This window comes from Phalacrocorax aristotelis, chromosome 7 (assembly GCF_949628215.1).
Source record: "Phalacrocorax aristotelis chromosome 7, bGulAri2.1, whole genome shotgun sequence".
NCBI classification, from domain to species: Eukaryota; Metazoa; Chordata; class Aves; order Suliformes; family Phalacrocoracidae; genus Phalacrocorax; species Phalacrocorax aristotelis.
Genome location: NC_134282.1, coordinates 31182485 through 31252392, shown reverse-complemented (window position 1 = coordinate 31252392; position 69908 = coordinate 31182485). Strand labels below are relative to the sequence as shown.

Below are 69908 nucleotides of genomic sequence, written 5' to 3'. Positions count from 1 at the left end.
ATCGAGTGTCCCTGTTTAGTCTCCCAGATGAGGCATTACTCAGCGCTGCACGACCAAAACCTCTCAGCAGTCAATGCTGTTCGAAGTGCATGAACTCTGGGGCCTGTGCGCATTTTCCCCTGCCTGAATGCTGTTGCTTCTGCTTTCTCTTTTGGTCTAATCTGCTCCCAGCAGCAAGGGCAAAGTGCCCTTCCTCTGCAGGAGACCTGGACATCTGCATGCCAAGGGCCCTTACAGGGACTCCATGGGCGCCATTGTGTGGCTGATTCCCATTTCCGCACAGCTAGGGGATCTGTCGGCCCTGCCAAAGGGACACCGATGTGACTAAGGACTTGGCTCCTCTGTCTTACAAGGACAGGCTGGGAGACCTAGGTTTGGAGAAGGGAAGGCTGAGGATGCTGGAGAGTGGACAGGTGGATTAAAGAAGAGAGGGCCATCTTCTTGTCAGTGGTGCCCAGTGAGAGGGCAAGAGGCAATTGATGGAGGTGGAAACACAAGAAGTGCCACACGTAGTAGGCCTGTTTTACTGTGAGGGTGGTCAAAGACCAGTGTCCCACTTGCTCAGACGTCAGTGTCAACACAGACCTTTAGACAGGTCCTCTCAACGGTTGTTTGTAAACTTCATATGAAAAACAGCCACTGCAATTCTCTGTTCCATTGGTGTTGTGGGAGTAAACTCCAGCGAATGGGTATGGAGTGGAAAGGAGGGAAGTGCTGGTTTTCAGCTCTGGAGGTAGGCAGTGTGACTTCAGGATGGGGTTAGGGTGGGCATTTCAGCAGGGAACAGAGCATGCGCACTCATGATCTCCCTCCTCCTAACTCCACCTACCTGCAGCGCTGCTGATGACAGAGTGGGAGTCTGTAAATACTGTGCTAACACAAACGTTCCCTACAACCCCAAGGCACAGAACAGGTTTTGGCTGTCAGCACAAAGAAGGATGTTGTCTTGTTACTCTAAGGAAACTTGAGAAGCTTTCTCCCCTTCAGCTAGAGAGTCTAGTTGGGAGAAGCTCCTTGTGTTTCCCTGGCCCACAGGATGTAACTTGCAAGAGAAAGGAGGGTGTCTCAGTTCCTAGTTACCAGGAACACGGTTACACCCAACTCCAGTAAACGTCAGGACGTCTCCGCAATGCCAGAGCCTGGACAGTATAGTTCAGGGAGGTCCTCTGCCTGGTTGCTGCCTTTCTGGACCATGGATGGGACAGGGAACCAGGAAACACATGCCCAGAAAAGAAGGACTCAGCCCTGCCACCTTGTTGCTTCTTCCCTCACCAAGAGGCTCTACCAGCTCAGGCTGCCCAGAGCCTCCCTGGGACCCCTTTCAGTGCTGAAGACAGGGCACCACGCAGTCCAGCTGGTCCAGCCCTGCCCTGGGGTGACTGGGAGCCACCTCCACCTCCAGCAATATTGCAAGACAGGCACCACTCAAGGCACTGAGAGGAGGGGATGAGGTTTCTCTGGCTCTCTAGCAGGCTGCGTGGGGGCAGGGGCAGCCCTTGGCCGCAAGGGAGCAGCAAGGTCAGGGCTGCGCCAGGAGGGAGGACAAGACGGGAGTTGTGGGGAACGCAGCACAGCAGGGCCAGGGCAAGGCCCGCGCAGCAGGTGTGAAAGGCATGGTGCTGGCCACCATACAGCTTGCTTAGAGCAACAAACACCGCCTACGACTAAAAGCTTTACCTCAGTGTCAACATGACCTGAAGACCCAACCTAAACCGGCTCTCTCGGGCTGAGGATACAGGTGATAGAGATGCTACAGATAAGAACACAGACGGTAAAGCAATAGGAGATTGGTCTTTCGAAAAAAAAACAGGTATATAACCATGGCCTGAACAGCAATGTGCCTGAATCTAGTATGAAACCCCTCCACCTGCATGGGACATTGGTTTAGAACAATGAAGATTAACATCCCACTGACCTTATGTCCACAACAGCTGCGCGGCACAAGCACACAATGATTTGGCGAGGAACAGTAACTGCTTGGCCCATCCTGTAACATGAGTACCTCGACTGGTCAACAGAACTGTATTGTTAACATATACAAACCCTGCTTTCCTCTATAGCTGCCTCTGCAGGTGATGGGCCATCCACAGGAATATAGGTTGTGCTAGGTGCCTGTGTTCATCCCAGAGTGGATAGCACTGCATGGTGTATCTTCTTGTACGTTGCCCCTTCCCTCCATTTACCGCATGGGGGCTTCCTCACCTGATGTGCTTCTGGGTACGCTGGTAGGGTTGGCTGGTCCTGGCAGCCAACCGCAGGTCTGCCTGAGAGCAGGTGGGTGAGAGTGGGTGGCCCCTCTGTGAAAACATGTTCCAGACAGGGCAGAAAACACCAGAGAGAGGGAGGAGGAAGGAACAAAAAGAGTGGGAAAGAGCAGAGGGAAAATGCATCCCTCTTGGGCAGGTAGAGGAGTGTGGTGTGAAGGAGCAAAGCTGAGCCTGGGACGGGGGAGAGGAGAAGCACTGTTTTCTGTTTGCCTTTTTGTTTCTCACTAAGTGAATCTGTTTTTCGACGGCAAACATTTAATTTTCCCCAGGTCAAGCCTGCTTTGCCCACAACAGTTTTTGCTAAGCCACGTCCCTGTGTTTATCTTGAGCCAGGAGATTTCTTATCCTGTTTTCAGTGCTCTGCATCCCCTGAGGGTGGGGAAAGGAGTGAGCAGCCGGGTGGGTGTTTGGCTGTGCTTAAACCACCACAGGTACATAGACACAAACGCACGTACGCTTGCACAGTACATGCACAGCTGGCACACATACGAGCGCAGGTGGGGAGCGGCACCGTTACCAGCACGCAGCAGCTTGAGTTTCCCTAGCCAACATCTCACACAGAGAGAGAAGGGCACACACGTCCCAGCAGCCTGAGGATGTGTGTGTGGGCAGGGGGCTGGAAGGAGGAGGCCGGCCAGTCTGTGGAGGGGAAGAGCAGGCCACAGGCCAGTTTGTGAGCTGGGAGAGCGGGAGGCAGGTGAGATTGGGAAGTGGAGGAACAGGAGGGAGACCAGGCTCGGCTCGGCTCGGCTTAGCTCGGCTCGGCTCTGCTCTGGAGGAGCAGGAGACAGCAGTGAGGACAGGTGCGTTGGTGGTATAGTGGTGAGCATAGCTGCCTTCCAAGCAGTTGACCCGGGTTCGATTCCTGGCCAACGCAGGCAAGCTTTTCTTCAGCCTGTCTCCACAGTGCTCTTGCCTTGCCTGCTCCTAAAGCACCCAAGGGCTTCCCTTACAATTTCAGCTCCCATAGGGTGGTCGAGCCACTCCCCTTGACTTCCCCTGCAGCCCAGAGGCCTCATGTCCAAGCCGCTGGGCACCTCCTAGCCCAGCAGACACAGGCCTGGCTTTTAGCGAGGCCAGCCTTGGCAAAAGAACTTGACTTGGGAGGGCTGCTTTGACCACAGAGAGGTTTAGCTCAGTCATTGCTCAGCACTTGGTGCATCTCCCGTCCTTTTGCCCTCACTCTCCAGCCCCTTTCCCACACACTGACTCCTTGAGACCGGCACAGCATTCCCTCAGGGGTTGGTGTGGCAGAGTCCTCCTTGCCCAGCCTTCCCGCCTCCGAGCAGGGAAGAAGGGAGCACGCTTCTTGCCCCATGAACCATCCACGAGGCAGCACTGCGCGCCAAGTGCTCTTGGCTTGCCATATGGTGAGGCTCTGGAGGGAGCGGAGGAAGTCACGGGTAAGGTAGACCTGTGCCTGGAGCCCCCTTGACAGGATGTTGTTGGCATGTGCAGAGCCATAAGTTGCTGACGGTTCCTTTGGTTGCTCCGGTGAAGAGTTGCCTTGGCCTTTGCGAGACACGTCGGAAGTGTGCTGCCACTGTGCTGGGTACTCCTGTTCCGTGTGGTCTGCAGTGTGTGTAGGAGGTGCGGTCGCCTGTCCGCAGCCCTCGCTGGGAGCAGGGCAAGGGTGCTCCCAGGAGCCAGGTCTCCCTGCAGCAGTGCCAGGAGGAGGCTGGCTGAGCTGGGCTGGCTCTGGCAGCTGCAGGGGGAGGAGTTGCAGCAGCAGCAGCAGCAGCAGCAGCAGAGTCGTGGGTCAGGATGGCCGAGCGGTCTAAGGCGCTGCATTCAGGTTGCAGTCTCCCTGGGAGACGTGGGTTCGAGTCCCACTCCTGACAGGCTCTTCTCTCTTGGTGGCCTCCTTCATAGCTTGCCTCCCTTCCTCTCCTAAGTAGGGGCTTCTTGGCCCTCCCTCTGGGAGGGCTCTGCTCAGCCTGCTGACCATGTCTTGCTGCATGACCCAGCTCCTGTGGAGGGAGCAAACGGGTGTTGTTCCCTGAGCAGAGCAGAGCTGAGCCACCAGTAGCAGCTGGGTGGGCCTACCTAGAACAGAAACATGGAGGGAAGTCCCCTAGGCAAGTTCACTTTTCTGCCCTTCCCTTCCCTAACAAACGCACATTCTGCATGCATGCCTCTTGCCTAAAATGGGGACCTTTGGACATTCTTCAGCAGACATTGACATGCTAAATCCTCTCTCCCTGCTTCTGCTTTACCCTTAACAACCCTTCTGGTTGGAAGGCACTTCAGGGAGTCAGAGAGTGCGTCCTCCTGCTTCAGGCAGGCTCACGCCAGCTGATTGCTGCTTTGCCCGTCCAGGTCATAAAATACCTTGAGGATGGGCGTTTCACAGCCTCTCTGGACCCCGTGCTTAGGCACCCTCAGGGTGGCCATTTTTGTTTGTCTAGGAAGTCACAAAACGCCTGCTTAATTTCTGACCAGCGCCTCTCCTCCTCCAGACATCACAGCAAACTCCTTGCAGGCACCGGGAGGCTCCTATTAGGTCATAGAATCATAGAATTGTTAAGATTGGAAAAGACCTTTAAGGTCATCGAGACCAACTGCCAACCCATCACTGCCAAGTCCACCACTAAACCATATCCTCAAGCACCACATCTACCCTTCTTTTAAATACCTCCAGGGACGGAGGCTCCACCACCTCCCTGGGCAGCCTGTTCCAATGCCTGACTACCCTTTCCATGAAGAAGCCCTCAGCTGGAAAGACCTTGGGAGGGAAGGACCAAGGACTGGTGTGGCCTCCTGTGTGGGTCAGCGCAGCAGAGCTGCAGCTCCCAGGTGCTGGGAGGTCTCTGGCTGCCCATTGAAGCCTGCAAAGGGGCACAAAGTGTCCCGTCAGCCAGCAGTAAGCTCAGGGCAGAGGCCAATTGCTCTTCCTTACAGAGCAGGTGCTAAGTGACAGAGAACAAACGATCACGAGTCTCCCACTATCCTACTCAAAGTCTTTAATGAGAAGGAGAAAATGCAGTGACACAACAGACAAGAAGTAACACATCCGCAGGGTTCAGGGAGGCACAGAAATGGCACCTTTTCTGCTCCCAGCTAAGCAAGCCTTGGGTCCTCAGCACAAAGTGTCCCCCCTGCAGCGTCCCCCAGGGAGGAGCAGCATCAGAGGCTACAGTGGAAGGAACATTTGCCATGACCTTGGGGAAGCAAATGGGCTGGAGACCTTGGCAGCTCCAGTGAGCAGTGCTGCCAGGACAGAAGCCAAGGAGAAAACGCCCTGAGCAAGGACGCTGCCTGCACTGGCCCACGCAACACACTGGCCCAGAACCCTTGCTCCTCAAGTGCTGGGTGAGACTGGCAGAGCCCCAGAAACACCCGCCATTGCTTGGAGAAATGCTGTCTCAGCCACAGAAGGGACATCCCTCCTCCTGCAGCGAGCGGCACAGCATCTGCATGGGAAAGGACCGTCCCTTTCCCTGTGCTCAAGCCCCTGGAGGGGGCAACCTCAGCAGTGCTGCTTCTCCGGGACATGCTGTCAGAGTTGTGACTCTGCAGAGAATTGACCCTTCTCCGGTGACCGGGCGTTTCCCATGCCCGCTCTGAATGCAACCTGCCGTTTGGCATCTTAGGCTTGCACATGACAGCATGGCCTAACCTGTGGGTTCAGAAGTACCAGACGGCAGCCCAGTGCTTCAGGCAGGCCAAAGGTACCAGGAGGTTGTGTCCTTTGTCTCCCAGGGCTAAGAATGAGATCTGGCAGAGGGTCTCTGCGTGTGTTTCCTCCCGTCTGAGTGCTGGGAGCAAGGGCCCTGCTCTCAACACAGAGACTCAAACCTTGGCAGAAGGAGGACAGCACCGGTGCAGCTTTTCCCTGCTGCGTGCTTGGACCCTTCTTGGGCAGGGAGTGTGGTGGTGCCAGGGTATGAGGGAAAGCTCCCTCAGGCTCACAGGGAAACACACCTGAGTCTGGGGCAGCCTTGGGAGAGAACACCTTGTTCTCACTGAGGGAGAGGCCACTTTAGGGCAGAAGGGGACAACGTATCCTGGAAGAAAGGACCAGGGTTTCAATTCAGCCAGGACTCTTCTAGCACACATGGAAGGCAGTCCAGCTTGTGTAACACACAGCAAGCTGCTTTGGGTCCTCCTGCCAGCTCTTCCCTCTGTTGAACCTCATCCCCTGCCCTCTCTCTTGGTCGCCTCGTTCGGCAGGGTCAGGAGCTTGGCTAGGCCTGCCACCGATGGGGAAGGATATCTGGTTAATGGCTGCTTAGTATGAGCTACAAGATGAGAAAAGGAAGAGGCAATGACCCTTCTTGGGCAGATTGGCAGCTGTCCAACACGGGTGTGTAGGGAGGCAGCGGCAAAGGCCACAAGTGCAAGCATCGAACCACCGATCGCTGGGCCATGAATTCCTCTGTGAGGTGCAATGTTGAAAAGGTTCTTCTGGAAACTTCACAACCAGGTCATATCAGGAGAAAGCAAGATGCTCACAGATTAGCAACGTGGGACTTGTTAGAGATGGCATGCCAGGCTTGCAGAAAGAGCTCTGCAGCTTCCTTGAAAGGCCCTGTGGGTAAAGAGTGCCTAGTGGCCCTGGAGGACGGCTTTACTTGGTGATGACGAGGGAGATGGAGAGGCTGCCGGGCTCAGCCAGCAGCATACGCCTTCACTGGGGTGGCCACAGGGAAAGACAGCATCCGTCCAGATGTAATGGTGAGCACTCTGGACTCTGAATGCAGTGATCTGAGTTCAAATCACAGTGGGACCTCAACCTTTTGACTCCCTCGGGGCTTTTGTCAGCACGCTTACACTTTATGCCCTTGCCTTGCGGTTGGGTCACTTGTGGAACGCACTCCGGTCTTCCTTGCTTTCCTGTGCTCCCAGCCCTGGGACTGACATCAGTGCACCTTCTCATGCCCCGTGCCCCTCCGCACCTCTGCAGCTTTCCTGAGCGCTGGCCCCCCGTCCCCTCTCTGCTCCCTTGTGCTTGATGGCTGCTCCTGGCTGAGGGGCTCCAGCAGTGGCTCAGCAAATCACACAACACCTGAGGTGGAGGTGATGCGGTCCGAGCACGGCTCAAAGCAGGGTCAAGTAGCGGAGGCTATTCAGGGCCTTGCCAGGTTGGATGTTGGACTGTCATGGGAGAGAGACATTCTCGCGCTTCCTTGCACAGGTGTTGGACACCTGAATGTGGAGAGGAGTACAACCAACCACGAGTCTCCCAGCTATGCTGCACAAAGTCTTTAATGAGAAGGGGAAAATGCAGTGGCACACAACAGAGACCAAGGAACACGTCTGCAGGGTTCAGGGAGGCACAGAAAATGACCTGTTTCACAAGGATAATGCTCCACACAAAGTGCTTCCCTTTCCCCATTCAGCTCTACCTGCTGGCAACCCCAGCACACGAAGAGCAGTCCCGAAGTCCGACACCCTCACCCCATCAGCAGGAGGTTCAGCAAAGCAGAAGAGAGCGAGCCCTTTCTTGAGGAGCTCAGAGCAAAGCAGAGCCAGAGGAGGTATGGAGGAGCCTGCTGTGCAGCGAGGAGCAATGGGCACAGGTCCCTCCTGCCAGCTGGGATGAGGACACCCAGCTCTTCTGGAAACAATGGCCACGCTCCTGCTGCTGCAGGGTCCCCGTCTTCCTTCCTGCTCCAAAGGGGATGATTTGCCAGCTTCAGCAGTTCAGAGAGCAGCGGGGAGGGTGCAGACACAGTCCTGACCCCCCCAGACCAAGGGAGCCCCCAGAAGAGATGGGAACCCCTGCAGTGCTGAGGGAGCTGCCAACAGCAGCTGACAGAGAGGATCCCACGGCTGTGCTCTGAGGGAAAGAGGTGAGGATGGGGCCCGGCAGGGTCACCACCACCGGGGAGGCCTGGATGGCCACCGTTGAGTCAGCGCAGCGGACGACACAGGGCTCATTGCAGCTGCTTGCAAGTGGGGTTGGGCCAGAGGCGCCGCAGGGTGGTGGGAGACAGGGTCTGAAGCAAGACATCTCTCGGCGAGGGCGACCAAGCTGAAACACAGAGCACAAACACAGACCCCAAAGTCAGCCTGTCTATCCTTCACTCAGATCTCTCTGCGGATGCACTTTGCTCCCCTCCGTCTCCATTTCTAGCTCCATGTCCAGAAAGGGCCTGCAGCTGATCTTGCTAACACACACGCAGGACAGGCATGACATGTGACCTGAGGGCTAGACTTGGAGGACCGAGAGCAAAGCTGTGCCTAACTGGCTGCTGATTCCACCAGGACGTACTGCTGCCATTACCGCTGCAATAGCACGGGTGAAGGTTGATGCAATGATCCCAGCACATATATGCTAGAGTGAACAGGTGCCTCAGAAATCACCTCTTAAAGACATGCACTGCACCTGCAGCTCCCACAGCCCTCATCCTGCCCTCCGAGTTGCACAGCACAGGAAGGCTGACCCACTTTTGGAATAGGATCCAGCATAGTGGGTATAAAGCACCTGGGGAAAGGCTGATCATACCCCATCTCCAGAACAAACGTTGCGGCATAGAAGGCGGCACTGGATGCACTTAGCCGTTTGGTTAGAGACCCTCTGCTAAAGGCGGGAACTGTGGTGGGCAGACCTCCCTGAAACTGAGCTCTGTTTTTCCCCTTTGGCTTGAAAGAAGCCCCCTCTTCCCAGCTCTCCCCAGCCACCGCCATCAAAAGGGAGAGAGGTGGCAGCCCTTCAACGGTTCTACTGCAGGGCCAAGCTGAGGCAGGCCCACGCATCAGCCGGAGTAGCCACCGTGAGAGCAGTTCAGCCCACAGGGAGAGAGATGGAGCGGACTCAGGCTCACCTCGTTCCTGGAGGAAAGGGAGGCAAGAGAGGAGGATGCAGAGCCTGGAGCAGCACAGGCTTTTATGCTGTGTCCCAGAGCCCCAAGGGGCCACAAACATTCCTTGCTCATGAAGCATCTGAACACCTAGTAGTTGCTGCTTGCTGAGGCCTCGCTGGTGATTAAGCCCTTGCCTCTTTCACCTGAAATGTTTTGCTCCCACTTCATACCATCTAACATCAATATAATTAATTTGTGTCCCAGCCGGATAAGACCAATTGCCTTGGAGGTCTCAGGCTAGCTGTGCAGAGACTTCAAGTGGCTTTCCACCACATGGGTCACGCTCGTTACATGGCCTTCTTCATGGTGAGCTTGCTGACCAGTCACGGTGAACTTCAGCTGTTAGGGGCACCTCAATTCACCTCTCAAGTCCTCTCAGTGCACAGACTCAGGCTAACCGTGGGAGACACCTCCCTCCCAGCGGGGGTCATCATAGCTTCACAGAAGATGGTGGGAGAAGAGACTTATGTCTCCAGGGATGTGTCAAAGCTCAACAACAAGGAAAGACCATTGTGTGCTGGAGGGAAGACCCTTGTGGGCAGGACGAGGGCCACGAGGACCTTGCTTACAGTCATCAGGCTCTACCACATCCTGGTTTTGTCTTCTCTTTTGAGCCCCGGGAATGAAGACAGATATATAACAATGCAGGGTAGACCAGAGGGTCAGGCAGGTCTCTCTCAAGCAATCTCTCCCTGAGATCGCCATAGCTATGCTGCTTGAAGACTTGACAAGGCTTTCACTCTTCTTCCAACCATGGGTGTGGGCTCATCTTGGGACGTGGAGAACCTGTTGGACAAAAGAAAAGCAAGGCATAGGAGGGCGATCAAACAGATGGCTGCACCCTTCTCTGAAAGAGAAACACAATGAAATTGATGTGTTTTGCCCAGCAAGGACACCCCAGAGGCCAATGGCCTGGAGGGCGTGCTTCTGTGGAGAGGCTCAGGGCAGGGATCTAAAAGCTCATGGCCCTTTTTCCTGGGTCAGGGATGGAGTGGCCCATTCCATGCATTTCAAATTGCAAAGGGACATGGGGTCAGCCTCCCGGAACACTTGGGAGTCATCATGATGTGGAAGAGTTGGGAAAAACCCTGAATTCCATGCAAACATGAGTCACCACTTCAGTGGACACGGTACTTGGGCCTCAGGCGTGCCAGGGGTACCAGAGCTCACAGCCTCATTCCTCCAAAAATTCTGGTACCGTCCAGGCTGTTTCCACACATTTAGCACCACTCCTGAATCACCTGGTGCTTCTATGCAATCTCATGCCACTGCTTCCTTCCAAGGCATTTGCCTTTTGGTGGTTGCTCAAGGGCTGCTGTGACCTACTGCACCCCAGAGGAATGATGGTTGGAACGCACCTCTGGGCAGACCTCCTGCTCTGGGCAGACCAAACTTCCCAGTCAGAGCTTCTCAGGAAGCTCTGGGCCTTGTCCCGTTGACTTCCAAACACTGCCACTGTTGGAGACGTCACTGTCCCTTGTGCAGCTCTGCACCCCCTGTTGCCTGTGCGGGTGCCAGCACTCACTGGTGAGGAGATCCCAGGGTTACAGGGTAAGGTCTAGAGATGGAATGAATAGCAGTTTTAATGTGGTCCTTACAACGTCACCTCAAGGATGCCCACTTCTCTACCTCATTCTCAGCAGCTTGTAAAAACCACCTAGTTCTAGGTTTGATCTGCATGAGCCAAGAGGTCAGAGTGTGCTCCATGACTACCATGAAGAGCACAAGGGCTGGATGTGTGCAAGGAATGCCACCTGCTCTGCATTGCCCGTTCATGCCAGTACCTGGAAGCTCCTTCTGGTCAGAAGGCCTTGAAGGAGGACAGAAAGTCTGTCCCAGCACGGATGTCACTGAACATCCTGCGGGGAGCCTTCCCTCCTAATGCTGATAGTCACTTCCCATCCACCTCCAGACCTTACCCCATAACCCTGGGGTCTTCTCACCAGTGCTGGCACCCTCACTGTCCTGTCCTGGTGGCCCACTTGTGGGCCTGGGAGGCTCAGCTGTGAGACCCCTTGGCTGGTGGGGTGGGGACCAGGCCTCCTGCTCCTGCTCAGGTGAAAGCTCTGGAACAACTGTATTTGCAGTTCACAGCCTACAACCAGCCTGCTAAGGTCACATTAGTAAACTGGTACTCGTAATTTGAGTTCACTGATTAACATTTATTAAAAGATTATTTTCTTCCCTACAAGCCCATTGGAAGCATTCTGGATGGGGACTGAACTGAAGCTCAGTCCTTTCTGCCTCTGCTTTGGAGCCCAGCTCCTCGAGTCCTTCTTCCTGTGCTGTGCTGGTTTTGGCTGGGATAGAGTTAATTTTCTTCACTGTAGCTGGTAAAGTGCGGACGGCACACTGATGCTTTAGTTGTTGTTAAGTAGCGGCTCAGTGTCGCTAAGTAGCGCCCGTAGTAGTCAGGGACCTTTCCAGCTTCCCATGCTCTGCCACGTGGGCAAGAGGCTGGGAGGGGAGAGGCCACAGCCAAGACAGCTGACCCAAACTGGCCACTGGGATATTCCATACCATGTGACGCCATGACCAGTATATTAACCGGGGGAGATGGCGCGTGGCGGGGCGGTTGCGGCTCGGGGACTGTCGGCGTCGGGTCAGCGGGTGGTGAGCGGCCGCGTCATGTGTTGTTTGTTTTGGTGGTTCGTACCCCCTTCCCCCCACCCCAGGTTTTGCCTCTCTCTCGTTATTTTCCTTCTCATTGCATTATTGTTGTTGCTGTTGTTATTGTTTTATTTTAATTATTAAACTGTCCTTATCTCAACCCACGAGCTTTCTCACTTTTACTCTTCTGATTCTCTCCCCCACCCCACCGGTGGGGGACTGAGCGAGCGGCTGTGTGGGACCGAGTTGCCGGCTGGGGCTAAACCGCAGCATATGCCTTCCTGCTCTGGGAATTAAGCTCCAAAGATTGCAGAGGCTTTGTTTTCCTTATGACTACTTTCATCAGCCTTTTAGAGTCCTGCTTCCCTGGTCTGAACTATTAGGAGTAAATCTAACCCATCGTATTAATGGCAATCATTTGATTGTGACTGAGAGCACGTTTTGGTTTCACTGGCACTCCATCCACCACTGTTTGGTGGATACATGGTTGAGGGGGTCATCTTGAAAGGTCCTTTTGAACTCAGGCTCATCGATGAGGGCTGAGGGGAAGGACTGTTGCCCTTCCCTTGGCACTGCAGAGGCCAGATTGGGGTTGGTGTGCCCCATTTTGTGTCCCCAGGGACAAGAGAGCTGGTGATGATCTCTCATGGAGAGAGATCCTGGCAGAGGACCAGGCAGAACGTAGGGACCGGAGCACATGACGTATGGGGTGAGGCTGAGGGCATTAGGTTTGTGGAGCCTGGTGGAGATGAGCATGGTGGGGAGGAGGGGATGGAACTGCTGTGTGCATGAGCTACAGGAGGTTATGGAAAGTATGGAGCCAGACTCTCCTGAGAAGTGCACTGCCAAGGGGCAAGAGGCAACCCTCGCAAGTTGCAACAAGGCTAATGCCAGCTGTCTTTTTGGGCAAAGAAGTGACGGGGGGCATGGCGCAGAGCGGGAAGAGGTGCCTGAGAGACAGTGACCTCTCTGACAGTGGCAGTGTTTCAATGTCAACAGGACCAGGCCTGGAGGTACCTGCTGAGCCTGCTGAGGCACCTGGGAAGTTTGGTCTGCTTGGAGCGGTGGATCAGAGCAGAGGACCATCAGAGGTCCCTTCAAAACTTTGTTTTCCTGGGGTGCAATGGCTGCCTTTGAGCAGCCACCAAAAGGCAATGTCTTGGAAGGCAGCGGCAGCACAAGATTGCACAGAAGCAGCAGTTGTTTCAGGAATGGTGCTACCATGTGTGGGAATGACTTTGAGGAGAGCAGAACTTTGGGGGTCTGAACTCCCGTGGATACGCCTGAGGCCCAAGTACCGTGTCTACGTAAGCCCACAGTAGGGTGGCTCATGTTTCCCGGAGTTCAGGGTTTTTCCCATCTCTTCCACATCATGATGACTTCTAAGTGTTCTGGGAGGCTGATGCAACGTCCCTTTGACATTTGAAATGCATGGAATGGGCCACCCAATACCTGACCCAGGAAAAAGGGCCATGAGCTTTTAGCTCCCTGCTCTGAGCCTCTCCTCAAAAGCAGTCCATCCATGCCTTTGGCCTCTGGGATGACCTTGCTGAGCAAAACAGGTCAATTTGGGTGTGTTTCTCTTTCACGGAAGGACGCGGGCATGCCTTTGATCATAAAACCGGGCCATGGTAGAGCCTGATGAGCATAAGCAAGGTCCTCATGGCCGTCACTCCTGCCTGCAGGGGTCTTCCCTCCCGCCCACAACGGTCTTCCCTTGCCACTGAGCTTTGCCACATCCCTGGAGAGATGAGTCTCTTCTCCCATGTGGGATTGTGTAGTCTTGATGTTCTGCCTGAACTTACCCACTGTCTCCTGTGTGTCTACAATGACCCACGGGGAAAAAATGTCTCTCAGGCTTAGCCTGAATGCCTTCGCTGAAAGCACCTGCGAGCTGACCTGAGGTGTCCTTTATGGCTCAATTTCACCGTGACCGGTGGCCATGCTCACCATGAAGAGGGCAATGTGACAAAGGCAATCCACGTGACACAAACCCACTTAAAATCTCCTTGTGCACTAGCCTGAGACCTCCAAGTATATTGGCCTTATGAAGCTGGGACACAGACAAATCATTCTGATGTTAGGAAGCATCAAGCTCTCAAGCCCTCCTCCTGAGAGGGGACTTCAAGCTCCCAGACTTCTGCTGGGAAAGTGGCACGGCAAACTGCAAGCAGTCCAGGAAACTACTGGAGAGTGTTGAGGACAACTTCCTAGTACAGGTGAGGGAGAGCCTGGCCAGAGGAGAGGCCCTGCTGGACCTGTTGTTTACTAGTGCGGAAGAACTTATTGGAGAGGTCAAGACTGGAGGTAGCCTGGGCTACAGCGATCATGCCCTGGTGGAATTCTCAATCTTGAGGGATACAGGGTGTGTAAAAAGTAGAGTCAGGATCCTAAAGCTCAGAAAGTCAAGCTTTTGGCATTTTGGGGTGCTAGTGCTTGGGACCCCTTGGGAAACTGCCCTCAGAGATAAAGGAGGAAACGAGAGCTGGGAGATATTGAAAGCCATTTTTCTCAGGGCACTAGAGCTCTCAATCCCAATGTGCAAAAAGGTAGGCATGGGAGGCAGGAGGCCAGCTTGGCTAAGTCAAGACCTCTTAGCCAAACTGAAACACAAAACCAAAAGGCACAGGCAGTGGAGGCAGAGATGCACATCCCGGGGAGATTACAGGGATATGGCCCGGGAGTGCAAGGAGGGGATCAGGAAAGCCAAGGCACAGCTGGAACTGACCTTGGCTAGGGATGTGCAAAATAACAAGAAGGGATTCTTCAGGTGCATAGGAAGAGGAAAGAAACTGTACCCTCTGATGAACAAAACGGGAGACCTGGCTACAACCAACATGTAGAAGATGGAGGTACCCAACAACATCATTTTTGCCTCCGTCTTCACCAGCAAGTGCTCTAGGCACGCCGCCCAATCCAAAGAATCCAAAGGCAGGGATTGAGAGAATGAAGTACCACCCACCGTAGGAGAAGATGAGGTTCGAGACCATCTAAGGAACCTGAAGGCGCACGAGTCCATGGGACCTGATGAGATGCATCCGAGGGTCTTGAAGGAACTGGCAGATGAAGTTGCTAAGCCACTAGCCGTCAAATCTGACAAGCTGCGTGTCATGGTTTTAGCTGGGATAGAGTTAATTTTCTTCACTGCAGCTGGCATAGTGCTGTGCTTTGGATGTCGTATGAAAACAATGTTGAGATAACACACGGAATTTTCCGTTGTTGCCGGGTAGTGCTTGTACTAGTCAAGGACTTTTCTAGCCTCTCATGCCCTGCCCGGTGCACAAGAAGCCGAGAGGGGAGGGGGCACAGCTAAGAGAGCAGATTCAAACTGACCAAAGGGATAGTCCATATCATGTAACGTCATGCCCAGTATGCTAACTGGGTGGAGGAGGCTGGGGGAGGAGGGAAGCAATCACGGCTCGGGGATGGGTAGCGTCGGGCAGTGGGTGGTGTGTGGTTGTATCGTTTCTGTTTCTGGGTTTTTTTTTTCCCTTTTTTCCCCTTCCTTTTTCCATTTTATTATATTATCATTATTGTCATTATTATCATAATAATTCTTTTTATAATTACTATTTTTTTTGTAATCATTAAACTGTGCTTATCTCAACCCACAAGTTCTTTTTCTCTTCCAATTCTCTTCCCTATCCCACAGGGGTGGGGGAGTGGCCAAGCGGATGCGTGGTGTCTAGTTGCCGACTGAGGCTGAACAATGACAGTCCAGTTTGGCGCCCAAGGTGGGGCACGAAGGGTTTGAGATAATAGCAGCTGCTGGTCACAGCATTGATCCATCTGTTCTCAGTATTAGTTTGTCCAGTCTATACCATGCTGATTGTAAAGTACACGTTAAAAATTGCTGTTGGTTTTTGTAGTTTGCTGTGCTCTGCAATGATTAGAGATGTTTTGCCTAGGAGATTTGTTATTAAAGCACTGGCCTTGACCGTTATCGGTCATTTAGGTCTTGCATGGAAGCCGTTACTGTACTTCAGCTACCACCTCATGGAGACCATTAGCAATTCTACCTCCTCGTCTGAGAGGTGTTTTATGGAGGAAACACAGAATGGCACCTTGGCTACCATCTTATAAAATGTCCTCTCCTTCATTGCAACAACTTTTCAGTATCTTGAACATCCTTGGGTAGTTAAGATACATCTGTTGGTATTGCTTTGGCAGACGGTGTCAGTTCTGTCTAAGGTTAATAAGCAATTTAAGAACATCATCCAGAGGTCTGCCCCAAGGCTCGATAGCTATGCGTGGCAGGGTATGTGGGATAGTACAGGCAAACGCCTAAGACGGTGGGCACCCCCAGTGTTGTGGGACTTTAACCCCGAACAAGCGCAGAATCCTGAAAAATTAGTAGAATATTTGGAGGAAGCATGCTGTCATCCAGGCAATTCCAGAGAGACACAAATCACTGCAATGTGCTGGGGCCTGGCCCATACCCATCGAGCCCTATTTAACGCTACTCAGTACCCACAAGGGGAAGAGAAGGCCTCTGGATCTAAAAAGGCAAAGACAAGGAAAGCAACAAGCACTGTGGCCACTCAGACCCCCGACACAGGCACTGCAGCTACTCAAACCCCGGTGACAAGTGTTGCAGCTAAATTAGAGGACCAACCCATGCCAGTGTCAGTCGCCCCTATACTCAAGAAGAAACCTTGGAAGAGAAAGTCAACTCATTTAGAAAGAGATTATGAAGAACCAGGGCCATCACAAGAAGAGGAGGAGGAAGAGGAAGAATGTGTACAAGAAACGGAAACTACCCGATCCCTATCCTTGAGTGAGTTGCAGGATATACGAAAAAAGATTTTGGCTGTCGTTCAGCAGAGCACATTATCACCTGGCTGCTCCGATGCTGGGATAATGGGGCCAGTAGCCTGGAATTAGAGGGGAAGGAAGCCAAACAACTGGGATCCCTCTCTAGAGAAGGGGACATTGATAAAGCAATTGGAAAAGGAACACAATCCCTTGGCCTCTGGAGGCGACTCCTGTCAGGTGTGAGAGAAAGGTACCCCTTCAAAGAAGATATTGTATTTTGCCTAGGAAAATGGATGTCCATGGAGAAAGGTATCCAGTACCTGAGGGAACTAGCCATGCTTGAGGTGATTTATGGTGACCTGGACGATCAACAGTCACCCAAAGATCCAGATGAAGCTGAGTGCACACAACCCATGTGGCAGAAGTCTGTACAGAGTGCAGCATCGACACATGGGAACTCATTGGCAGTAATGTCCTGCAAAGATGACGAGACACCAACGGTGGCGGACACGATTGATAAACTCCAGGAGTATGAAGCAAATCTCTCTTCCTCGCTCGTCTCTGCTGTTGAGAAACTGTCCCGGGAGTTCCAGCAATTCAAAGAAGATACATCCTACTCCCCACCTGTAGGGGCCGGTATCTCAGCCATTAGTGTTAAGCGTCCCTTTGCTCAAGAGAAAGGATACAGAGGACAGGGCACCCTATGGTTTTACCTGCATGAACACGGAGAGGACATGAATAAGTGGGATGGAAAACCTACCTTGACCCTAGAGGCACAGGTGCATGAGTTGCAAGGAAGAACAATCACTCAGAGGGGTCTGTCCAGGAAAGCTGCTGCTCCAGTTTCCAGTAAGCAGTCACCAGACAGAGGAGTAGAAACGCTGATTTTATTTCTGATCCTAATAGAGACCCTGTGATTCGTATTTACAAGAAGTGATTGATGAATACTATGATCGGGAATAGAGGGGCCCTGCCTCCAGCCATGTGGAAGAAAGGGTTAACTGGGTTTACTGGACTGTGTGTATCCAATGGCCTGGCACATCCCACCCACAGGAGTATAAAGCTTTAGTGGACACCGGTGCACAGTGCACCTTAATGCAATCAAACTATTTAGGAGCAGAACCCATCAGCACTGCTGGAGTGACAGGGGGATCCCAAGAGCTAACTGTATTGGAGGCCGAAGTGAGCCTAACCAGGAATGAGTGGCAAAAGCACCCCATTGTGACTGGCCCAGAGGCTCCCTGCATCCTTGGCTTAGACTCCGTCAGGAGAGGGTATTTCAAGGACCCAAAAGGGTACAAGTGGGCTTTTGTTGTAGCTGCCTTGGAGACGGAGGAAAGTAAACAGCTGTCTACCTTGCCTGGCCTCTGGAAGGACCCTTCTGTTGTGGGGTTGCTGAGGGTCAGAGAACAACTGGTGCCGATCGCTGACACAACAGTGCATCGACGGCAATATCGCACCAACCGAGACTCCCTGATTCCCATCCATGAGCTCATTCACCAACTGGAGAGCCAAGGAGTGATCAGCAAGACCCGCTCACCCTTTGACAGTCCCATATGGCCAGTGTGGAAATCTAACGGAGAGTGGAGGCTAACAGTAGACTATCGTGGCCTGAACGAAGTCACTCCATCGTTGACTGCGGCCATGACGGAAATGCTAGAACTTCAATACGAACTGGAGTCCAAGGCAGCCAAGTGGTATGCCACAACTGATATCGCTAATGCATTCTTCTCAATCCCTCTGGCAGCAGAGTGCAGGCCACAGTATGCTTGCACTTGGAGGGGCATCCAGGACACCTGGAATCGACTGCCCCAGGGGTGCAAACACAGTCCTACCACTTGCCATGGACTGATCTATAATACTGTGGAACAAGGTGGAGCTCCCGAACACCTACAACACATTGCTGACAGCATCGTGTGGGGCAACACAGCAGCAGAAGTTTTTGAGAAAGGGAAGAAAACAGACCAAATCCTTATGAAGGCCAGTTTTGCCATAAAACAAAGTAAAGTTAAAGGACCCGCAGAAGAGATCCAGCTCTTAGGAATCAAACGGCAGGAAGGACATCGTCAGATTCCAATGGATGTGATCAACAAAATAGCAGCCATGTCTCCACCAGCTAGCAAAACAGAAACACAAGCTTTTCTGGGCGTTGTGGGTTTTTGGAGAATGCATATTCCACATTCCAGTCTGATCATAAGCCATCTCTATCAAGTGACCCGGAAGAATGATTTCAAATGGGGCCCTGAGCAACAACAAGCCTTTGAACAGATTAAACGAGAAATAGTCCATGCAGTAGCTCTTGGGCCAGTCCGGGTACGACAAGATGTAAAGAATGTGCTCTACACTGCAGCCGGGGAGAATGGCCCTACCTGGAGACCCTGGCAGAAAGCGCCAGGGGAGACCTGAGGTCAACCCCTAGGATTTTAGAGTCGGCGATACAGAGGGTCCGAAGCCCGCTATACTCCAAGTGAAAAAGAGATTCCAGCTTCCTCAAAGTGGTTGGTACTGATGCACAGCTGCTCCTGGCACCCCGACTGCCAGTGCTGGGCTGGATGTTCAAAGGAAACATCCCCTCTACACACCATGCAACTGATGCTACATGGAGTAAATGGGTTCCACCGATCACCCAGTGGGCCCGAGTAGGAAACCCCAGTCGCCCAGGAATCTTGGAAGTGATTATGGACTGGCCAGAAGGCAAAGGCTTTGGAATATCACCAGAGGAGGAGGTGACATTTTTGTTATAATTATCATAATCATTATTATTATAATTTTTGTTGTAATTATTAAACTGTGCTTATCTCAACCCACCAGTTCTTTTGCTCTTCTGATTCTCTTCCCCCATCCCACAGGGGTGGGGGAGTGAGCGAGCGGCTGCGTGGTGTCTAGTTGCCGACTGAGGCTGAACCACGACATTGTGGCAAGCCGGTGAAATTCCCAGCGACTGGAAAAGGGGAAACATAACCCCCATTTTTATAAAGGGAGAACAGTAAGACCTGAGGAACTGCAGGCTGGTCAGTCTCACCTCTGTGCCCAGCAAGATCATGGAGCAGATCCTCCTGGAAACTATGCTAAGGTGCAAGCACATGGAAAAGAGCGAGGTGATTGGTGCCAGCCAACACAGCGTCCCTAAGGGCAAGTTGTGCCTGACAAACTTGCAGATACCCATGCCATTTTCCTGCTGAAAGCTCGTGAAGCACTCAGACAAAGAGGACTTCTGGAAGAGGCCACTCTCAATTGTCCTTCTTCTCAGGTACACTTTCACCTGAGCAGGGGCTTGAGGTCTGGTCTCCACCATACCAGCTAGGGGCTCTCACAGCTGAGCCTACTAGGCCCAAAAGTGGGCCACCAGGACATGGTAGTGAGGGTGCCAGAACTGGTGCTTGGAAGACAGCAGCGGTATGAAATTCCATAGAAGCAGCAGTTGTTTCAGGAATGGTGCTACAATGCGTAGAAATGCCCTTGAGGGAAGCTGCACTTTGGGAGGAATGAGGCTGTGAGCTCTGGTATCCCTGGCACGCCTGAGGCCAGGGCACTGTTTCCACTGAAGTCCACAGCAGGGTGACTCATGCTTGCATGGCGTACAGGGTTTTTCCCAACTCTCCCACATCACGGTGACTCCCAGGTGCTCCGGGAGAATGATCCAATGTCCCTTTGACATTTGAAATGCATGGAATGGGCCACCCCATGCCTGACCCAGGACAAAGGGCCATGAGCTTTTGGTTCCCTGCCCTGAGCCTCTCCTCAGAAGCAGGACAGCCAGGCCTTTGGCCTCTGGGATACTCTTGCTGAGCAAAACAGGTCAATTTGGGTGACGGTCTCTTTCACAGACGGACAAGGACATCTCTTTGATCACAAAACCGGGCTGTGGTAGAGCATGATGAGCATAAGCAAGGTCCTCACGGTCATCACTGCTGCCCACAGGGATCTTCCCTCCAGCCCACAATGGCCTTTCCTCACCACTGAGCTTTGCCACATCCCTGGAGACTTGCGTCTCTTCTCCCATACGGGACGTGCAGTCTTGATGTTCTGCCTGAACTTACCCACAGCCTTCTGTGTGTCTACGATGACCTGTGGGGGAAAAGTCACTCAGGGTTTGCCTGAATGCCTGTAATGAAAGCCCTTGAGAGCTGACTCAAGGTGCCCTTCATGGTTGCATTTCACCACGATTTCTGGACAAGCCCCCCATGAAGAGGGGCAAGCAACTAAGACAATCTGTATGACACTAACCCACTTAAAATATCTGCCCACTAGCCTGACCCCTCAGAGTTAATTGGCCTTATGAAGCTGGGACAGAGATGAATTGTTTCAGTGTTTGGTGGTATGAAAGGGGAGTAGAATTTTTCAGATGAAAGAGACAAATGCTTAATCACCTATGAGGCCTTGGCAAGTGGCAGCTACCAGGTGTTTAGATGCTTCAAGAGCAAGGCACGCTTGTGGTCCCATGGGGCTGTGGGACACAGCATAAAAGCCTGCGCTGCTCCAGGCTCTGCATCCTCCTCTCTTGCCTCCCTTTCCTCCAGGAACGAGGTAAGCCTGAGTCCCCTCCATTTCTCTCCCTGTGGGCCGAGCTGCTCTCGCGGTGGCTACTGAGGTTGGTACTTGGTCATCCTCAGCTTGGCCCTGCAGTAGAACCGTTGAAGGGCTGCCACCTCTTCTTTCCCTTTTGATGGGGCTGTCTGGGGAGGGCTGGGAAGAAGGGGCTTCTTTCAAGCAGAAGGGGATCAATGGGGCTCAGCTGCAGACTGATATTGAGGTTTGTGCTCCCTGACTGCTCTGTGTTTCAGCTTGGTCGCCCTCACCGAGAGATGTCTTGCTTCAGACCCTGTCTCCCACCACCCTGCGGCGCCTCTGGCCCAACCCCACTTGCAAGCAGCTGCAATGAGCCCTGTGTCGTCTGCTGCGCTGACTCAACGGTGGCCATCCAGGCCTCCCCGGTGGTGGTGACCCTGCCGGGCCCCATCCTCACCTCTTTCCCTCAGAGCACAGCCGTGGGATCCTCTCTGTCAGCTGCTGTTGGCAGCTCCCTCAGCGCCGCAGGGGTTCCCATCTCTTCTGGGGGCTCCCTTGGTCTGGGGGGGTCAGGACTGTGTCTGCACCCTCCCCGCTGCTCTCTGAACTGCTGAAGCTGGCAAATCATCCCCTTTGGAGCAGGAAGGAAGACAGGGACCCTGCAGCAGCAGGAGCGTGGCCATTGTTTCCAGAAGAGGCGGGTATCCTCATCCCAGCTGGCAGGAGGGACCTGTGCCCACTGCTCCTCGCTGCACAGCAGGCTCCTCTGTGCCTCCTCTGGCTCTGTTTTGCTCTGAGCTGCTTGAGAAGGGGCTCGCTCTCTTCTGCTTTGCTGAACCTCCTGCTGATGGGGTGAGGGTGTCGGACTTCGGGACTGCTCTTCGTGTGCTGGGGTTGCCAGCAGGTAGAGCTGAATGGAAAAAGGGAAGCACTTTGTGTGGAGCTTGTCCCTGGGGAAACAGGTCATTTTCTGTGCCTCCCTGAACCCGGCAGACTTGTTCCTTGGTCTCTGTTGTGTGCCACTGCATTTTCCCCTTCTCATTAAAGACTTTGTGCAGCATAGCTGGGAGACTCGTGGTTGGTTGTACTCCTTTCCACATTCAGGTGTCCAACACCTGTGCAAGGAAGCGGGAGAATGTCTCTCTCCCATGACAGTCCAACATCCAACCTGGCAAGGCCCTGAATAGCCTCCGCTACTTGACCCTGCTTTGAGCCGTGCTTGGACCGCATCACCTCCACCTCAGGTGTTGTGTGATTTGCTGAGCCACTGCTGGAGCCCCTCAGCCAGGAGCAGCCATCAAGCACAAGGGAGCAGAGAGGGGACGGGGGCCCAGCGCTCAGGAAAGCTGCAGAGGTGCGGAGGGGCACGGGGCATGAGAAGGTGCACTGATGTCAGTCCCAGGGCTGGGAGCACAGGAAAGCAAGGAAGACCGGAGTGCGTTCCACAAGTGACCCAACCGCAAGGCAAGGGCATAAAGTGTAAACGTGCTGACAAAAGCCCCGAGGGAGTCAAAAGGTTGAGGTCCCACTGTGATTTGAACTCAGATCACTGCATTCAGAGTCCAGAGTGCTCACCATTACATCTGGACGGATGCTGTCTTTCCCTGTGGCCACCCCAGTGAAGGCGTATGCTGCTGGCTGAGCCCGGCAGCCTCTCCATCTCCCTTGTCATCACCAAGTAAAGCCATCCTCCAGGGCCACTAGGCACTCTTTACCCACAGGGCCTTTCAAGGGAGCTGCAGAGCTCTTTCTGCAAGCCTGGCATGCCATCTCTAACAAGTCCCACGTTGCTAATCTGTGAGCATCTTGCTTTCTCCTGATTTGACCTGGTTGTGAAGTTTCCAGAAGAACCTTTTCAACATTGCACCTCACAGAGGAATTCATGGCCCAGCGATCGGTGGTTCGATGCTTGCACTTGTGGCCTTTGCCGCTGCCTCCCTACACACCCGTGTTGGACAGCTGCCAATCTGCCCAAGAAGGTCATTGCCTCTTCCTTTTCTCATCTTGTAGCTCATACTAAGCAGCCATTAACCAGATATCCTTCCCCATTGGTGGCAGGCGTAGCCAAGCTCCTGACCCTGCCGAACGAGGCGACCAAGAGAGAGGGCAGGGGATGAGGTTCAACAGAGGGAAGAGCTGGCAGGAGGACCCAAAGCAGCTTGCTGTGTGTTACACAAGCTGGACTGCCTTCCATGTGTGCTAGAAGAGTCCTGGCTGAATTCAAACCCTGGTCCTTTCTTCCAGGATACGTTGTCCCCTTCTGCCCTAAAGTGGCCTCTCCCTCAGTGAGAACAAGGTGTTCTCTCCCAAGGCTGCCCCAGACTCAGGTGCGTTTCTCTGTGAGCCTGAGGGAGCTTTCCCTCATACCCTGGCACCACCACACTCCCTGCCCAAGAAGGGTCCAAGCACGCAGCAGGGAAAAGCTGCACCGGTGCTGTCCTTCTGCCAAGGTTTGAGTCTCTGTGTTGAGAGCAGGGCCCTTGCTCCCAGCACTCAGACGGGAGGAAACACACGCAGAGACCCTCTGCCAGATCTCATTCTTAGCCCTGGGAGACAAAGGACACAACCTCCTGGTACCTTTGGCCTTCCTGAAGCACTGGGCTGCCGTCTGGTACTTCTGAACCCACAGGTTAGGCCATGCTGTCATGTGCAAGCCTAAGATGCCAAACGGCAGGTTGCATTCAGAGCGGGCATGGGAAACGCCCGGTCACCGGAGAAGGGTCAATTCTCTGCAGAGTCACAACTCTGACAGCATGTCCCGGAGAAGCAGCACTGCTGAGGTTGCCCCCTCCAGGGGCTTGAGCACAGGGAAAGGGACGGTCCTTTCCCATGCAGATGCTGTGCCGCTCGCTGCAGGAGGAGGGATGTCCCTTCTGTGGCTGAGACAGCATTTCTCCAAGCAATGGCGGGTGTTTCTGGGGCTCTGCCAGTCTCACCCAGCACTTGAGGAGCAAGGGTTCTGGGCCAGTGTGTTGCGTGGGCCAGTGCAGGCAGCGTCCTTGCTCAGGGCGTTTTCTCCTTGGCTTCTGTCCTGGCAGCACTGCTCACTGGAGCTGCCAAGGTCTCCAGCCCATTTGCTTCCCCAAGGTCATGGCAAATGTTCCTTCCACTGTAGCCTCTGATGCTGCTCCTCCCTGGGGGACGCTGCAGGGGGGACACTTTGTGCTGAGGACCCAAGGCTTGCTTAGCTGGGAGCAGAAAAGGTGCCATTTCTGTGCCTCCCTGAACCCTGCGGATGTGTTACTTCTTGTCTGTTGTGTCACTGCATTTTCTCCTTCTCATTAAAGACTTTGAGTAGGATAGTGGGAGACTCGTGATCGTTTGTTCTCTGTCACTTAGCACCTGCTCTGTAAGGAAGAGCAATTGGCCTCTGCCCTGAGCTTACTGCTGGCTGACGGGACACTTTGTGCCCCTTTGCAGGCTTCAATGGGCAGCCAGAGACCTCCCAGCACCTGGGAGCTGCAGCTCAGCTGCGCTGACCCACACAGGAGGCCACGCCAGTCCTTGGTCCTTCCCTCCCAAGGTCTTTCCGGCTGAGGGCTTTCTTCATGGAAAGGGTAGTCAGGCATTGGAACAGGCTGCCCAGGGAGGTGGTGGAGCCTCCATCCCTGGAGGTATTTAAAAGAAGGGTAGATGTGGTGCTTGAGGATATGGTTTAGTGGTGGACTTGGCAGTGATGGGTTGGTGGCTGGTCTCGATGATCTTAAGGGTCTTTTCCAATCTTAATTCTATATTCCAATCTAGAATTCCAATTCTATGATTCTATGATTCTATGACCTAATAGGAGCCTCCCGGTGCCTGCAAGGAGTTTGCTGTGATGTCTGGAGGAGGAAAGGCACTGGTCAGAAATTATGCAGGCGTTTTGTGACTACGTAGATGAACAAAAATGGCCACCCTGAGGGTGCCTAAGCACGGGGTCCAGAGAGGCTGTGAAACGCCCATCCTCAAGGTATTTTATGACCTGGACGGGCAAAGCAGCGATCAGCTGGTGTGAGCCTGCCTGAAGCAGGAGGACGCACTCTCTGACTCCCTGAAGTGCCTTCCAACCAGAAGGGTTGTTAAGGGTAAAGCAGAAGCAGGGAGAGAGGATTTAGCATGTCAATGTCTGCTGAAGAATGTCCAAAGGTCCCCATTTTAGGCAAGAGGCATGCATGCAGAATGTGCGTTTGTTAGGGAAGGGAAGGGCAGAAAAGTGAACTTGCCTAGGGGACTTCCCTCCATGTTTCTGTTCTAGGTAGGCCCACCCAGCTGCTACTGGTGGCTCAGCTCTGCTCTGCTCAGGGAACAACACCCGTTTGCTCCCTCCACAGGAGCTGGGTCATGCAGCAAGACATGGTCAGCAGGCTGAGCAGAGCCCTCCCAGAGGGAGGGCCAAGAAGCCCCTACTTAGGAGAGGAAGGGAGGCAAGCTATGAAGGAGGCCACCAAGAGAGAAGAGCCTGTCAGGAGTGGGACTCGAACCCACGTCTCCCAGGGAGACTGCAACCTGAATGCAGCGCCTTAGACCGCTCGGCCATCCTGACCCACGACTCTGCTGCTGCTGCTGCTGCTGCTGCTGCAACTCCTCCCCCTGCAGCTGCCAGAGCCAGCCCAGCTCAGCCAGCCTCCTCCTGGCACTGCTGCAGGGAGACCTGGCTCCTGGGAGCACCCTTGCCCTGCTCCCAGCGAGGGCTGCGGACAGGCGACCGCACCTCCTACACACACTGCAGACCACACGGAACAGGAGTACCCAGCACAGTGGCAGCACACTTCCGACGTGTCTCACAAAGGCCAAGGCAACGCTTCACCGGAGCAACCAAAGGAACCGTCAGCAACTTATGGCTCTGCACATGCCAACAACATCCTGTCAAGGGGGCTCCAGGCACGGGTCTACCTTACCCATGACTTCCTCCACTCCCTCCAGAGCCTCACCATATGGCAAGCCAAGAGCACTTGGCGCGCAGTGCTGCCTCGTGGATGGTTCGTGGGGCAAGAAGCGTGCTCCCTTCTTCCCTGCTCGGAGGCGGGAAGGCTGGGCAAGGAGGACTCTGCCACACCAACCCCTGAGGGAATGCTGTGCCGGTCTCAAGGAGTCAGTGTGTGGGAAAGGGGCTGGAGAGTGAGGGCAAAAGGACGGGAGATGCACCAAGTGCTGAGCAATGACTGAGCTAAACCTCTCTGTGGTCAAAGCAGCCCTCCCAAGTCAAGTTCTTTTGCCAAGGCTGGCCTCGCTAAAAGCCAGGCCTGTGTCTGCTGGGCTAGGAGGTGCCCAGCAGCCTGACCATGAGGCCTCTGGGCTGCAGGGGGAGTCAAGGGGAGTGGCTCGACCACCCTATGGGAGCTGAAATTGTAAGGGAAGCCCTTGGGTGCTTTAGGAGCAGGCAAGGCAAGGGCACTGTGGAGACAGGCTGAAGAAAAGCTTGCGTGTGTTGGCCAGGAATCAAAGCCGGGTCGACTGCTTGGAAGGCAGCTATGCTCACCACTATACCACCAACGCACCTGTCCTCACTGCTGTCTCCTGCTCCTCCAGAGCAGAGCCGAGCCGAGCCGAGCTGAGCTGAGCCGAGCCTGGTCTCCCTCCTGCTCCTCCACTTCCCAATCTCACCTGCCTCCACTCTCCCAGCTCACAAACTGGCCTGTGGCCTGCTCTTCCCCTCCACAGACTGGCCGGCCTCCTCCTTCCAGCCCCCTGCCCACACACACATCCTCAGGCTGCTGGGACGTGTGTGCCCTTCTCTCTCTGTGTGAGATGTTGGCTAGGGAAACTCAAGCTGCTGCGTGCTGGTAACGGTGCCGCTCCCCACCTGCGCTCGTATGTGTGCCAGCTGTGCATGTACTGTGCAAGCGTACGTGCGTTTGTGTCTATGTACCTGTGGTGGTTTAAGCACAGCCAAACACCCACCCGGCTGCTCACTCCTTTCCCCACCCTCAGGGGATGCAGAGCACTGAAACAGGATAAGAAATCTCCTGGCTCAAGATAAACACAGGGACGTGGCTTAGCAAAAACTGTTGTGGGCAAAGCAGGCTTGACCTGGGGAAAATTAAATGTTTGCCGTCGAAAAACAGATTCACTTAGTGAGAAACAAAAAGGCAAACAGAAAACAGTGCTTCTCCTCTCCCCCGTCCCAGGCTCAGCTTTGCTCCTTCACACCACACTCCTCTACCTGCCCAAGAGGGATGCATTTTCCCTCTGCTCTTTCCCACTCTTTTTGTTCCTTCCTCCTCCCTCTCCCTGGTGTTTTCTGCCCTGTCTGGAACATGTTTTCACAGAGGGAATCCTAGGAAAACAAAGTCACAACCTGTACATCGCCACAGGCCAGGTACCCTTTAAGCCATGGCGGCATGGTCAGCTCAATGACACCTACAGTTCTGGTCGGCTAAACTGCACCCAGAACTGCATTCACCATATTAGAAGATCTTTATTCTACTAGTTATGAATTCATGTTGCTGCGGGGGGTGGGGGCGTTATCAGGTATAAAACCTGACTTCCAAATGCCAGGACCCTGGCTGAGATTCAGGCTCAGAAAGGCAACTTGTCCCTGCCCGTTTCTGAAGGAGCCCTCCACAACTCAGCTGAGCACATATGTCCATTTTCTCCTGCCACCACAGGAAGTGTTGTCATTCTCAGGCCAGCTCGTAAGCCTCCTTCTGTCCTCTGAGAGGGAGTACTCAGGGCAGGCAGTGAAAAGTCACTGCTTCCTGAGCATACGTGCAAGACGCACTGGGTGCACTGGCAGAAGAAATGCAATCGGCTCTTGGATGCTTTCAGTGGTGGGACTCGGGGCTGACCCTGAGAGATATCACAGGGCTGTGATGACCAGGTCTGAGGCTTTTCAGTATTTCTCTTGCCTGCTTGCTTCTTTTTGGTGCTCTGGTGTCAATCAGTTCAGGGCGCTCCACCCGCAAATAGCGGTAAGCTCAGGACAAAGGCCAATGCTTTTGCAGAGCAGATGGCTAACTGAGGGAGGAGGACAAGAACCAACCACGAGACTCCAGCTGTGCTGCACAAAGGTTTTAATGAGAAGGAGCAAACGCAGTGGCACACAACAGAGACCAAGGAACACATCTGCAGGGTTCAGGGAGGCACAGAAAACAGCCTATTTCACAAGGATAATGCTCCACACAAAGTGCTTCCCTTTCCCCATTCAGCTCTACCTGCTGGCAACCCCAGCACACGAAGAGCAGTCCTGAATTCCGAAACCCTCACCCCATCAGCAGGAGGTTCAGCAAAGCAGAAGAGAGCGAGCCCTTTCTCGAGGAGCTCAGAGCAGAGGAGAGCCAGAGGAGGCACAACAAGGTCTGCCATACAGCAAGGAGCAGTGCAGAGCACAGGCAGGAGCAAGGGAAAGGGGCGTGAGCGCAAGCGCAGGTGCTGGCAGTGCCCGTAAGCATCGGGCTTACGGGCTGTGGGAGGTCCCAGCTGAGGTCCTGGGGGGAGCAGAGTGGCGCAGCGGAAGCGTGCTGGGCCCATAACCCAGAGGTCGATGGATCGAAACCATCCTCTGCTAGTCAATGCTTGCTTGCTTTTTTTCTTCCCTCGGCATCAGCCACTGCCTCTCCCTTGCATCTTTCGCCAAGTTTTAACCCGCACTGCTGCGCTCCTGCTCTCTGGGCACCCATGGCCATGGCTCTCGCGCTCCCTCAGCCCCTTCTCTCTGCCACCGCCACCTTCTTTCCCCTTTGCTTTCCTAGCAGCCACCACTCCCAAAGTGACCCTCAGCAAGGCAGACGGGTGGCTGTGGAGCAGCAGGCAGAGCACAAGCCCACAGCTCTCCCCACAAGGCAGCGGGTGTCCTGGGGACAAAGCTGTTTCTCCCTTCCCATCAGGCAGCTCAGTCCCCAGCTTCCCAGCCACAAGCAGGGACTTCCAGGGCTCTGCAGCTAGGGGGGAGCACAAGCCCAGTACTAGTTTGGGAGCCACCAGTGTGATTGACTTTACCACCTGGGGGCTTCCTCCATCCTAGCCTGTTTGCTGCTGTGCCCACTTGTAGGTGCAGCCGGGAGCAGGGCTGGGCAGGGATTCCCAATGGGCACTGTATTGGCTATATGTGGCTAGGTGTTGGCGGTGCAGGGGAGAGGGCGTGCTGCAGGGTGGCCTCTGTGAGACGAGCCGAGGGGCTGCCCCACACCACACACAGCTGGTTCCAGCTCCCTCCGCAACACTCAGCCACCTGCGAAGCTTGTGTCATAACAGGGCACCCATGCTGGAGCTGACTAATATTCCCAAAGGACCTGCAACCTGTGGAGAAGCCACGCCACTGAGGACTTTTCCTGAGAGTCCTGAAGCCTGTGGAAGAGCCCATGCTGAAACAGATTTTCCTGTTTAGGAATGTAAAACATGTGCTGGAGTAGTCTGCGGTGAAGGACTGTAGCTGAGCCCGGAAAATCATAGAATCATGGAATCATAGTATGCCCTGAGCTGGAAGGGACCCACGAGGATCACCATGTCCAACTCCTTTCCCTGCACAGGACAATCCCATATTCACACCATGTCTCCGAGGGTGTTGTCCAAGTGCTTCCTGAATATCATCAGGCTTGGCACCGTGTCTACCCCCCTGGGGAGCCTGTTCCAGTGCTCCACCACCCTCTGGGTGAAGAACCTTTTCCTAATATCCAACCTAAACCTCCCCGGGCACATCTTCCTGCCGTTCCCTCGGATCCTATCTTTTGTCACCAGAGAGAAGAGAACAGCGCCTTTTCCTCCTCCTCCTCCTCCTGTGGGAAAGCTGTAGACCGCGATGAGGTCTCCCCTCTGTCTCCTCTTCTCCAGGCTGAACAAACCAAGGGACTTCAGCCGCTCCTCGTACGGTTTCTCCTCTAAACCCTTCACCAACTTTGTGGCCCTCCTCGGGACACTCTCTAGTAGCTTTATATCGTTACTATACTGTGGCACCCAAAACTGCACACAGTACTTGCGGTGAGGCCGCACCAGTGCAGAGCAGAGCGGGACAATCACCTCCCTCGACCGGCTGCAATGCAGGGCTTGACGCACCCCAGGACACGGTTGGACCTCTTGGCTGCCAAGACACACTGCTGGCTCATGTGCAACTTGCCGTCGACCAGAACCCCCAGGTCACTCTCCGGGGAGCTGCGCTCCAGCCGCTCATTCCTCAGTGTGTATGTATATCCAAGGTTCCCGTGCCTCAGGTGTAAATTCCGGCCCTTGCCCTTGTTAAACTTCATACGGCTGGTGATTGCCCAGCTCTCCAGTTTGTGGGAGGAAAGGCAGTGTTTTGTTTCTTTCATTCCTCACTACCCAAAGCCACAAACATGGCCTGACCCTTTTCTTCCCCTCCAGCTGCTCAGACCAGAATTCAGTGCTGGACACACACCCCTCCCTCACGCCCACATTCGTGTCCACTGAGCAGCAGGTCCACTGAGCCCTGGGCCTGACCGTAGGTCTGTCCAGAGTGCGCTCCTGGAGCCCAGGGCTGGTTTGTCTGGTGCCCTGTTCCAACCCTGGGCAGTCCCTGATGCCAATCTGCTCTACCCACTGGCTAGTGCTGCTTGAGATTTCCTAGCCTTTGCTAGGATTTGCTGCTCCTCACCCTGTATTCACTGCCTAGTACACCTCCAGATTTAGTTGCCAACATCTCTCTCTCACACACACACATACACACACACACACACACACACACACAGAGAGGAACACGCACCCCCACAAAGAAAAGAGAACACAGTCGGACAGGCACGAGCTAGGACTAGAGTGCAGTGAAAAATAGCAAGTACCTTCTTGTTCTTCATGTATCTGGAAAGGGTTTCCAGGATGAGTTGCTCCTTCACTGGCACAGCTGGTTCCATCCCCACAGCAGACCCAGTACAGGACACAGCTGAGCCATCAGCAAATTTTGTGGCCTGTATGAAAACAAAAGGGCAGAAAATGCAAGACAGAGAGAGGAATGGGAAAAAAAAAAAAAGCCAGAAAGATAAGAGGGAAAATGAACACCACCCCTCCAATCCCATTTGGGTGGGTAGAGGAGTCTGGAGTGAAGGTGTGATACCTGGGTAGGAGGAGGAACAGTGGTGTATTATACTTGCCTTTTATTTTCTCAGTATGCGAATCTATTTCAATTAGCAATAAATGAATTTCCTCCAAGTTGAGTCTGTTTTGCCCACAACAGGTTTTGCTAAGCCATGTCCCTGTGTTTATCATGATCTGGGAGGTTTCTTATCCTATTTTCTATGCTCCGCATCCCACTGAAGGTGGGGAAAGGAGTGAGCAGCTGGGTGGCTGAATAGCTATGCTTACACCAGCACAGGTGTACGCACACAAATGCACATATACTTGCACAGTATATGCACAGCTGGCACTTGTATGAATGCAGGTGGGGAGCAGTGCCATTATCATCACCCTTAAGCACCACCAGCACTCACAGAGGCATTAAGAAGACAGATGGCCTGATTCTTTTCTTCCTCTCTGGCTGCTCAGGCTGTAGATCAGTACTGTCCTCCCCCAAGCCCCCAATCCTACATGCACATTAGCAGGTCCCTGGAATGCTGGGACGTACCATAGGGCTGTGCAGAGCCTGTGCCTGGTTTGTCCAGTGTCCTGCTGCAACTCTGGGCAGTCCTGGATTCTGATCTCCCCTGGCTGGTGGCTGGTACAGCTTAAGCTTTCCTAGCCACCATCTCACACTACAGAAACATGCATTCTACGTAGCAACTTGTAGTAGTATGTGTGCAGGACACCAGAATTTGGAAGTCAGTCAGGCCACAGAGGAGCAGGAGGCAGATTACCTATTCAGAAGAGGAACAAATGACAGAAAAAGAGGCAGGTGTGTTGGTGGTATAGTGGTGAGCATAGCTGCCTTCCAAGCAGTTGACCTGGGTTTGATTCCTGGCCAATGCAATGTTCCCTTTTTCTTTTTATTATAGCCGGGCTCCACAGTGCCCTGCCTCTCCTGCTCCAAAACCAACCACCCAAGGGCTTCCTTCAGCAAGCTCAGCTCTCACCAGTAAGGAAGCAAGGCGGACACAGCAGCTGCCTGCCAGGCAGCTTTGCTGCTCCCTGTCAAAGCCATGCCCACAAGCACAGAGCTCTGCCCTACAGCTCCCAGTGCCCACCGCAGCCCTGGCTCCACATAGTCTCACGCAACAACTGCATGTCCTCCAACCAGTTCATTCTGAATTGCTAAAGCCAGCGCATAATTCCCTTTGGAGGGTTAGTGATGACAGGCACCCTGCAGCAGCAGGTCCTTTCCTTTTCCTCACGCACCTTGATACCCACAGGTGTTTGGGAGGAAAAAGCACCTAAGCTGCTCAGCAGTAAAGCAAGGCCTCCCACATGTAAGCGCGCAGCCAAGCACAAAGGAATATCGAGTGCCGCTGTTCCGTCTCCCAGATGAGGCAATTCTCTCCTCAACACTGCACCACCAAAACCTCTCAGCAGTCAATGCTGCTCGAGGTGCCTGAACTTTGGGGCAGGTGCACGTCTTCCCCTGACCGAACGCTGTTGCTTCTGCTTTCTCTCTTTGCCCAATCTGTTCCCGGCAGCAGGTGGAAAGACTTCTGCAAAGTGCCCTTCCTCTGCAGGAGACCTGGACGTCTGCATGCCAGGTGCCCTTATAGGGACTCCACTGGTGTCACCGTGTGGCTGATTCCCACTTCTGCACAGGTAGGGCCCCCGTCAGCCCTGCCAAAGGGACACTGATGTGATTAAAGTCTTGGCTCATCTGCCATACAAGCCCAGGCTGGGAGATCTGGGTTTGCTTAGCCTGCGGAAGGGAAGGCCAAGGGGGCACCTTATGCATGTCTCCACACACTTGGGGCGGGACAGCGGGCAGGCAGAGTAAAGAAGAGAGGGCCATCTTCTTGTCAGATGTGCCCAGTGGGATGGCAAGAAGCAATGGATGCGGGTGGAAATACAAGAAATGCCACACAGAGCAACCCTTTTTTACCCTGTTGAGGGTGGTGAAAGACCAGTGTCCCAGTCGGTCCAACGTGACTGTTAATAGAGACCTTTTGATGGGTCCGCTCAACTGTTGTCTGCAAACTTCCCATGAAAACCAGCCATTGCAATACTCTCTTTCATTGGTGTTGTGGGAGTAAACTCCAGGGAATGGGCACGGAGTGGAGAGGAGGAAAGCGCTGGTTTTCAGCTCTGGACATGGGCAGTGTGACTTCAAGATGGGGTTAGGGTGGGCATTTCAGTAGGGGGCAGAGCAATCACAGTCCCCCTCTTTGTAACTCCACCTACTTGTAGCGCTGCTGATGACAGAGCGGGAGTGTGTAAATACTGTGCCACCCTAAACCCTCCGTACAAGCCCACTGCCCAGAACAGTTCTTGACTGTCAGCACATCAAAGAGTTTTGCTTCTTCTGCTTTAAGCAGCCCTGGAACCGGAGACTTGAGAAGCTTTGTCCCCATCAGGTAGAGGGTGGAGTTGTGAGAGGCTCCTTGTGTTTCCCTTGGCCCACAGGCCAAAAGTTGCAAGAGAAATAAGGGTGCCTCAGTCCTTGCTTACCAGGAACATGGTTACACCCAACTCCAGGAAACTTCAGGATGTCTCTGCAATGCTGGAGCCTGGACAGGGTACGTCAGCGTCCCCAGGGTGACGTCAGATAAGACAGACAGGCCTTTGAGCCATTACATAAAGAGCAGGCCTCCTCCCACCCCTTCCCCACATTGCATACCTGGCCTTAGCGTGTCTCTTGACCACCACCTAGGCATTATTCACCTTCTTTTGTACCCTGCCACAGCAGCATGCTTTTCCTGCCAGTTGCAGCTAGCAGCACCAGCAGTTGCAAGACAAAAATGCCTCTCTCCTGGCTCCAGTACCAGCACCGCAGTCAGAAGCCCAGCCTGCAGCCCTCCCAGCAGAGAGAAAGCACTGACCTCAGCAGGTCTCAAGTCTGCGGGGAAGTGAGGGGAGCGGCTTAAACCTTCAGGGGAAAGCTGGGTGGTATTTGAGCAGGAGAGGCTACCTGCGGAAGACATAAGGCATCCTGGAGCCAGGCTGAAGAGACATTTGTCAGCATTGGCCAGGAATCAAAGACGGATCAACTGCTTGGAAGGCAGCTAGGCTCATCACTATTCCACCAACGCACGTGTGGGCAGTGCTGCCTCCTGCTCCTCTACTTTACAGGCTGCCCGGCCTTCTCCTTCCAGCCCCTCGCACATCCACTTCCTCAGCCCGGTGCTCATGCTCAGCCACTAACTTCAGCTGCAACCACCTTTGCCCTGCATGCAGGCAGGCACTGCCACATGCACCGCCTCCACCCTGGCCCCTTAAAGCCACTTTCCAAATATTCCTGCTCCAGAGTCAAAAGGGAATCAGAGCTACTTTCATCTAGCGACGGAAATTATTACTTTTGCAGGTTGCTTGGCTTGTTGGTCCCTGATCAGGATTTGGACATCCCTTGCCAGTGCTGGCAAAAAGGTCTAGACACATCTATTCCTCCAAATCAAACCCTCCCCTGTCTCCCTCTAAGTCATCCACACCTCCCATTTACGCTCCCTTTGCCCCTTCACACGCTTCCTCAGCCAGGCTCCACCTTGCCCTTCCCATAGACCTCTCTGACTCTCGCAAGCCATTCCCCCTACACAGTGAACAACCTGCATGGCAGTCGTGGTCTGTGTCCAAGGGCTGACACCACCGTGTGTCCCCAGGAGGCTGGAGGTGCTGCCGGGGGGTCACCATCTGCCCTGCAGCAATGCCCCCACCCTAGGGCTCACAGCAGGCTGGGCGTCCCCCTCAGATAACACTGAGAAGCCAAGCAGGGTCTAATAGCCCACCCCACACAGCTGCCACCATCCCTGGTTGTCTTCACACGCTGCCTTCCTTTCTTCCCCGGAAGCTGCCGAGATGCCAGCTGGGGAGTGAAAGCACCCCGCCGAGACAGGATATCCCAGATGACTGGCTGACGACAAGGCACAGGGGTTATGCCTCTCGAGGCCTCTGGAAGCCTGGCAGCAGGTGCCTGTCATGCTCAGTGCAGGTCCCAAATGCAGGGCTTTGAGTGGAGCCTGGCCCTGGAAGTCCCAGGGAGCCAGGTGTCATTGCAGAGGGCATGTGCTCAGCAGGGCGGAGAGGGCTGGAGCAGGTAGTTGTGGCCGAGTGGTGAAGGCGATGGACTAGAAATCCATTGGGGTTTCCCCGCGCAGGTTCGAATCCTGCCAGCTACGGGGGCTCAGTCCCCTTTTGGGCTCCCTGCAGTTGACCACGCTGCAGCCATGGGACTCGGCTCCACGCTGTAGATGGTTCCCAGGGAGACAACAAAACCCCCTTGCCCACCTCACTTGTCCTCTCCTTGCACCAGAAATGCCTGCGTGGACGGCTGTTGGTTCTTGAGCAGAACTTAGGAGCCTGATCTCACCATGCATCCCCAGCAGCACGGCCCCACCAGCTCTCTTCTCTACACCTGAAACTACAGCCGCTCACCTCCAAAGAGAGCCTTCACAACACGGCCCTCGGTGCTAACAACAAAGGGACGACACCTCGTGGATCTCAGATCTTGCCAGCACTCACAAACTGCTCCTCGCTCTAGTTTGCACAAAGGCAGATTGCTGCGGAGTAGCAGGCAGAGCAGAGCAAAGCACAGGGCTCCCCCAGGAAGCCAGTGGATTTCCTGGGGACAAAGGTGGTTTTCCCTTCCCATCAGGCAGATAAATTCCCCAATATACAGCCGCAAGTGAGGACTTTTGGGGTTCTTCAGGTGAGGAGGTGGGAATGGCTGGTTCTACTTCAGGAAAGGCCAGTGAGATGGACTCTATGACCTGGGACGTCTTCCATCCTAGCCTGTTTGTTGCTCTTCACCCTTGTGCTTGCTGGCTACTGCAGCTTTAGGTTTAGTTGCCTACATTCACACACACATACACACAAACACACCCACCCACAGAAAGAGGAGAGCACAGTCACACAGAAATGAGCTAGGAAGCGTGTAATTAAAAGACAAAAATTATCACCTCCTTGTTCTTCATGCGTCTGGAAAGGGTTTCCAGGACGAGTTGTTGCTTCCCATTCCCAGGGATCTAGGTGAGGCAGACCAGCCCACAGTGCCCCTTGTGCCCTTCTGGCAGAGAGGAGTGGCACTGACTTTCTTCCAGGCCTCAGGAACCTCTGCCAGTCATCGTGACCTTTCAAAGGCAATTGAGAGCGGCCTCTTCCAGAAGTCCTCCTTGTCCGAGTGCTTCACGAGCTGTCAGCAGGAAGACAACATGGGTATCTGCAAGCGACCTCCCTGCTACCTGAGTACCTGAGTACTTCAGGTACCAGAAGCCAACACACAGCTTGGATGTTGACTGTGAGGTCACTTGTCTGGCTCCACAGGCCATGTGCAGGAACATGGCTTGTGCTAGGTGCTTGCGGTCCTGATAAGCAGCAGCATGCACATTTTGGGCTATGTGCTTGTGAGAGCACTTCGACCTCATTGCCTGCTGGGCCAGCAGCAGGCATGCGGTTGGCATTTTGATTTCAAGGTCGATTCCTGCCTCTGCAGCCGATGGGCCAGAGTAGGCTCACGGCAGCGCTAGGTGCTTGTGAGGTCACTTGTGCCTGAAATAGCTGGTAGGACAGAAGGAGTCACGGGGCTTGGATGCTGATTGCAAGGCCACTGGTACCTGAGTAGCAGATGGGCCAGTTAGAGGCAAATTGCAGAAAAGTGGACTGTAGTCTTTGAACAGTCACAGGAGGTTGTCTAAGGATGGAGCCAGACTCTCCAGAGAGGTGCCCTGCGAAAGGGCAAGGTCAACACTAACAAGTTACAACAAAGGAACTGCCAGTTGTCTTTGTGGGAGAAGAAGTGACAGGGGACACTGTGCAGCCCTGGAAGAGCTGCCCAAGAGACAGTGACATCTCCAACAGTGGCCGTGCTCAGAAGTCCACAGGCCAAGACCAACAGCCTGCTGAGGTGCCTCGGAAGTGCGGTCTGTTCACAGCAGGAAGTCGGCCCTGAGAACCTCCAGAGGTCCCCTTTAACCTTCATGATTCTGGGATACACTGAGTCTCATGGCCCCTTCTCAGCCACCGAAAGGCAATGCCTTGGAAGGCAGCAGCAGCATGAAATTCCATAGAAGCAGCATTTGTTTCAGGAATGGTGCTACAATGTTGTGCTGGTTTTGGCTGAGAAAGGGTTAATTCTCTTCACTGTAGTGCCTGTAGTAGTCAGGGACCTTTCCAGCTTCCCATGCTCTGCCACATGGGCAAAAGGCCGGCAGGGGAGAGGCCACAGCCAAGACAGCTGACCTCAACTGGCCACTGGGATATGCCATACCATGTGACGCCATGACCAGTATATTAACGGGGGCGGTTGGCGCGTGGGGGTTGTTGTGGCGTCGGGTCAGTGGGTGGTGAGTGGCTGCATGCAGTACGGTTTGTTTTGGTGGTTCGTTCCCCCTTCGTTCCCCCTGCCCTGTCCCGGCTTTTGCACCTCTCATTGTCTTCCTTTCCATTGCATTTCTGTTGTTGTTGTTTTATTTTAACTATTAAACTGTTCTTATCTCTCCCCTGTCCCACTGGTGGGGGAGTGAGCGAGCAACTGTGTGGGGCTGAGTTGCTGGCTAAACCACAACAAATGCGTAGAAATGCCCTTGAGGAAAGCAGCGCTTTGGAGGAATGAGGCTGTGAGCTCTGGTATCCCTGGCACGCCTGAGACCAGACACTGTGTCCACTGAATTCCACAACAGGGTGACTCATGCTTGCATGGAGTTCAGGGTTTTTCCCAACTCTTCCACATCACGGTGACTCCCAGGTGCTCTGGGAGATTGATCCTGGTACCTTTGGCCTGCCTGAAGCACTGGGCTGCCATCTGGTGCTTCTGAACCCACAGGTTAGGCCATGCTGCCATGTGCAAGCCTAAGATGCCAAACGGCAGGTTGCATTCAGAGCGGGCATGGGAAACGCCCGGTCACCGGAGAAGGGTCAATTCTCTTCAGAGTCACAACTCTGACAGCATGTCCCGGAGAAGCAGCACTGCTGAGGTTGCCCCCTCCAGGGGCTTGAGCACAGGGAAAGGGACGGTCCTTTCCCATATGCAGATGCTGTGCCGCTGCAGGAGGAGGGATGTCCCTTCTGTGGCTGAGTGTCCTGGTTTCAGCTGGAATAGGGTTAAATTTCTTTGTAGTAGCTAGTATGGGACTATGTTTTGGATTTTTGCTGGAAACAGTGGGGATGATGTGGAGATGTTTTAGTTGTTGCTAAGTAGCACTTGCACTGGTCAAGGACTTTTTCAGCTCCCCATGCTCTGCCGGGTGCACACGAAGCTGGGAGGGGACACAGCGGGACAGCTGACCTGAACTGACCAACGGGATATTCCATACCATATGACGTCATGCTCAGTATATAAAGCTGGGGAAGAAGAAGGAAGGGGGGACATCGGGAGTGATGGTGGTTGTCTTCCCAAGTAACTGCTACGCGTGATGGAGCCCTGCTTTCCTGGAGACGGCTGAACACCTGCCTGCCCATGGGAAGGAGTGAATGAATTCCTTGTTTTGCTTTGCTTCTGTGCGCAGCTTTTGCTTTACCTATTAAACTGTCTTTATCTCAAACCATGAGTTACCTCACTTTTACTCTTCCGATTCTCTCCCCCGTCCCACCAGGGGGGAGTGAGCGAGCGGCTGCGTGGTGCCTGGTTGCTGACTGGGCCTAAACCACGACACTGAGACAGCATTTCTCCAAGCAATGGCGGGTGTTTCTGGGGCTCTGCCAGTCTCACCCAGCACTCGAGGAGCAAGGGTTCTGGGCCAGTGTGTTGCACGGGCCAGTGCAGGCAGCGTCCTTGCTCAGGGCGTTTTCTCCTTGGCTTCCGTCCTGGCAGCACTGCTCACTGGAGCTGCCAAGGTCTCCAGCCCACTTGCTTCCCCAAGGTCATGGCAAATGTTCCTTCCACTGTAGCCTCTGATGCTGCTCCTCCTTAGGGGACGCTGCAGGGGGGACACTTTGTGCTGAGGACCCAAGGCTTGCTTAGCTGGGAGCAGAAAAGGTGCCATTTCTGTGCCTCCCTGAACCCTGCGGATGTGTTACTTCTTGTCTGTTGTGTTGCTGCATTTGCCCCTTCTCATTAAAGACTTTGATTATGATAGTGGGAGACTCGTGATCGTTTGTTCTCTGTCACTTAGCACCTGCTCTGTAAGGAAGAGCAATTGGCCTCTGCCCTGAGCTTACTGCTGGCTGACGGTGGAGCTCCGTGAACTGACACCAATAAGAAGCAAGCAGGCAAGAGAAATATTGAAAAGCCTCAGACGAATAGAGCATGCCTCTGTGACCTGGTGATCGCAGCCCTGTGATATCTCTCAGGGTCAGCCCCAAGTCCCACCACTGAAAGCATCCAAGAGCCGATTGCATTTCTTCTGCCAGTGCACCCAGTGCGTCTTGCACGTATGCTCAGGAAGCAGTGACTTTTCACTGCCTGCCCTGAGTACTCCCTCTCAGAGGACAGAAGGGGGCTTACGAGCTGGGCTGGGAATGACAACTATTCCTGCGATGGCAGAAGAAAATGGACATATGTGCTCAGCTGAGTTGTGGAGGGCTCCTTCAGAAACGGGCAGGGACAAGTTGCTTTTCCGAGGCTCCATCTCATCCGGAATCCTGGCATTTGGAAGTCAGGTTTTATACCACCTTTCCTTTTCCTCATGCACCTTTATACCCACAGGTGCTTGGGAGGAAAAGGCACCTAAGCTGCTCAGCAGTAAAGCAAGGCCTTCCACACGCAAGCGTGCAGCCAAGCACAAAGCTAGATCCGGGTGTCCCTGTTTAGTCTCCCAGATGAGGCATTACTCAGCGCTGTACGACCAAAACCTCTCAGCAGTCACTGCTGTTCGAAGTGCATGAACTCTGGGGCCTGTGCGCATTTTCCCCTGCCTGAATGCTGTTGCTTCTGCTTTCTCTTTTGGTCTAATCTGCTCCCAGCAGCAAGGGCAAAGTGCCCTTCCTCTGCAGGACACCTGGACATCTGCATGCCAAGGGCCCTTACAGGGACTCCATGGGCGCCATTGTGTGGCTGATTCCCATTTCCGCACAGCTAGGGGATCTGTCGGCCCTGCCAAAGGGACACCGATGTGACTAAGGACTTGGCTCCTCTGTCTTACAAGGACAGGCTGGGAGACCTAGGTTTGGAGAAGGGAAGGCTGAGGATGCTGGAGAGTGGACAGGTGGATTAAAGTAAGAGAGGGCCATCTTCTTGTCAGTGGTGCCCAGTGAGAGGGCAAGAGGCAATTGATGGAGGTGGAAACACAAGAAGTGCCACACGTAGTAGGCCTGTTTTACTGTGAGGGTGGTCAAAGACCAGTGTCCCACTTGCTCAGATGTCAGTGTCAACACAGACCTTTAGACAGGTCCTCTCAACGGTTGTTTGTAAACTTCATATGAAAAACAGCCACTGCAATTCTCTGTTCCATTGGTGTTGTGGGAGTAAACTCCAGCGAATGGGTATGGAGTGGAAAGGAGGGAAGTGCTGGTTTTCAGCTCTGGAGGTAGGCAGTGTGACTTCAGGATGGGGTTAGGGTGGGCATTTCAGCAGGGAACAGAGCATGCGCACTCATGATCTCCCTCCTCCTAACTCCACCTACCTGCAGCGCTGCTGATGACAGAGTGGGAGTCTGTAAATACTGTGCTAACACAAACGTTCCCTACAACCCCAAGGCACAGAACAGGTTTTGGCTGTCAGCACAAAGAAGGATGTTGTCTTGTTACTTTAAGGAAACTTGAGAAGCTTTCTCCCCTTCAGCTAGAGAGTCTAGTTGGGAGAAGCTCCTTGTGTTTCCCTGGCCCACAGGATGTAACTTGCAAGAGAAAGGAGGGTGTCTCAGTTCCTAGTTACCAGGAACACGGTTACACCCAACTCCAGTAAATGTCAGGATGTCTCCACAATGCCAGAGCCTGGACAGTATAGTTCAGGGAGGTCCTCTGCCTGGTTGCTGCCTTTCTGGACCATGGACGGGACAGGGAACCAGGAAACACATGCCCAGAAAAGAAGGACTCAGCCCTGCCACCTTGTTGCTTCTTCCCTCACCAAGAGGCTCTACCAGCTCAGGCTGCCCAGAGCCTCCCTGGGACCCCTTTCAGTGCTGAAGACAGGGTACCACGCAGTCCAGCTGGTCCAGCCCTGCCCTGGGGTGACTGGGAGCCACCTCCACCTCCAGCAATATTGCAAGACAGGCACCACTCAAGGCACTGAGAGGAGGGGATGAGGTTTCTCTGGCTCTCTAGCAGGCTGCGTGGGGGCAGGGGCAGCCCTTGGCCGCAAGGGAGCAGCAAGGTCAGGGCTGCGCCAGGAGGGAGGACAAGACGGGAGTTGTGGGGAGCGCAGCACAGCAGGGCCAGGGCAAGGCCCGCGCAGCAGGTGTGAAAGGCATGGTGCTAGCCGCCATACAGCTTGCTTAGAGCAACAAACACTGCCTACGACTAAAAGCTTTACCTCAGGGTCAACGTGACCTGAAGACCCAACCTAAACCGGCTCTCTCGGGCTGAGAATACAGGTGATAGAGATGCTACAGATAAGAACACAGACGGTAAAGCAATAGGAGATTGGTCTTTCGAAAAAAAAACAGGTATATAACCATGGCCTGAACAGCAATGTGCCTGAATCTAGTATGAAACCCCTCCACCTGCATGGGACATTGGTTTAGAACAATGAAGATTAACATCCCACTGACCTTATGTCCACAACAGCTGCGCGGCACAAGCACACAATGATTTGGCGAGGAACAGTATCTGCTTGGCCCACCCTGTAACATGAGTACCTCGATTGGTCAACAGAACTGTATTGTTAACATATACAAACCCTGCTTTCCTCTATAGCTGCCTCTGCAGGTGATGGGCCATCCACAGGAATATAGGTTGTGCTAGGTGCCTGTGTTCATCCCAGAGTGGATAGCACTGCATGGTGTATCTTCTTGTACGTTGCCCCTTCCCTCCATTTACCGCATGGGGGCTTCCTCACCTGATGTGCTTCTGGGTACGCTGGTAGGGTTGGCTGGTCCTGGCAGCCAACCGCAGGTCTGCCTGAGAGCAGGCGGGTGAGAGTGGGTGGCCCCTCTGTGAAAACATGTTCCAGACAGGGCAGAAAACACCAGAGAGAGGGAGGAGGAAGGAACAAAAAGAGTGGGAAAGAGCAGAGGGAAAATGCATCCCTCTTGGGCAGGTAGAGGAGTGTGGTGTGAAGGAGCAAAGCTGAGCCTGGGACGGGGGAGAGGAGAAGCACTGTTTTCTGTTTGCCTTTTTGTTTCTCACTAAGTGAATCTGTTTTTCGACGGCAAACATTTAATTTTCCCCAGGTCAAGCCTGCTTTGCCCACAACAGTTTTTGCTAAGCCACGTCCCTGTGTTTATCTTGAGCCAGGAGATTTCTTATCCTGTTTTCAGTGCTCTGCATCCCCTGAGGGTGGGGAAAGGAGTGAGCAGCCGGGTGGGTGTTTGGCTGTGCTTAAACCACCACAGGTACATAGACACAAACGCACGTACGCTTGCACAGTACATGCACAGCTGGCACACATACGAGCGCAGGTGGGGAGCGGCACCGTTACCAGCACGCAGCAGCTTGAGTTTCCCTAGCCAACATCTCACACAGAGAGAGAAGGGCACACACGTCCCAGCAGCCTGAGGATGTGTGTGTGGGCAGGGGGCTGGAAGGAGGAGGCCGGCCAGTCTGTGGAGGGGAAGAGCAGGCCACAGGCCGGTTTGTGAGCTGGGAGAGCGGGAGGCAGGTGAGATTGGGAAGTGGAGGAGCAGGAGGGAGACCAGGCTTGGCTCGGCTCGGCTCGGCTCTGCTCTGGAGGAGCAGGAGACAGCAGTGAGGACAGGTGCGTTGGTGGTATAGTGGTGAGCATAGCTGCCTTCCAAGCAGTTGACCCGGGTTCGATTCCTGGCCAACGCAGGCAAGCTTTTCTTCAGCCTGTCTCCACAGTGCCCTTGCCTTGCCTGCTCCTAAAGCACCCAAGGGCTTCCCTTACAATTTCAGCTCCCATAGGGTGGTCGAGCCACTCCCCTTGACTCCCCCTGCAGCCCAGATGCCTCATGGTCAGGCTGCTGGGCACCTCCTAGCCCAGCAGACACAGGCCTGGCTTTTAGCGAGGCCAGCCTTGGCAAAAGAACTTGACTTGGGAGGGCTGCTTTGACCACAGAGAGGTTTAGCTCAGTCATTGCTCAGCACTTGGTGCATCTCCCGTCCTTTTGCCCTCACTCTCCAGCCCCTTTCCCACACACTGACTCCTTGAGACCGGCACAGCATTCCCTCAGGGGTTGGTGTGGCAGAGTCCTCCTTGCCCAGCCTTCCCGCCTCCGAGCAGGGAAGAAGGGAGCACGCTTCTTGCCCCACGAACCATCCACGAGGCAGCACTGCGCGCCAAGTGCTCTTGGCTTGCCATATGGTGAGGCTCTGGAGGGAGTGGAGGAAGTCACGGGTAAGGTAGACCCGTGCCTGGAGCCCCCTTGACAGGATGTTGTTGGCATGTGCAGAGCCATAAGTTGCTGACGGTTCCTTTGGTTGCTCCGGTGAAGCGTTGCCTTGGCCTTTGTGAGACACGTCGGAAGTGTGCTGCCACTGTGCTGGGTACTCCTGTTCCGTGTGGTCTGCAGTGTGTGTAGGAGGTGCGGTCGCCTGTCCGCAGCCCTTGCTGGGAGCAGGGCAAGGGTGCTCCCAGGAGCCAGGTCTCCCTGCAGCAGTGCCAGGAGGAGGCTGGCTGAGCTGGGCTGGCTCTGGCAGCTGCAGGGGGAGGAGTTGCAGCAGCAGCAGCAGCAGCAGAGTCGTGGCTCAGGATGGCCGAGCGGTCTAAGGCGCTGCATTCAGGTTGCAGTCTCCCTGGGAGACGTGGGTTTGAATCCCACTCCTGACAGGCTCTTCTCTCTTGGTGGCGCCTCCTTCATAGCTTGCCTCCCTTCCTCTCCTAAGTGGGGGCTTTTTGGCCCAATGGGAGGGCTCTGCTCAGCCTGCTGACTATGTCTTGCTGCATGACCCAGCTCCTGTGGAGGGAGCAAACGGGTGTTGTTCCCTGAGCAGAGCAGAGCTGAGCCACCAGTAGCAGCTGGGTGGGCCTACCTAGAACAGAAACATGGAGGGAAGTCCCCTAGGCAAGTTCACTTTTCTGCCCTTCCCTTCCCTAACAAACGCACATTCTGCATGCATGCCTCTTGCCTAAAATGGGGACCTTTGGACATTCTTCAGCAGACATTGACATGCTAAATCCTCTCTCCCTGCTTCTGCTTTACCCTTAACAACCCTTCTGGTTGGAAGGCACTTCAGGGAGTCAGAGAGTGCGTCCTCCTGCTTCAGGCAGGCTCACACCAGCTGATCGCTGCTTTGCCCGTCCAGGTCATAAAATACCTTGAGGAAGGGTGTTTCACAGCCTCTCTGGAGCCCGTGCTTAGGCACCCTCAGGGTGGCCATTATTGTTTGTCTAGGTAGTCACAAAACGCCTGCATAATTTCTGACCAGTGCCTTTCCTCCTCCAGACATCACAGCAAACTCCTTGCAGGCACCGGGAGGCTCCTATTAGGTCATAGAATCATGGAATCATAGAATTGGAATTCTAGATTGGAATATAGAATTAAGATTGGAAAAGACCCTTAAGATCATCGAGACCAACCGCCAACCCATCACTGCCAAGTCCACCACTAAACCATATCCTCAAGCACCACATCTACCCTTCTTTTAAATACCTCCAGGGATGGAGGCTCCACCACCTCCCTGGGCAGCCTGTTCCAATGCCTGACTACCCTTTCCATGAAGAAAGCCCTCAGCCGGAAAGACCTTGGGAGGGAAGGACCAAGGACTGGCGTGGCCTCCTGTGTGGGTCTAGCGCAGCAGAGCTGCAGCTCCCAGGTGCTGGGAGGTCTCTGGCTGCCCATTGAAGCCTGCAAAGGGGCACAAAGTGTCCCCCCTGCAGCGTCCCCCAGGGGGGAGCAGCATCAGAGGCTACAGTGGAAGGAACATTTGCCATGACCTTGGGGAAGCAAATGGGCTGGAGACCTTGGCAGCTCCAGCGAGCAGTGCTGCCAGGACGGAAGCCAAGGAGAAAACGCCCTGAGCAAGGACGCTGCCTGCACTGGCCCACGCAACACACTGGCCCAGAACCCTTGCTCCTCGAGTGCTGGGTGAGACTGGCAGAGCCCCAGAAACACCTGCCATTGCTTGGAGAAATGCTGTCTCAGCCACAGAAGGGACATCCCTCCCCCTGCAGCGGCACAGCATCTGCATGGGAAAGGACCGTCCCTCCGCATGTGTGTCCTCTCGTCTGAGTGCTGGGAGCAAGGGCCCTGCTCTCAACACAGAGACTCAAACCTTGGCAGAAGGAGGACAGCACCGGTGCAGCTTTTCCCTGCTGCGTGCTTGGACCCTTCTTGGGCAGGGAGTGTGGTGGTGCCAGGGTACGAGGGAAAGCTCCCTCAGGCTCACAGGGAAACGCACCTGAGTCTGGGGCAGCCTTGGGAGAGAACACCTTGTTCTCACTGAGGGAGAGGCCATTTTAGGGCAGAAGGGGAAAACGTATCCTGGAAGAAAGGACCGGGGTTTCAATTCAGCCAGGACTCTCCTAGCACACATGGAAGGCAGTCCAGCTTGTGTAACACACAGCAAGCTGCTTTGGGTCCTCCTGACAACTCTTCCCTCTGTTGAACCTCATCCCCTGCCCTCTCTCTTGGTCGCCTCGTTCGGCAGGGTCAGGAGCTTGGCTACGCCTGCCACCAATGGGGAAGGATATCTGGTTAATGGCTGCTTAGTATGAGCTACAAGATGAGAAAAGGAAGAGGCAATGACCCTTCTTGGGCAGATTGGCAGCTGTCCAACACGGGTGTGTAGGGAGGCAGCGGCAAAGGCCACAAGTGCAAGCATCGAACCACCGATCGCTGGGCCATGAATTCCTCTGTGAGGTGCAATGTTGAAAAGGTTCTTCTGGAAACTTCACAACCAGGTCAAATCAGGAGAAAGCAAGATGCTCACAGATTAGCAACGTGGGACTTGTTAGAGATGGCATGCCAGGCTTGCAGAAAGAGCTCTGCAGCTCCCTTGAAAGGCCCTGTGGGTAAAGAGTGCCTAGTGGCCCTGGAGGACGGCTTTACTTGGTGATGACAAGGGAGATGGAGAGGCTGCCGGGCTCAGCCAGCAGCATACGCCTTCACTGGGGTGGCCACAGGGAAAGACAGCATCCGTCCAGATGTAATGGTGAGCACTCTGGACTCTGAATGCAGTGATCTGAGTTCAAATCACAGTGGGACCTCAACCTTTTGACTCCCTCGGGGCTTTTGTCAGCACGCTTACACTTTATGCCCTTGCCTTGCAAGTTGGGTCACTTGTGGAATGCACTCCGGTCTTCCTTGCTTTCCTGTGCTCCCAGCCCTGGGACTGACATCAGTGCACCTTCTCATGCCCCGTGCCCCTCCGCACCTCTGCAGCTTTCCTGAGCGCTGGCCCCCCGTCCCCTCTCTGCTCCCTTGTGCTTGATGGCTGCTCCTGGCTGAGGGGCTCCAGCAGTGGCTCAGCAAATCACACAACACCTGAGGTGGAGGTGATGCGGTCCAAGCACGGCTCAAAGCAGGGTCAAGTAGCGGAGGCTATTCAGGGCCTTGCAGGTTGGATGTTGGACTGTCATGGGAGAGAGACATTCACCCTCTCCCTTGCACAGGTGTTGGACACCTGAATGTGGAGAGGAGTACAACCAACCACGAGTCTCCCAGCTATGCTGCACAAAGTCTTTAATGAGAAGGGGAAAATGCAGTGGCACACAACAGAGACCAAGGAACACGTCTGCAGGGTTCAGGGAGGCACAGAAAATGACCTGTTTCCACAGGAAAAGCTCCACACAAAGTGCTTCCCTTTCCCCATTCAGCTCTACCTGCTGGCAACCCCAGCACACCAAGAGCAGTCCCGAAGTCCGACACCCTCACCCCATCGGCAGGAGGTTCAGCAAAGCAGAAGAGAGCGAGCCCTTTCTCGAGAAGCTCAGAGCAAAGCAGAGCCAGAGGAGGCCTGCTGTGCAGCGAGGAGCAATGGGTACAGGTCCCTCCTGCCAGCTGGGATGAGGACACCCGGCTCTTCTGGAAACAATGGCCACGCTCCTGCTGCTGCAGAGTCCCTGTCTTCCTTCCTGCTCCAAAGGGGATGATTTGCCAGCTTCAGCAGATCAGAGAGCAGCGGGGAGGGTGCAGACACAGTCCTGACCCCCCCAGACCAAGGGAGCCCCCAGAAGAGATGGGAACCCCTGCGGCGCTGAGGGAGCTGCCAACAGCAGCTGACAGAGAGGATCCCACGGCTGTGCTCTGAGGGAAAGAGGTGAGGATGGGGCCCGGCAGGGTCACCACCACCGGGGAGGCCTGGATGGCCACCGTTGAGTCAGCGCAGCGGACGACACAGGGCTCATTGCAGCTGCTTGCAAGTGGGGTTGGGCCAGAGGCGCCACAGGGTGGTGGGAGACAGGGTCTGAAGCAAGACATCTCTCGGCGAGGGCGACCAAGCTGAAACACAGAGCAGTCAGGGAGCACAAACCTCAATATTAGTCTGCAGCTGAGCCCCATTGATCCCCTTCTGCTTGAAAGAAGCCCCTTCTTCCCAGCCCTCCCCAGACAGCCCCATCAAAAGGGAAAGAAGAGGTGGCAGCCCTTTGTATTGCAGGGCCAAGCTGAGGATGACCAAGTACCAACCTCAGTAGCCACCGTGAGAGCAGCTCGGCCCACAGGGAGAGAAATGGAGGGGACTCAGGCTTACCTCGTTCCTGGAGGAAAGGGAGGCAAGAGAGGAGGATGCAGAGCCTGGAGCAGCGCAGGCTTTTATGCTGTGTCCCACGGCCCCATGGGACCACAAGCGTGCCTTGCTCTTGAAGCATCTAAACACCTGGTAGCTGCCACTTGCCAAGGCCTCATAGGTGATTAAGCATTTGTCTCTTTCATCTGAAATATTCTACTCCCCTGTCATACCACCAAACACTGAAACAATTCATCTCTGTCCCAGCTTCATAAGGCCAATTAACTCTGAGGGGTCAGGCTAGTGGGCAGATATTTTAAGTGGGTTAGTGTCATACAGATTGTCTTAGTTGCTTGCCCCTCTTCATGGGGGGCTTGTCCAGAAATCGTGGTGAAATGCAACCATGAAGGGCACCTTGAGTCAGCTCTCAAGGGCTTTCATTACAGGCATTCAGGCAAACCCTGAGTGACTTTTCCCCCACAGGTCATCGTAGACACACAGAAGGCTGTGGGTAAGTTCAGGCAGAACATCAAGACTGCACGTCCCGTATGGGAGAAGAGACGCAAGTCTCCAGGGATGTGGCAAAGCTCAGTGGTGAGGAAAGGCCATTGTGGGCTGGAGGGAAGATCCCTGTGGGCAGCAGTGATGACTGTGAGGACCTTGCTTATGCTCACCATGCTCTACCACAGCCCGGTTTTGTGATCAAAGAGATGCCCGTGTCCGTCTGTGAAAGAGAGCATCACCCAAATTGACCTGTTTTGCTCAGCAAGAGTATCCCAGAGGCCAAAGGCCTGGCTGTCCTGCTTCTGAGGAGTGGCTCAGGGCAGGGAACCAAAAGCTCATGGCCCTTTTTCCTGGGTCAGGCATGGGGTGGCCCATTCTATGCATTTCAAATGTCAAAGGGACATTGGATCGGTCTCCCGGAGCACCTGGGAGTCACCGTGATGTGGGAGAGTTGGGAAAAACCCTGTACGCCATGCAAGCATGAGTCACCCTGCTGTGGACTTCAGTGGACACAGTGCCCTGGCCTCAGGCGTGCCAGGGATACCAGAGCTCACAGCCTCATTCCTCCCAAAGTGCAGCTTCCCTCAAGGGCATTTCTATGCATTGTAGCACCATTCCTGAAACAACTGCTGCTTCTATGGAATTTCATACCGCTGCTGTCTTCCAAGCACCAGTTCTGGCACCCTCACTACCATGTCCTGGTGGCCCACTTTTGGGCCTAGTAGGCTCAGCTGTGAGAGCCCCTAGCTGGTATGGTGGAGACCAGACCTCAAGCCCCTGCTCAGGTGAAAGTGTACCTGAGAAGAAGGACAACTGAGAGTGGCCTCTTCCAGAAGTCCTCTTTGTCTGAGTGCTTCACGAGCTTTCAGCAGGAAAACGGCATGGGTATCTGCAAGTTTGTCAGGCACAACTTGCCCTTAGGGATGCTGTGTTGGCTGGCACCAATCACCTCGCTCTTTTCCACGTGCTTGCACCTTAGCATAGTTTCCAGGAGGATCTGCTCCATGATCTTGCTGGGCACAGAGGTGAGACTGACCAGCCTGCAGTTCCTCAGGTCTTACTGTTCTCCCTTTATAAAAATGGGGGTTATGTTTCCCCTTTTCCAGTCGCTGGGAATTTCACCGGCTTGCCACAATGTCGTGGTTCAGCCTCAGTCGGCAACTAGACACCACGCAGCCGCTCGCTCACTCCCCCCACCCCTGTGGGATGGGGGAAGAGAATCAGAAGAGCAAAAGAACTGGTGGGTTGAGATAAGCACAGTTTAATAATTACAACAAAAATTATGATAATAATGATTATGATAATTATAACAAAAATGTCACCTCCTCCTCTGGTGATATTCCAAAGCCTTTGCCTTCTGGCCAGTCCATAATCACTTCCAAGATTCCTGGGCGACTGGGGTTTCCTACTCGGGCCCACTGGGTGATCGGTGGAACCCATTTACTCCATGTAGCATCAGTTGCATGGTGCGTAGAGGGGACGTTTCCTTTGAACATCCAGCCCAGCACTGGCAGTCGGGGTGCCAGGAGCAGCTGTGCATCAGTACCAACCACTTTGAGGAAGCTGGAATCTCTTTTTCACTTGGAGTATAGCGGGCTTCGGACCCTCTGTATCGCCGACTCTAAAATCCTAGGGGTTTACCTCAGGTCTCCCCTGGCGTTTTCTGCCAGGGTCTCCAGGTAGGGCCATTCTCCCCGGCTGCAGTGTAGAGCACATTCTTTACATCTTGTCGTACCCGGACTGGCCCAAGAGCTACTGCATGGACTATTTCTCGTTTAATCTGTTCAAAGGCTTGTTGTTGCTCAGGGCCCCATTTGAAATCATTCTTCCGGGTCACTTGATAGAGATGGCTTATGATCAGACTGGAATGTGGAATATGCATTCTCCAAAAACCCACAACGCCCAGAAAAGCTTGTGTTTCTCTTTTGCTAGCTGGTGGAGACATGGCTGCTATTTTGTTGATCACATCCATTGGAATCTGACGATGTCCTTCCTGCCGTTTGATTCCTAAGAGCTGGATCTCTTCTGCGGGTCCTTTAACTTTACTTTGTTTTATGGCAAAACTGGCCTTCATAAGGATTTGGTCTGTTTTCTTCCCTTTCTCAAAAACTTCTGCTGCTGTGTTGCCCCACACGATGCTGTCAGCAATGTGTTGTAGGTGTTCGGGAGCTCCACCTTGTTCCACAGTATTATAGATCAGTCCATGGCAAGTGGTAGGACTGTGTTTGCACCCCTGGGGCAGTCGATTCCAGGTGTCCTGGATGCCCCTCCAAGTGCAAGCATACTGTGGCCTGCACTCTGCTGCCAGAGGGATTGAGAAGAATGCATTAGCGATATCAGTTGTGGCATACCACTTGGCTGCCTTGGACTCCAGTTCGTATTGAAGTTCTAGCATTTCCGTCATGGCCGCAGTCAACGATGGAGTGACTTCGTTCAGGCCACGATAGTCTACTGTTAGCCTCCACTCTCCGTTAGATTTCCACACTGGCCATATGGGACTGTCAAAGGGTGAGCGGGTCTTGCTGATCACTCCTTGGCTCTCCAGTTGGTGAATGAGCTCATGGATGGGAATCAGGGAGTCTCGGTTGGTGCGATATTGCCGTCGATGCACTGTTGTGTCAGCGATCGGCACCAGTTGTTCTCTGACCCTCAGCAACCCCACAACAGAAGGGTCCTTCCAGAGGCCAGGCAAGGTAGACAGCTGTTTACTTTCCTCCGTCTCCAAGGCAGCTACAACAAAAGCCCACTTGTACCCTTTTGGGTCCTTGAAATACCCTCTCCTGACGGAGTCTAAGCCAAGGATGCAGGGAGCCTCTGGGCCAGTCACAATGGGGTGCTTTTGCCACTCATTCCTGGTTAGGCTCACTTCGGCCTCCAATACAGTTAGCTCTTGGGATCCCCCTGTCACTCCAGCAGTGCTGATGGGTTCTGCTCCTAAATAGTTTGATTGCATTAAGGTGCACTGTGCACCGGTGTCCACTAAAGCTTTATACTCCTGTGGGTGGGATGTGCCAGGCCATTGGATACACACAGTCCAGTAAACCCAGTTAACCCTTTCTTCCACATGGCTGGAGGCAGGGCCCCTCTATTCCCGATCATAGTATTCATCAATCACTTCTTGTAAATACGAATCACAGGGTCTCTATTAGGATCAGAAATAAAATCAGCGTTTCTACTCCTCTGTCTGGTGACTGCTTACTGGAAACTGGAGCAGCAGCTTTCCTGGACAGACCCCTCTGAGTGATTGTTCTTCCTTGCAACTCATGCACCTGTGCCTCTAGGGTCAAGGTAGGTTTTCCATCCCACTTATTCATGTCCTCTCCGTGTTCATGCAGGTAAAACCATAGGGTGCCCTGTCCTCTGTATCCTTTCTCTTGAGCAAAGGGACGCTTAACACTAATGGCTGAGATACCGGCCCCTACAGGTGGGGAGTAGGATGTATCTTCTTTGAATTGCTGGAACTCCCGGGACAGTTTCTCAACAGCAGAGACGAGCGAGGAAGAGAGATTTGCTTCATACTCCTGGAGTTTATCAATCGTGTCCGCCACCGTTGGTGTCTCGTCATCTTTGCAGGACATTACTGCCAATGAGTTCCCATGTGTCGATGCTGCACTCTGTACAGACTTCTGCCACATGGGTTGTGTGCACTCAGCTTCATCTGGATCTTTGGGTGACTGTTGATCGTCCAGGTCACCATAAATCACCTCAAGCATGGCTAGTTCCCTCAGGTACTGGATACCTTTCTCCATGGACATCCATTTTCCTAGGCAAAATACAATATCTTCTTTGAAGGGGTACCTTTCTCTCACACCTGACAGGAGTCGCCTCCAGAGGCCAAGGGATTGTGTTCCTTTTCCAATTGCTTTATCAATGTCCCCTTCTCTAGAGAGGGATCCCAGTTGTTTGGCTTCCTTCCCCTCTAATTCCAGGCTACTGGCCCCATTATCCCAGCATCGGAGCAGCCAGGTGATAATGTGCTCTGCTGAACGACAGCCAAAATCTTTTTTCGTATATCCTGCAACTCACTCAAGGATAGGGATCGGGTAGTTTCCGTTTCTTGTACACATTCTTCCTCTTCCTCCTCCTCTTCTTGTGATGGCCCTGGTTCTTCATAATCTCTTTCTAAATGAGTTGACTTTCTCTTCCAAGGTTTCTTCTTGAGTATAGGGGCGACTGATACTGGCATGGGTTGGTCCTCTAATTTAGCTGCAACACTTGTCACCGGGGTTTGAGTAGCTGCAGTGCCTGTGTCGGGGGTCTGAGTGGCCACAGTGCTTGTTGCTTTCCTTGTCTTTGCCTTTTTAGATCCAGAGGCCTTCTCTTCCCCTTGTGGGTACTGAGTAGCGTTAAATAGGGCTCGATGGGCGTGGGCCAGGCCCCAGCACATTGCAGTGATTTGTGTCTCTCTGGAATTGCCTGGATGACAGCATACTTCCTCCAAATATTCTACTAATTTTTCAGGATTCTGCGCTTGTTCGGGGTTAAAGTCCCACAACACTGGGGGTGCCCACCGTCTTAGGCGTTTGCCTGTACTGTCCCACATACCCTGCCACGCATAGCTATTGAGCCTTGGGGCAGACCTCTGGATGATGTTCTTAAATTGCTTATTAACCTTAGACAGAACTGACACCGTCTGCCAAAGCAATACCAACAGATGTATCTTAACTACCCAAGGATGTTCAAGATACTGAAAAGTTGTTGCAATGAAGGAGAGGACATTTTATAAGATGGTAGCCAAGGTGCCATTCTGTGTTTCCTCCATAAAACACCTCTCAGACGAGGAGGTAGAATTGCTAATGGTCTCCATGAGGTGGTAGCTGAAGTACAGTAACGGCTTCCATGCAAGACCTAAATGACCGATAACGGTCCAGGCCAGTGCTTTAATAACAAATCTCCTAGGCAAAACATCTCTAATCACTGCAGAGCGCAGCAAACTACAAAAACCAACAGCAATTTTTAACGTGTACTTTACAATCAGCATGGTATAGACTGGACAAACTAATACTGAGAACAGATGGATCAATGCTGTGACCAGCAGCTGCTATTATCTCAAACCCTTCATGCCCCACCTTGGGCGCCAAACTGGACTGTCATTGTTCAGCCTCAGTCGGCAACTAGACACCACGCATCCGCTTGGTCACTCCCCCACCCCTGTGGGATAGGGAAGAGAATTGGAAGAGAAAAAGAACTTGTGGGTTGAGATATGCACAGTTTAATGATTAAAAAAAAAATAATAATTATAAAAAGAATTATTATGATAATAATGACAATAATGATAATATAATAAAATGGAAAAAGGAAGGGGAAAAAAGGGGAAAAAAAAAAACCAGAAACAGAAACGATACAACCACACACCACCCACTGCCCGACGCTACCCGTCCCCGAGCCGTGATTGCTTCCCTCCTCCCCCAGCCACCTCCACCCAGTTAGCATAATGGGCATGACATTACATGATATGGACTATCCCTTTGGTCAGTTTGAATCTGCTCTCTTAGCTGTGCCCCCTCCCCTCCCGGCTTCTTGTGCACCGGGCAGAGCATGAGAGGCTAGAAAAGTCCTTGACTAGTACAAGCACTACCCGGCAACAACGGAAACTTCCGTGTGTTATCTCAACATTGTTTTCATACGACATCCAAAGCACAGCACTATGCCAGCTGCAGTGAAGAAAATTAACTCTATCCCAGCTAAAACCATGACACGCAGCTTGTCAGATTTGACGGCTAGTGGCTTAGCAACTTCATCTGCCAGTTCCTTCAAGACCCTCGGATGCATCTCATCAGGTCCCATGGACTCGTGCGCCTTCAGGTTCCTTAGATGGTCTCGAACCTCATCTTCTCCTACGGTGGGTGGTACTTCATTCTCTCAGTCCCTGCCTTTGGGTTCTGTGGATTGGGCGGCGTGCCTAGAGCACTTGCTGGTGAAGACGGAGGCAAAAATGTTGTTGTTGAGTACCTCCATCTTCTACATGTCGGTTGTAGCCAGGTCTCCCGTTTTGTTCATTGGGGGGTACAGTTTCTTTCCTCTTCCTATGCACCTGAAGAATCCATTCTTGTTATTTTGAACATCCCTAGCCAAGGTCAGTTCCAGCTGTGCCTTGGCTTTCCTGATCCCCTCCTTGCACTCCTGGGCCATATCCCTGTAATCTCCCCGGGATGTGCATCGCTGCCTCCACTGCCTGTGCCTTTTGGTTTTGTGTTTCAGTTTGGCTAAGAGGTCTTGACTTAGCCAAGCTGGCCTCCTGCCTCCCCTGCCTACCTTTTTGCACATTGGGATTGAGAGCTCTAGTGCCCTGAGAAAAATGACTTTCAATATCTCCCAGCTCTCGTTTCCTCCTTTATCTCTGAGGGCAGTTTCCCAAGGGGTCCCAAGCACTAGCACCCCAAAATGCCAAAAGCTTGACTTTCTGAGCTTTAGGATCCTGACTCTACTTTTTACACACCCTGTACCCCTCAAGACTGAGAATTCCACCAGGGCATGATCGCTGCAGCCCAGGCTACCGCCAGTCTTGACCTCTCCAATAAGTTCTTCCGCACTAGTAAACAACAGGTCCAGCAGGGCCTCTCCTCTGGCCAGGCTCTCCCTCACCTGTACTAGGAAGTTGTCCTCAACACTCTCCAGTAGTTTCCTGGACTGCTTGCAGTTTGCCGTGCCACTTTCCCAGCAGAAGTCTGGGAGCTTGAAGTCCCCTCTCAGGAGGAGGGCTTGAGAGCTTGATGCTTCCTAACATCAGAATGATTTGTCTGTGTCCCAGCTTCATAAGGCCAATATACTTGGAGGTCTCAGGCTAGTGCGCAAGGAGATTTTAAGTGGGTTTGTGTCACGTGGATTGCCTTTGTCACATTGCCCTCTTCATGGAGAGCATGGCCACCGGTCACGGTGAAATTGAGCCATAAAGGACACCTCAGGTCAGCTCGCAGGTGCTTTCAGCAGAGGCATTCAGGCTAAGCCTGAGAGACATTTTTTCCCCACGGGTAAGTTCAGGCAGAACATCAAGACTACACAATCCCACATGGGAGAAGAGACTCATCTCTCCAGGGATGTGGCAAAACTCAATGGCAACGGAAGACCGTTGTGGGCTGGAGGGAAGACCCCTGCAGGCAGGAGTGACGGCCATGAGGACCTTGCTTATGATCAAAGGCATGCCCGCGTCCTTCCGTGAAAGAAAAACACACCCAAATTGACCTGTTTTGCTCAGCAAGGTCATCCCAGAGGCCAAAGGCAGGGATGGACTGCTTTTGAGGAGAAGCTCAGAGCAGGGAGCTAAAAGCTCATGGCCCTTTTTCCTGGGTCAGGCATTGGGTGGCCCATTCCATGCACTTCAAATGTCAAAGGGACGTTGCATCAGCCTCCCAGAACTCTTAGAAGTCATCATGATGTGGAAGAGATGGGAAAAACCCTGAACTCCGGGAAACATGAGTCACCCTGCTGTGGGCTTACGTAGACACGGTACTTGGGCCTCAGGCGCATCCACGGGAGTTCAGACCCCCATTGTTCTGCTCTCCTCAAAGTCATTCCCACACATGGTAGCACCATTCCTGAAACAACTGCTGCTTCTGTGCAATCTTGTGCTGCCGCTGCCTTCCAAGACATTGCCTTTTGGTGGCTGCTCAAAGGCAGCCATTGCACCCCAGGAAAACAAAGTTTTGAAGGGACCTCTGATGGTCCTCTGCTCTGATCCACCGCTCCAAGCAGACCAAACTTCCCAGGTGCCTCAGCAGGTACCTCCAGGCCTGGTCCTGTTGACATTGAAACACTGCCACTGTCAGAGAGGTCACTGTCTCTCAGGCACCTCTTCCCGCTCTGCGCCATGCCCCCCGTCACTTCTTTGCCCAAAAAGACAGCTGGCATTAGCTTTGTTGCAACCTGCGAGGGTTGCCTCTTGCCCCTTGGCAGTGCACTTCTCAGGAGAGTCTGGCTCCATACTTTCCATAACCTCCTGTAGCTCATGCACACAGCAGTTCCATCCCGTCCTCCCCACCATGCTCATCTCCACCAGGCTCCACAAACCTAATGCCCTCAGCCTCACCCCATACGTCATGTGCTCCGGTCCCTATGTTCTGCCTGGTCCTCTGCCAGGATCTCTCTCCTTGAGAGATCATCACCAGCTCTCTTGTCCCTGGGGACACAAAATGGGGCACACCAACCCCAGTCTGGCCTCTGCAGTGCCAAGGGAAGGGCAACAACCCTTCCCCTCAGCCCTCATCGATGAGCCTGAGTTCAAAAGGACCTTTCAAGATGACCCCCTCAACCATGTATCCACCAAACAGTGGTGGATGGAGTGCTAGTGAAACCAAAACGTGCTCTCAGTCACAATCAAATGATTGCCATTAATATGATGGGTTAGGTTTACTCCTAATAGTTCAGACCAGGGAAGCAGGACTCTAAAAGGCTGATGAAAGTAGTCATAAGGAAAACAAAGCCTCTGCAATCTTTGGAGCTTAATTCCCAGAGCAGGAAGGCATATGCTGCGGTTTAGCCCCAGCCGGCAACTCGGTCCCACACAGCCGCTCGCTCAGTCCCCCACCGGTGGGGTGAGGGAGAGAATCAGAAGAGTAAAAGTGAGAAAGCTCGTGGGTTGAGATAAGGACAGTTTAATAATTAAAATAAAACAATAACAACAGCAACAACAATAATGCAATGAGAAGGAAGATAACGAGAGAGGCAAAACCTGGGGTGGGGGGAAGGGGGTACGAACCACCAAAACAAACAACACGTGACGCGGCCGCTCACCACCCGCCGACCCGACGCCGACAGTCCCCGAGCCGCAACCGCCCCGCCACACGCCATCTCCCCCGGTTAATATACTGGTCATGGCGTCACATGGTATGGAATATCCCAGTGGCCAGTTTGGGTCAGCTGTCTTGGCTGTGGCCTCTCCCCTCCCAGCCTCTTGCCCACGTGGCAGAGCATGGGAAGCTGGAAAGGTCCCTGACTACTACGGGCGCTACTTAGCGACACTGAGCCGCTACTTAACAACAACTAAAGCATCAGTGTGCCGTCCGCACTTTACCAGCTACAGTGAAGAAAATTAACTCTATCCCAGCCAAAACCAGCACAGCACAGGAAGAAGGACTCGAGGAGCTGGGCTCCAAAGCAGAGGCAGAAAGGACTGAGCTTCAGTTCAGTCCCCATCCAGAATGCTTCCAATGGGCTTGTAGGGAAGAAAATAATCTTTTAATAAATGTTAATCAGTGAACTCAAATTACGAGTACCAGTTTACTAATGTGACCTTAGCAGGCTGGTTGTAGGCTGTGAACTGCAAATACAGTTGTTCCAGAGCTTTCACCTGAGCAGGAGCAGGAGGCCTGGTCCCCACCCCACCAGCCAAGGGGTCTCACAGCTGAGCCTCCCAGGCCCACAAGTGGGCCACCAGGACAGGACAGTGAGGGTGCCAGCACTGGTGAGAAGACCCCAGGGTTATGGGGTAAGGTCTGGAGGTGGATGGGAAGTGACTATCAGCATTAGGAGGGAAGGCTCCCCGCAGGATGTTCAGTGACATCCGTGCTGGGACAGACTTTCTGTCCTCCTTCAAGGCCTTCTGACCAGAAGGAGCTTCCAGGTACTGGCATGAACGGGCAATGCAGAGCAGGTGGCATTCCTTGCACACATCCAGCCCTTGTGCTCTTCATGGTAGTCATGGAGCACACTCTGACCTCTTGGCTCATGCAGATCAAACCTAGAACTAGGTGGTTTTTACAAGCTGCTGAGAATGAGGTAGAGAAGTGGGCATCCTTGAGGTGACGTTGTAAGGACCACATTAAAACTGCTATTCATTCCATCTCTAGACCTTACCCTGTAACCCTGGGATCTCCTCACCAGTGAGTGCTGGCACCCGCACAGGCAACAGGGGGTGCAGAGCTGCACAAGGGACAGTGACGTCTCCAACAGTGGCAGTGTTTGGAAGTCAACGGGACAAGGCCCAGAGCTTCCTGAGAAGCTCTGACTGGGAAGTTTGGTCTGCCCAGAGCAGGAGGTCTGCCCAGAGGTGCGTTCCAACCATCATTCCTCTGGGGTGCAGTAGGTCACAGCAGCCCTTGAGCAACCACCAAAAGGCAAATGCCTTGGAAGGAAGCAGTGGCATGAGATTGCATAGAAGCACCAGGTGATTCAGGAGTGGTGCTAAAATGTGTGGAAACAGCCTGGACGGTACCAGAATTTTTGGAGGAATGAGGCTGTGAGCTCTGGTACCCCTGGCACGCCTGAGGCCCAAGTACCGTGTCCACTGAAGTGGTGACTCATGTTTGCATGGAATTCAGGATTTTTCCCAACTCTTCCACATCATGATGACTCCCAAATGTTCCGGGAGGCTGACCCCATGTCCCTTTGCAATTTGAAATGTATGGAATGGGCCACTCCATCCCTGACCCAGGAAAAAGGGCCGTGAGCTTTTAGATCCCTGCCCTGAGCCTCTCCACAGAAGCACGCCCTCCAGGCCTTTGGCCTCTGGGGTGTCCTTGCTGGGCAAAACACGTCAATTTTGTTGTGTTTCTCTTTCAGAGAAGGGTGCAGCCATCTGTTTGATCACCCTCCTATGCCTTGCTTTTCTTTTGTCCAACAGGTTTTCCACATCCCAAGATGAGCCCACACCCATGGTTGGAAGAAGAGTGAAAGCCTTGTCAAGTCTTTAAGCAGCATAGCTATGGAGATCTCAGGAAGAGATTGCTTGAGAGAGACCTGCCTGACCCTCTGGTCTACTCTGCATTGTTATGTATCTGTCTTCATTCCCTGGGCTCAAAAGAGAAGACAAAACCTGGATGTGGTAGAGCCTGATGACTGTAAGCAAGGTCCTCGTGGCCCTCGTCCTGCCCACAAGGGTCTTCCCTCCAGCACACAATGGTCTTTCCTTGTTGTTGAGCTTTGACACATCCCTGGAGACATAAGTCTCTTCTCCCACCATCTTCTGTGAAGCTATGATGACCCCCGCTGGGAGGGAGGTGTCTCCCACGGTTAGCCTGAGTCTGTGCACTGAGAGGACTTGAGAGGTGAATTGAGGTGCCCCTAACAGCTGAAGTTCACCGTGACTGGTCAGCAAGCTCACCATGAAGAAGGCCATGTAACGAACGTGACCCATGTGGTGGAAAGCCACTTGAAGTCTCTGCACAGCTAGCCCGAGACCTCCAAGGCAATTGGTCTTATCCGGCTGGGACACAAATTAATTATATTGATGTTAGATGGTATGAAGTGGGAGCAAAACATTTCAGGTGAAAGAGGCAAGGGCTTAATCACCAGCGAGGCCTCAGCAAGCGGCAACTACTAGGTGTTCAGATGCTTCATGAGCAAGGAATGTTTGTGGCCCCTTGGGGCTCTGGGACACAGCATAAAAGCCTGTGCTGCTCCAGCCTCTGCATCCTCCTCTCTTGCCTCCCTTTCCTCCAGGAACGAGGTAAGCCTGAGTCCACTCCACCTCTCTCCCTGTGGGCTGAACTGCTCTCACGGTGGCTACTCAGGCTGATGCGTGGGCCTGCCTCAGCTTGGCCCTGCAGTAGAACCGTTGAAGGGCTGCCACCTCTCTCCCTTTTGATGGCGGTGGCTGGGGAGAGCTGGGAAGAGGGGGCTTCTTTCAAGCCAAAGGGGAAGAACGGAGCTCAGCTTCAGGGAGGTCTGCCCACCACAGTTCCCGCCTTTAGCAGAGGGTCTCTAACCAAATGGCCAAGTGCATCCAGTGCCGCCTTCTATGCCGCAACGTTTGTTCTGGAGATGGGGTATGATCAGCCTTTCCCCAGGTGCTTTATACCCACTATGCTGGATCCTATTCCAAAAGTGGGTCAGCCTTCCTGTGCTGTGCAACTCGGAGGGCAGGATGAGGGCTGTGGGAGCTGCAGGTGCAGTGCATGTCTTTAAGAGGTGATTTCTGAGGCACCTGTTCACTCTAGCATATATGTGCTGGGATCATTGCATCAACCTTCACCCGTGCTATTGCAGCGGTAACGGCAGCAGTACGTCCTGGTGGAATCAGCAGCCAGTTAGGCACAGCTTTGCTCTCGGTCCTCCAGGTCTAGCCCTCAGGTCACATGTCATGCCTGTCCTGTATGTGTGTTAGCAAGATCAGCTGCAGGCCCTTTCTGGACATGGAGCTAGAAATGGAGACGGAGGGGAGCAAAGTGCGTCCGCAGTGAGATCTGAGTGAAGGATAGACAGGCTGACTTTGGGGTCTGTGTTTGTGCTCTGTGTTTCAGCTTGGTCGCCCTCGCCGAGAGATGTCTTGCTTCAGACCCTGTCTCCCACCACCCTGTGGCGCCTCTGGCCCAACCCCACTTGCAAGCAGCTGCAATGAGCCCTGTGTCGTCCGCTGCGCTGACTCAACGGTGGCCATCCAGGCCTCCCCGGTGGTGGTGACCCTGCCGGGCCCCATCCTCACCTCTTTCCCTCAGAGCACAGCCGTGGGATCCTCTCTGTCAGCTGCTGTTGGCAGCTCCCTCAGCGCCGCAGGGGTTCCCATCTCTTCTGGGGGCTCCCTTGGTCTGGGGGGGTCAGGACTGTGTCTGCACCCTCCCCGCTGCTCTCTGAACTGCTGAAGCTGGCAAATCATCCCCTTTGGAGCAGGAAGGAAGACAGGGACCCTGCAGCAGCAGGAGCGTGGCTATTGTTTCCAGAAGAGCCGGGTGTCCTCATCCCAGCTGGCAGGAGGGACTTGTGCCCACTGCTCCTCGCTGCACAGCAGGCTCCTCCGTGCCTCCTCTGGCTCTGCTTTGCTCTGAGCTTCTCGAGAAAGGGCTCGCTCTCTTCTGCTTTGCTGAACCTCCTGCCAATGGGGTGAGGGTGTCGGACTTCAGGACTGCTCTTGGTGTGCTGGGGTTGCCAGCAGATAGAGCTGAATGGGGAAAGGGAAGCACTTTGTGTGGAGCTTTTCCTGTGGAAACAGGTCATCTTCTGTGCCTCCCTGAACCCTGCAGACTTGTTCCTTGGTCTCTGTTGTGTGCCACTGCATTTTCCCCTTCTCATTAAAGACTTTGTGCAGCATAGCTGGGAGACTCGTGGTTGGTTGTACTCCTCTCCACATTCAGGTGTCCAACACCTGTGCAAGGAAGCGCGAGAATGTCTCTCTCCCATGACAGTCCAACATCCAACCTGGCAAGGCCCTGAATAGCCTCCGCTACTTGACCCTGCTTTGAGCCGTGCTTGGACCGCATCACCTCCACCTCAGGTGTTGTGTGATTTGCTGAGCCACTGCTGGAGCCCCTCAGCCAGGAGCAGCCATCAAGCACAAGGGAGCAGAGAGGGGACGGGGGGCCAGCGCTCAGGAAAGCTGCAGAGGTGCGGAGGGGCACGGGGCATGAGAAGGTGCACTGATGTCAGTCCCAGGGCTGGGAGCACAGGAAAGCAAGGAAGACCGGAGTGCATTCCACAAGTGACCCAACTTGCAAGGCAAGGGCATAAAGTGTAAGCGTGCTGACAAAAGCCCCGAGGGAGTCAAAAGGTTGAGGTCCCACTGTGATTTGAACTCAGATCACTGCATTCAGAGTCCAGAGTGCTCACCATTACATCTGGACGGATGCTGTCTTTCCCTGTGGCCACCCCAGTGAAGGCGTATGCTGCTGGCTGAGCCCGGCAGCCTCTCCATCTCCCTTGTCATCACCAAGTAAAGCCGTCCTCCAGGGCCACTAGGCACTCTTTACCCACAGGGCCTTTCAAGGGAGCTGCAGAGCTCTTTCTGCAAGCCTGGCATGCCATCTCTAACAAGTCCCACGTTGCTAATCTGTGAGCATCTTGCTTTCTCCTGATTTGACCTGGTTGTGAAGTTTCCAGAAGAACCTTTTCAACATTGCACCTCACAGAGGAATTCATGGCCCAGCGATCGGTGGTCCAGAAAGGCAGCAACCAGGCAGAGGACCTCCCTGAACTATACTGTCCAGGCTCTGGCATTGCAGAGACGTCCTGACATTTACTGGAGTTGGGTGTAACCGTGTTCCTGGTAACTAGGAACTGAGACACCCTCCTTTCTCTTGCAAGTTACATCCTGTGGGCCAGGGAAACACAAGGAGCTTCTCCCAACTAGACTCTCTAGCTGAAGGGTAGAAAGCTTCTCAAGTTTCCTTAGAGTAACAAGACAACATCCTTCTTTGTGCTGACAGCCAAAACCTGTTCTGTGCCTTGGGGTTGTAGGGAACGTTTGTGTTAGCACAGTATTTACAGACTCCCACTCTGTCATCAGCAGCGCTGCAGGTAGGTGGAGTTAGGAGGAGGGAGATCATGAGTGCGCATGCTCTGTTCCCTGCTGAAATGCCCACCCTAACCCCATCCTGAAGTCACACTGCCTACCTCCAGAGCTGAAAACCAGCACTTCCCTCCTTTCCACTCCATACCCATTCGCTGGAGTTTACTCCCACAACACCAATGGAACAGAGAATTGCAGTGGCTGTTTTTCATATGAAGTTTACAGACAACCATTGAGAGGACCTGTCTAAAGGTCTGTGTTGACACTGACATCTGAGCAAGTGGGACACTGGTCTTTGACCACCCTCACAGTAAAACAGGCCTACTACGTGTGGCACTTCTTGTGTTTCCACCTCCATCAATTGCCTCTTGCCCTCTCACTGGGCACCACTGACAAGAAGATGGCCCTCTCTTCTTTAATCCACCTGTCCACTCTCCAGCATCCTCAGCCTTCCCTTCTCCAAACCTAGGTCTCCCAGCCTGTCCTTGTAAGACAGAGGAGCCAAGACCTTAGTCACATCGGTGTCCCTTTGGCAGGGCCGACAGATCCCCTAGCTGTGCGGAAATGGGAATCAGCCACACAATGGCGCCCATGGAGTCCCTGTAAGGGCCCTTGGCATGCAGATGTCCAGGTCTCCTGCAGAGGAAGGGCACTTTGCCCTTGCTGCTGGGAGCAGATTAGACCAAAAGAGAAAGCAGAAGCAACAGCATTCAGGCAGGGGAAAATGCGCACAGGCCCCAGAGTTCATGCACTTCGAACAGCAGTGACTGCTGAGAGGTTTTGGTCGTACAGCGCTGAGTAATGCCTCATCTGGGAGACTAAACAGGGACACTCGATATTCCTTTGTGCTTGGCTGCACGCTTGCGTGTGGAAGGCCTTGCTTTACTGCTGAGCAGCTTAGGTGCCTTTTCCTCCCAAGCACCTGTGGGTATCAAGGTGCATGAGGAAAAGGAAAGGAGGTATAAAACCTGACTTCGGAATGCCAGGACTGCGGCTGAGATGGAGCCTCGGAAAGGCAACTTGTCCCTGCCCCTTTTGAAGGCGCCCTCCACAACTCAGCTGAGCACATATGTCCATTTTCTCCTGCCACCGCAGGAAGTGTTGTCATTCTCAGGCCAGCTCGTAAGCCTCCTTCTGTCCTCTGAGAGGGAGTACTCAGGGCAGGCAGTGAAAAGTCACTGCTTCCTGAGCATACGTGCAAGACGCACTGGGTGCACTGGCAGAAGAAATGCAATCGGCTCTTGGATGCTTTCAGTGGTGGGACTCGGGGCTGACCCTGAGAGATATCACAGGGCTGCGATCACCAGGTCACAGAGGCATGCTCTATTCGTCTGAGGCTTTTCAATATTTCTCTTGCCTGCTTGCTTCTTATTGGTGGTCAGTTCACGGAGCTCCACCGTCAGCCAGCAGTAAGCTCAGGGCAGAGGCCAATTGCTCTTCCATACAGAGCAGGTGCTAAGTGACAGAGAACAAACGATCACGAGTCTCCCACTATCATATTCAAAGTCTTTAATGAGAAGGGGCAAATGCAGCAACACAACAGACAAGAAGTAACACATCCGCAGGGTTCAGGGAGGCACAGAAATGGCACCTTTTCTGCTCCCAGCTAAGCAAGCCTTGGGTCCTCAGCACAAAGTGTCCCCCCTGCAGCGTCCCCCAGGGAGGAGCAGCATCAGAGGCTACAGTGGAAGGAACACTTGCCATGACCTTGGGGAAGCAAGTGGGCTGGAGACCTTGGCAGCTCCAGTGAGCAGTGCTGCCAGGACGGAAGCCAAGGAGAAAACACCCTGAGCAAGGACGCTGCCTGCACTGGCCCGCGCAACACACTGGCCCAGAACCCTTGCTCCTCGAGTGCTGGGTGAGACTGGCAGAGCCCCAGAAACACCCGCCATTGCTTGGAGAAATGCTGTCTCAGTGTCGTGGTTTAGGCCCAGTCAGCAACCAGGCACCACGCAGCCGCTCGCTCACTCCCCCCTGGTGGGACCGGGGGGAGAATCGGAAGAGTAAAAGTGAGGTAACTCATGGTTTGAGATAAAGACAGTTTAATAGGTAAAGCAAAAGCTGCACACAGAAGCAAAGCAAAACAAGGAATTCATTCACTCCTTCCCATGGGCAGGCAGGTGTTCAGCCGTCTCCAGGAAAGCAGGGCTCCATCACGCGTAGCAGTTACTTGGGAAGACAACCACCATCACCCCCGATGTCCCCCCTTCCTTCTTCTTCCCCAGCTTTATATACTGAGCATGACGTCATATGGTATGGAATATCCCGTTGGTCAGTTCAGGTCAGCTGTCCCGCTGTGTCCCCTCCCAGCTTCGTGTGCACCCGGCAGAGCATGGGGAGGTGAAAAAGTCCTTGACCAGTGCAAGTGCTACTTAGCAACAACTAAAACATCTCCACATCATCCCCACTGTTTCCAGCAAAAATCCAAAACATAGTCCCATACTAGCTACTACAAAGAAATTTAACCCTATTCCAGCTGAAACCAGGACACTCAGCCACAGAAGGGACATCCCTCCTCCTGCAGCGGCACAGCATCTGCATATGGGAAAGGACCGTCCCTTTCCCTGTGCTCAAGCCCCTGGAGGGGGCAACCTCAGCAGTGCTGCTTCTCCGGGACATGCTGTCAGAGTTGTGACTCTGAAGAGAATTGACCCTTCTCCGGTGACCGGGCGTTTCCCATGCCCGCTCTGAATGCAACCTGCCGTTTGGCATCTTAGGCTTGCACATGGCAGCATGGCCTAACCTGTGGGTTCAGAAGTACCAGATGGCAGCCCAGTGCTTCAGGCAGGCCAAAGGTACCAGGATCAATCTCCCAGAGCACCTGGGAGTCACCGTGATGTGGAAGAGTTGGGAAAAACCCTGAACTCCATGCAAGCATGAGTCACCCTGTTGTGGAATTCAGTGGACACAGTGTCTGGTCTCAGGCGTGCCAGGGATACCAGAGCTCACAGCCTCATTCCTCCAAAGCGCTGCTTTCCTCAAGGGCATTTCTACGCATTTGTTGTGGTTTAGCCAGCAACTCAGCCCCACACAGTTGCTCGCTCACTCCCCCACCAGTGGGACAGGGGAGAGATAAGAACAGTTTAATAGTTAAAATAAAACAACAACAACAAAAATGCAATGGAAAGGAAGACAATGAGAGGTGCAAAAGCCGGGACAGGGCGGGGGGGAACGAAGGGGGAACGAACCACCAAAACAAACCGTACTGCATGCAGCCGCTCACCACCCACTGACCCGACGCCACCAGTCCCCAAGCCACAACAACCCCCATGCGCCAACTGCCCCCGTTAATACACTGGTCATGGCGTCACATGGTATGGCATATCCCAGTGGCCAGTTCAGGTCAGCTGTCTTGGCTGTGGCCTCTCCCCTGCCGGCCTCTTGCCCATGTGGCAGAGCATGGGAAGCTGGAAAGGTCCCTGACTACTACAGGCACTACAGTGAAGAGAATTAACCCTTTCTCAGCCAAAACCAGCACAACATTGTAGCACCATTCCTGAAACAAATGCTGCTTCTATGGAATTTCATGCTGCTGCTGCCTTCCAAGGCATTGCCTTTCGGTGGCTGAGAAGGGGCCATGAGACTCAGTGTATCCCAGAATCATGAAGGTTAAAGGGGACCTCTGGAGGTTCTCAGGGCCGACTTCCTGCTGTGAACAGACCACGCTTCCGAGGCACCTCAGCAGGTCTTGGCCTGTGGACTTCTGAGCACGGCCACTGTTGGAGATGTCACTGTCTCTTGGGCAGCTCTTCCAGGGCTGCACAGTGTCCCCTGTCACTTCTTCTCCCACAAAGACAACTGGCAGTTCCTTTGTTGCAACTTGTTAGTGTTGACCTTGCCCTTTCGCAGGGCACCTCTCTGGAGAGTCTGGCTCCATCCTTAGACAACCTCCTGTGACTGTTCAAAGACTACAGTCCACTTTTCTGCAATTTGCCTCTAACTGGCCCATCTGCTACTCAGGTACCAGTGGCCTTGCAATCAGCATCCAAGCCCCGTGACTCCTTCTGTCCTACCAGCTATTTCAGGCACAAGTGACCTCACAAGCACCTAGCGCTGCCGTGAGCCTACTCTGGCCCATCGGCTGCAGAGGCAGAATCGACCTTGAAATCAAAATGCCAACCGCATGCCTGCTGCTGGCCCAGCAGGCAATGAGGTCGAAGTGCTCTCACAAGCACATAGCCCAAAACGTGCATGCTGCTGCTTATCAGGACCGCAAGCACCTAGCACAAGCCATGTTCCTGCACATGGCCTGTGGAGCCAGACAAGTGACCTCACAGTCAACATCCAAGCTGTGTGTTGGCTTCTGGTACCTGAAGTACTCAGGTACTCAGGTAGCAGGGAGGTCACTTGCAGATACCCATGTTGTCTTCCTGCAGACAGCTTGTCCATAGCAGCAACAGTTGTTTCAGGAATGGTGCTACAATGCGTAGAAATGCCCTTGAGGGAAGCTGCACTTTGGGAGGAATGAGGCTGTGAGCTCTGGTATCCCTGGCACGCCTGAGGCCAGGGCACTGTGTCCACTGAAGTCCACAGCAGGGTGACTCATGCTTGCATGGCGTACAGGGTTTTTCCCAACTCTCCCACATCACGGTGACTCCCAGGTGCTCCGGGAGACCGATCCAATGTCCCTTTGACATTTGAAATGCATAGAATGGGCCACCCCATGCCTGACCCAGGAAAAAGGGCCATGAGCTTTTGGTTCCCTGCCCTGAGCCTCTCCTCAGAAGCAGGACAGCCAGGCCTTTGGCCTCTGGGATACTCTTGCTGAGCAAAACAGGTCAATTTGGGTGATGCTCTCTTTCACAGACGGACACGGGCATCTCTTTGATCACAAAACCGGGCTGTGGTAGAGCATGATGAGCATAAGCAAGGTCCTCACGGTCATCACTGCTGCCCACAGGGATCTTCCCTCCAGCCCACAATGGCCTTTCCTCACCACTGAGCTTTGCCACATCCCTGGAGACTTGCGTCTCTTCTCCCATACGGGACGTGCAGTCTTGATGTTCTGCCTGAACTTACCCACAGCCTTCTGTGTGTCTACGATGACCTGTGGGGGAAAAGTCACTCAGGGTTTGCCTGAATGCCTGTAATGAAAGCCCTTGAGAGCTGACTCAAGGTGCCCTTCATGGTTGCATTTCACCACGATTTCTGGACAAGCCCCCCATGAAGAGGGGCAAGCAACTAAGACAATCTGTATGACACTAACCCACTTAAAATATCTGCCCACTAGCCTGACCCCTCAGAGTTAATTGGCCTTATGAAGCTGGGACAGAGATGAATTGTTTCAGTGTTTGGTGGTATGACAGGGGAGTAGAATATTTTAGATGAAAGAGACAAATGCTTAATCACCTATGAGGCCTTGGCAAGTGGCAGCTACCAGGTGTTTAGATGCTTCAAGAGCAAGGCACGCTTGTGGTCCCATGGGGCTGTGGGACACAGCATAAAAGCCTGCGCTGCTCCAGGCTCTGCATCCTCCTCTCTTGCCTCCCTTTCCTCCAGGAACGAGGTAAGCCTGAGTCCCCTCCATTTCTCTCCCTGTGGGCCGAGCTGCTCTCGTCGTGGCTACTGAGGTTGGTACTTGGTCATCCTCAGCTTGGCCCTGCAATACACAGGGCTGCCACCTCTTCTTTCCCTTTTGATGGGGCTGTCTGGGGAGGGCTGGGAAGCGGGGGCTTCTTTCAAGCAGAAGGGGATCAATGGGGCTCAGCTGCAGACTGATATTGAGGTTAGTGCTCCCTGACTGCTCTGTGTTTCAGCTTGGTCGCCCTCACCGAGAGATGTCTTGCTTCAGACCCTGTCTCCCACCACCCTGTGGCGCCTCTGGCCCAACCCCACTTGCAAGCAGCTGCAATGAGCCCTGTGTCGTCCGCTGCGCTGACTCAACGGTGGCCATCCAGGCCTCCCCGGTGGTGGTGACCCTGCCGGGCCCCATCCTCACCTCTTTCCCTCAGAGCACAGCCGTGGGATCCTCTCTGTCAGCTGCTGTTGGCAGCTCCCTCAGCGCCGCAGGGGTTCCCATCTCTTCTGGGGGCTCCCTTGGTCTGGGGGGGTCAGGACTGTGTCTGCACCCTCCCCGCTGCTCTCTGAACTGCTGAAGCTGGCAAATCATCCCCTTTGGAGCAGGAAGGAAGACAGGGACCCTGCAGCAGCAGGAGCGTGGCCATTGTTTCCAGAAGAACCGGGTGTCCTCATCCCAGCTGGCAGGAGGGACTTGTGCCCACTGCTCCTCACTGCACAGCAGGCCTCCTCTGGCTCTGCTTTGCTCTGAGCTTCTCGAGAAAGGGCTCGCTCTCTTCTGCTTTGCTGAACCTCCTGCTGATGGGGTGAGGGTGTCGGACTTCGGGACTGCTCTTCGTGTGCTGGGGTTGCCAGCAGGTAGAGCTGAATGGGGAAAGGGAAGCTCTTTGTGTGGAGCATTATCCTTGTGAAACAGGTCATTTTCTGTGCCTCCCTGAACCCTGCAGACGTGTTCCTTGGTCTCTGTTGTGTGCCACTGCATTTTCCCCTTCTCATTAAAACCTTTGTGCAGCATAGCTGGAGACTCGTGGTTCGTTGTACTCCTCCTCTCCTCAGGTATCCAACACCTGTGCAAGGAAGCGCGAGAATGTCTCTCTCCCATGACAGTCCAACATCCAACCTGCAAGGCCCTGAATAGCCTCCGCTACTTGACCCTGCTTTGAGCCGTGCTTGGACCGCATCACCTCCACCTCAGGTGTTGTGTGATTTGCTGAGCCACTGCTGGAGCCCCTCAGCCAGGAGCAGCCATCAAGCACAAGGGAGCAGAGAGGGGACGGGGGGCCAGCGCTCAGGAAAGCTGCAGAGGTGCGGAGGGGCATGGGGCATGAGAAGGTGCACTGATGTCAGTCCCAGGGCTGGGAGCACAGGAAAGCAAGGAAGACCGGAGTGCATTCCACAAGTGACCCAACTTGCAAGGCAAGGGCATAAAGTGTAAGCGTGCTGACAAAAGCCCCGAGGGAGTCAAAAGGTTGAGGTCCCACTGTGATTTGAACTCAGATCACTGCATTCAGAGTCCAGAGTGCTCACCATTACATCTGGACGGATGCTGTCTTTCCCTGTGGCCACCCCAGTGAAGGCGTATGCTGCTGGCTGAGCCCGGCAGCCTCTCCATCTCCCTTGTCATCACCAAGTAAAGCCGTCCTCCAGGGCCACTAGGCACTCTTTACCCACAGGGCCTTTCAAGGGAGCTGCAGAGCTCTTTCTGCAAGCCTGGCATGCCATCTCTAACAAGTCCCACGTTGCTAATCTGTGAGCATCTTGCTTTCTCCTGATTTGACCTGGTTGTGAAGTTTCCAGAAGAACCTTTTCAACATTGCACCTCACAGAGGAATTCATGGCCCAGCGATCGGTGGTTCGATGCTTGCACTTGTGGCCTTTGCCGCTGCCTCCCTACACACCCGTGTTGGACAGCTGCCAATCTGCCCAAGAAGGGTCATTGCCTCTTCCTTTTCTCATCTTGTAGCTCATACTAAGCAGCCATTAACCAGATATCCTTCCCCATTGGTGGCAGGCGTAGCCAAGCTCCTGACCCTGCCGAACGAGGCGACCAAGAGAGAGGGCAGGGGATGAGGTTCAACAGAGGGAAGAGTTGTCAGGAGGACCCAAAGCAGTTTGCTGTGTGTTACACAAGCTGGACTGCCTTCCATGTGTGCTAGGAGAGTCCTGGCTGAATTGAAACCCCGGTCCTTTCTTCCAGGA

The 69908-nt window shown here is 53.8% G+C and overlaps 7 non-coding genes across 7 annotated transcripts; 6 read left to right on the top strand and 1 right to left on the bottom strand.

Moving 5' to 3' along the window:
- Positions 1 to 3072: 3072 nt before the first annotated feature.
- Positions 3073 to 3144, top strand: TRNAG-UCC (transfer RNA glycine (anticodon UCC)). The gene has a single exon. It is a non-coding gene; the product is annotated as a tRNA-Gly (tRNA).
- Positions 3145 to 4025: 881 nt separating this feature from the next.
- On the top strand, positions 4026 to 4108 carry TRNAL-CAG (transfer RNA leucine (anticodon CAG)). The gene has a single exon. It is a non-coding gene; the product is annotated as a tRNA-Leu (tRNA).
- A 21281-nt stretch (positions 4109 to 25389) lies between these two features.
- Positions 25390 to 25472, bottom strand: TRNAL-CAG (transfer RNA leucine (anticodon CAG)). Its single transcript has one exon. It is a non-coding gene; the product is annotated as a tRNA-Leu (tRNA).
- A 2892-nt stretch (positions 25473 to 28364) lies between these two features.
- Positions 28365 to 28436, top strand: TRNAM-CAU (transfer RNA methionine (anticodon CAU)). Its single transcript has one exon. It is a non-coding gene; the product is annotated as a tRNA-Met (tRNA).
- Positions 28437 to 34970: 6534 nt separating this feature from the next.
- TRNAS-AGA (transfer RNA serine (anticodon AGA)) lies at positions 34971 to 35052 on the top strand. Its single transcript has one exon. It is a non-coding gene; the product is annotated as a tRNA-Ser (tRNA).
- A 7612-nt stretch (positions 35053 to 42664) lies between these two features.
- Positions 42665 to 42736, top strand: TRNAG-UCC (transfer RNA glycine (anticodon UCC)). Its single transcript has one exon. It is a non-coding gene; the product is annotated as a tRNA-Gly (tRNA).
- An 875-nt stretch (positions 42737 to 43611) lies between these two features.
- Positions 43612 to 43694, top strand: TRNAL-CAG (transfer RNA leucine (anticodon CAG)). The gene has a single exon. It is a non-coding gene; the product is annotated as a tRNA-Leu (tRNA).
- Positions 43695 to 69908: the final 26214 nt, after the last annotated feature.